Below are 72,089 nucleotides of genomic sequence, written 5' to 3' on the forward strand. Positions count from 1 at the left end.
TCTTGCATTTTTCATCTATAATCTGGAAGTGGGTGTAATACTAATTTAGGCCATGTAAGGTATGTATTTTGTCATTAACTATGCATTTCTTCACCTGAAGCTGCATCACTGGTAAGTCTCCCTGGGAAATCCAAGCTCTGTTGTGATGTTGTTCCTATCTGTGACTGGCAGGCTGTCTGGGTCTGATTCATGCCCAGACATGTGTCTTGTCATTCTCAACTCCGATGTAAGCACAATGAAGCTCTGGGATGCCACTCCTTCTTACAAACTGTGTGTGGTTATGCTTAAGAAACCATGTGTGTAGCCCTACTGCAATATTTAGGTAAGGGATAAACCCAGACGGTCTGTACATTATCTGGAAATATTGAAGGATGTGGTAAGGACGACCGACAAGGCCCCTTTTAAATAAAATCTAAATATACTAATAGTCTCTCCTTACGTTCATAAAATTGACCAAGTCTGGAACTAACAAGACCCTGAACAACTTCTACCCCCAAGCCTTAAGACTTGAAACAAGACGGCTAAATAGCTAATCAAATGGCTACACAATACTACCTGCGTTGACCCTTTCTTAAACTAACTCTCTTGCACTGACTCTACGCACACACACCGGACTCTACCCATACGCTCACACATACTTACACTGACACCCCAACACACACATACACACACACACTACATACGCCCACACAATTATAACATGCACACACATGCATAATGACGCCACACATACTCACAAACACACATACACACACACACTTTCACACTTTCACCACATACGCTGCTAACACTGTCTATTATCTAACCGGTTGCCTAGTCACTTTACCCCTACATTAGCTATATGTACAGTACATATAGTAGCTACGTCAACTACTTCATACCCCTGCACATCGACTCGGTACTGGTACTCTCTGTATATAGCCATGTTATTTCTCCTCCCTATATATAGCCATAATATTTTTTGTCATTATTTCGATTAATTATTCACTGTGTATTTATACCTTGGGTCACCATTTAAAAAAAATCTTTAAATGTGTATCTTTAACTCTGCATTGTTGGAAAGGGACTCGTAAGTAAGCATTTCACTGTTAGCCTACAACTGTTCTCTACGACGCATGTGACAAATAACATTTGACCTGATTTTATTATGAAAATGTAACATTTGTCGGGAAGCTGTGGGACAAAAGGATTATGAGGAACAATTATACCCGTGTGCTGGTTTTTACATTTTTACTCTTCCTTGGATGTATCAGGATTTGATAAAGTTACTAAAACAGATCGTACATCATATACAGTGCATTTGGAAAGCATTCAGACCCCTTGACATTTTCCACATTTTGTTACGTTACAGCCTTATTCTAAAATAGATAAAATAAAAAATGTTTCTCCACACAACACCCCATAATGACAAAGCAAAAACAGGTTTTTAGATTTTTTTGCAAATGTATTAAAACTAAAAACAGCCATGAGGTCGAAGGAATTGTCCGTAAAGCTCAGAGACAGGATTGTGTAGTGGCACAGATCTGGAGAAACATTTCTGTAGCATTGAAGGTCCCCAAGAACACAGTGGCCTCCATCATTCTTAAATGAAAGAAGTTGGGAACCACCAAGACTCTTCCTAAAGCTGGCCACCTGGCCAAACTGAGCAATCGGGGGTGAAGGGCCTTGGGAGGTGACGATGGTCACTCTGACAGAGCTCCAGAGTTCCTCTGTGGAGATGGGAGAACCTTCAAGAAGGACAACCATCTCTGCAGTTCTCCACCAATCAGGCCTTTATGGTAGAGTATCCAGATGGAACCTACTCCTCAGTAAAAGGCACATAACAGTCTGCTTGGAGTTTGCCAAAAGGCACCTAAGGGACAAAATTCTCTGGTCCGATGAAACAAAGATTGAACTCTTTGGACTGAATGCCAAGCGTCACATCTGGAGGAAACTCTTTCACCATCCCTAAGGGGAAGGTGGTGAGAAAGATGGCGCCGGAGAGGATGGCTGCTGTTTTATTGGCTCTTGACCAATCATGCTATTTTGTTTGTTTTTTTCACATTATTTGTAACTTATTTTGTACATATGTTGCTGCTACCGTCTCTTATGACCGAAAATAACTTCTGGACATCAGAACAGCGATTGCACACCTCAAATTGAACAAATAATTTTTCTTTAATAAATTGGACGGGATATACTCCAAACACCCAAACAGGCCCTCATCATTCGCTGGAGAAAGAAACTGAGATTTTATGGAAAGAGATCGGGGTATCTTATGAGAATCAGGCGAAGAGTGGCTAATCTGCCTTTGCCATTTGTACTGTTAGCTAACGTTCAGTTGCTGGAAAATAAATGGGGACGTACTGAAAGCACGTATATCCTACCAACGGGACATTAAAAACTGTAATATCTTTTGTTTCACCGAGTCGTGGCTGAACGACGACATTAATAACATACAGCTGGCAGGTTATACACCCTATCGGTAGGATGGAACAGCAGCCTCTTGTAAGACACGGGGTGGGGGCCAATGTATATTTGTAAACAACAGCTGGTGCACAATATCTAAGGAAGTCTCAAGGTTTTGCTCGCCTGAAGTAGAGTATCTCATGATAATCTGTAGATCACATTGTCTACCTAGAGAGTTTTCATCTGTATTTTTCGGAGCTGTCTACATACCACCACAGACCGATGCTGGCACTAAAACTGCACTCAATGAGCTGTATACCGCCATAATAAAACAGGAAACTGCTCATCTAGAGATGGCTCTCCTAGTGGCTGGGGACTTTAATGCAGGGAAACTTAAATCAGTTCTACCTCATTTCTATCAGCATGTTAAATGTGCAACCAAAGGGAACCAAAAAATCTAGGCCACCTTTACTCCACACACAGAGATAAGTACAAAGCTCTCCCTCGCTCTCCATTTGGCAAATCTGACCATAATTCTATACTCCTGATTCCTGCTTACAAGCAAAAATTAAAGCAGGAAGCACCAGTGACTCGGTCTATAAAAAAGTGGTCAGATGAAGCAGATGCTAAACTACAGGACTGTTTTGTTGGCACAGACTGGAATATGTTCCGGGATTCTTCCGATGGTATTGAGGAGTACACCACATCAGTCGCTGGCTTCATCAATAAGTGCATTGATGATGTCATCCCCACAGTGACTATACGTGCATACCTCAACCAGAAGCCATGGATTACAGGCAATATTCATACTGAGCGAAAGGGTAGAGCTGACGCTTTCAAGGAGCAGGATTCTAACCCGGAAGCTTATAAGTAATCTCGCTATGCCCTCCGACGAACCATCAAACAGGCAAAGCGTCAATACAGGAATAAGATCAAATCGTACTACACCGGCTCCGACGCTCGTCGGATGTGGCAGGGCTTGAAAACTATTACAGACTACAAAGGAATTCACAGCCGAGAGCTGCCCAATTACACGAGCCAACCAGACGAGCTAAATACATTTTTGCTAAATAACTTCTATGCTCACTTTGAGGCAAGCAACACTGAAACATGCATGAGAGCATCAACTGTTCCGGACGAATGTGTGATCACACTCTCCGCAGCCGATGTGAGTAAGACCTTTAAACAGGTCAATATTCACAAGGCCGCAGGGCCAGACTGATTACCAGGACGTGATCTCCAAGCACGTGCTGACCAACTGGCAAGTGTCTTCACTGACATTTTCAATCTCTCCCTGTCTGAGTCTGTAATACCAACATGTTTCAAGCAGACCACCATAGTCCCTGTGCCCAAGAACACTAAGGTAACCTGTCAAAATGACTACCGACCCGTAGCACTCACGTCTGTAGCCATGAAATGCTTTGAAAGGCTGGTCATGGCTCACATTGACATCATTATCCCAAAAACCCGAGGCCCACTCCAATTTGCATACCACCCCAACAGATCCACAGATGATGCAATCTCTATTGCACTCCACACTGCCCTTTCACACCTGGACAAAAGGAACACCTATGTGAGAATGCTTTTCATTGACTACATCTCAGTGTTCAACACCATAGTGCCCTCAAAGCTCATCACTAAGCGAAGGACCCTGGGACTAACAGTGGTAGGCCTGATCACCGACAGCGATGAGACAGCCTATAGGGAGGAGGTCAGAGACCTGACCATGTGGTGCAAGGACAACAACCTCTCCCTCAATATGATCAAGACAAAGGAGATGATTGTGGACTACAGGAAAAGGAGGACGCCACTATTCTCATTGATGGGGCTGTAGTGGAGCAGGTTGAGAGCTTCAAGTTCCTTGGCGTCCACATCACCAACAAACTAACATGGTTCAAGCACACCAAGACCATCATGAGGAGGGCCCGACAAAACCTATTCCCCCTCAGGAGACTAAAAAGATTTGGCATGGGTCCTCAGATCCTCAAAACGTTTTACAGCGGCACCATCGAGAGCATCCTGATGAGTTACGTCACAGCCTGGTATGGTAACTGCTCAGCCTCCGACCGCAAGGCACTACAGAGGATGGTGCGTACGGCCCAGTACATCACTGGGGCCAAGCTGCCTGGAATCCAGGACCTCTATAACAGGCGGTGTCAGAGGAAGGCCCTAAAAATGTTTAAAGACTCCAGCCACCCTAGTCATAGACTGTTCTCTCTGCTACCGCACGGCAAGCGGTACCGGAGTGCCAAGTCTAGGTCCAAGAGACTTCTAAACAGCTTCTACCCGCTAAGTCATAAGACTCCTGAACATCTAATCAAATGAATAGACTATTTGCATTGCCACCACCTCTTCTACACTGCTGCTGCTCTCTGTTATTATCTATGCATAGTCACTTTAATAACTCTACCTACATGTACATATTACCTGAATTACCTCGACACCGGTGCCCCCCGCACACTGACACATTGACTCTGTACAGGTACCCCCTGTATATAGCCCCGCTATTGTTATTTACTGCTGCTCTTTAATTATTTGTTATTCTTATCTCTTACATTTTTTAGGTATTATATTAAAACTGCATTGTTGGTTAAGGGCTTGAAAGTAAGCTTTTCACTGTATGGTCTACACCTGTTGTATTCGGCCCATGTGACAAATAACATTTGATTTGATTTGATTTGAATTGAAGCATGGTGGCGGTTGCATCATGCTGTGGGGATGTTTTTCAGCGACAGGGACTGGGAGACTAGTCATGATCGAGGGAAAGATGAACGGAGGAAAGTACAGAGAGATCCTTGATGAAATCCTGCTCTAGAGCGCTCAGGACCTCAGACTGAGGCGAAGGTTCACCTTCCAACAGGACAACAACCCTAAGCACACAGCCAAGACAATGCCAAGAGTGGCTTCGGGACAAGTCTCTGAATGTCCTTGAGTGGCCCACCCAGAGCCTGGACTTGAACCGAACATCTCTATGAATAGCTGTGCAGCAACGCTCCCCATGCAATCTGATAGAGCTTGAGAGGATCTGCAGAGAAGAATGGGAGAAACTCCCCAAATATAAGTGTGCCAAGCTTGTAGCATCATACCCAAGAAGACTTGAGGCTGTAATAGTTGCCAAAAGAGCTTTAACAAAGTACAGAGTAAACGGTCTGAATACTTATGTAACTGTGATGTTAAAAAAAATTTTAAAAATTAAACACATTCACAAAATTTCTAAAAATCTATTTTGCTTTGTCATTGTGTTATTGTGTGTAGATTGATACATTTTAGAATAAGGCTGTAACATAACAAAATGTGGAAAAAGTCAAGGGATCTGAATACTTTCCGAATGCACTGTATAATCAGTGTGTATCTGATTGGATGTTGAAGAGAAATAAAAAGATTAATTTGAGGCTGAAAGAACTGACATCAAAGAGTATTACATTGACTAAAGAGTCCAGACTTAAAACAATTGGCAGCCTATTCAGAGGGGATGTGCTCAGGGTTCCCATACACAGTCTAATCATTTCAGTTTCTATCCTTCTGCATCAGACGAGGTTAATGAATTGTTAGTGACCTATAGCTCTTCTCCAGAGGGATGCTTTGAGTTAAGGTAATTTAGTTATTTTGAGCACAATTATGCTGTGTTCATGACATCTCATAAATTCATAAATACGAGCACATGTGAAAAATCCACTTAACCCCCCTCCATCTTGTAATTACTAGTGGGAAACTTGTCTATCATCCCTGTGCGCCGACTTCTCCCACATTGTGAACTCCGACATCACATACTAAGGATATTAACTTGACAACAGCATTTTCAGCAGAAAATATGTTACATGTTACATACAAAATACAAATATACAAAGAAAAAATACAAAAATAGCATTCATAAAAACCAATCTATTCCTATGGTTTTTCAACACTATACTGTAACTTATTTACGAGCATGATAGCTGTTCTTTTCGTTAATGGCTGATGCAACTTGTTCGCCATTAGCCAATCGACGTTCTCAACGAGTTCACATTCTCTGACTTCTCACTTTAAACTTGGTTACAGAACATTTAGCTAGGCCTAGGACCCCTAGACTTAGCGTGAGCAGCAATATCATTAGGCTAGCTAGATGGTTTCGTAATATATGAGGGCTCATCCAGGATGCTCCGGATTGATACAATGTATATGTTTTTAGTTGTATATGTACAATTAAACACAAAAACGACATTTTAACTGTCATAGTTAGTGTTGACTATACCCCAAAAAAACAGGATATTCTAAATTTGACCTATGAACATCAATAGCTGTAGCAGGTGTAATAAGCTGAGTTTGCTGTAAAACTTTGGTGCACATTTCTAAATTAGAAGTTTCAATACGTGCCAAGTTGGATGTATAAATTTCTTTATTCAGACGTTTTAATTACACAACCAAAAAGTAATGCTTAAGGCCTTTACTTTGTGCAGTTTTCAGAGACTGAATAGCTCAACTGATGGCAACCGACTCACACATGGTACAGGATGACTTTTAATTCCCATTCAAAGCAAAGTGATTTTTTTAAAACATATTTATGACTCATTGACAGTCAATGCTATTGTCACAAAACAAAAATGTGCATCAGAGTTGTATCTTTCTTTAGAATTTGTTGGGCTGTTTCTAGCCTAAAGCACAAATGCCTCAATTCGTCAACAGCCTCAATTCGTCGGGGCATGGACTCCACGTGTCAAAAGCATTCCACAGGGATGCTGGTCCATGTTGACTCCAATGCTTCCCACAGTTGTGTCAAGTTGGCTGGATGTCCTTTGGGTGGTGGACAATTCTTGATACACATGCACATTCTTGAAACTGTTGAGTGTGAAAAACCCAACAGCGTTGCAGTTCTTGACACAAACCAGTGCACCTGGCTCCTAGTATCATACCCCGTTCAAAGGCACTTACATTTTTTGTCAAGCCTATTTGCCCTCTGAATGACAGACATACACAATCCATGTCTCTACTGTCTCAAGGCCTAAAAATCCTTCTTTAATCTGTCTCCTCCCCTTCAACTACACTTATTGGAGTGGCTTTAACAAGTGACATCAATAAGGGATCATAGCTTTCACCTGGATTTACCTGATCTATGTCATGGAAAGAGCAGGTGTTCTTAATGTTTTGGATACTCGATGTACAATAGATATACAATCAACATACGCTGGTTGACTTGAGTGAGGATGTATGTGATACCATTTCTATAAATAATATTTTTCTCCTTCAACAAATATTAAGTAGCTGAATTAGCATTTGACATACAGTATTAGAACTAGCGATACCCAGTAGATTCAGAAAGTAAACAGCATAATGGATCAGTTTCGGTAACTACTAAGAGTGTTCAGGCACTCAACCACTCCTCTGTTTTGGTGCCAAGGCTACCACGTTGGGAACAGTGTGAAGTGAACCCATGCACACGCACAGATACTGCGTGTGAAGTCTTGCATCTCACTCATCTCAATATCTGAGGTGCTGTTTGTGGCAATGTCATTCCGCTGAGTCTACCTTTAACATGTGCAATTGTAGCTGTCTATCATTTTGAATATAGCAGTCCAAACGAAAAGATTGTTTTTAATCATATCAACACCACATTTCTTAAATATTCAAACGGATGTTGACAACTCTGTTGGATTTCTTCGATGTCTGTTCAGTGGTTCTCTATAGTAGAATGCTAATTTTCGAGGCCTATTGACGTTAAAGAAAATTGCTGAATAGATCGGAGAGCCGCTTGATAAGCCTATAGAGCAAGGTTCCCCTACTGATGGCCCACAGGTGATTTTATTTGACCCCCCAATAAAAAAGTTTTTTATTGTAGGACATATGACTGTAAAAACACCAGCAAATCATCTTCAGGTGATTTTAATTTTGGAAATCTATTCCAAAGTATTCCCACGCATAATAGAGAGAAACACTATATGTGCAAAAGTAGTGGATTCAGCTATTTCAGCCACACCCGTTGCTGAAAGGTGTATAAAATTGAGCACCCAGCCATGCAATCTCCATAGACAAACATTGGCAATAGAATGGGACGTACTGAAGAGCAGTGACTTTCAGTGTGGCACCGTCATAGGATGCTACCTTTTCAAGAAGTCAGTTCTTCAAATGTCTTCCCTGTTAGAGCTGCCCTAGTCAACTGTAAGTGCTGTTATTGTGAATTGGAAACGTCTAGCAGCAACAACGGCTCAGTCGCGAAGTGGTAGGCCACACAAGCTCACAGAGCAGGACCACAGAGTGCTGAAGCGCGTAACGCGTAAAAATCTGTCCTCGATTGCAACACTCACCACCGAGTTCCGAGCTGCCTCTGGAAGCAACTTCAGATCATGAACTGTTAGTTGGGACCTTCATGAAATCTGTTTCAATGGCAGAGCAACAGCACACAAGCATAAGCTCACTATGCCCAATGCCAAGCGTCGGCTGGAGTGGTGTAAAGCTCGCTGCCATGGGACTCAGGAGAAGTGGAAACGTGTTCTCTGGAGTGATGAATCATGCTTCATCATCTGGTCGATTTTGGGCCCAAAATCAGTGCCCGACCTCACTAATGCCCTTGTGGCTGAATGGAAGCAGGTCCCCACAGCAATGTTTCAACATCTAGTGGAAAGCCTTCCCAGAAGAGTGGAGGCTGATATAGCTGCAAAGGGGGGACCAACTCCATATTAATGCCCATGATTTTGGAATGAGATGTTCGCCGAGCAGGTGTCCACATACTTTTGGTCATGTAGTGTAGATGTAATAGCATACAAATGTAAGCAAGGTTTTAAATTATTATATTTTTGTCAAATATTATATCTGTTTGTGCTTCTTGCAGTGAATTTGCAGTCTACAAACTGTTTGTTATAATTTTTGGCACCCCGACCATCCACTCAAGAAAAAAAATGGCCAGTGGCTGAATCTAGTTGATGATCCCTGCTTTAGAGATTGAAATTCTCTGTGGATGTGCGCAGTTTCGTTCGGGAATATTGACGGAAAAAAATACAAGACGAAAAAGTCTATTTAACATGCATGGTGTAATCAGAACTAAATATAGTAGCAACTATGGTCGCCACTGTAATTAACTTGTTCTAGGCTTCTTGCCTGGAGAAATGTGTCCACTGTTATGTAATTAAAACTTTAATTAACTATAATTTAGTTAATTGTATGTAGTGCATAGTATTGACAACTCTGAAGTTGAAATGGGTAGAGAGATGCTGACAAGTAGAATAACATATACAATTTGTCAAAATGAGAAATGTTTCAATTAGTTATGTTCTGAGTCAGTACAAAGAAATCACAGGGACACACAGGTACAACACCAACACGGCATAGATGTACTTGCATTATGTATAATAAAAATTTTATTCGCATGTATTAAAAAGGTCAGTAAATCAAACAAACTTTTTGAAAGATGACAAAATATTTTATTCAATGTTGGAACAAACTAATTTATCCCAAAATACAAGTCAGAATGATTAAGTAATTATATCAATCACTTCAAAAAGGATTCTCCTTCATCCCAGTGGAGCATGTAGTTTCACAATCTCCAGAAAAATGGTGCATTCCATAAATGTTTATACAATAGCAAAAGCAGTTGAATTTATTGCATGCGGTCACACAGAAGCCCTCTTTGTCAATACTACAGGGAATGACTCTCTGTAACACTTTATTTGAAAGGTCCGTAATAAACCATTAATAAGGCATTTATAAACTATTTATAATGCGATTACAAACAGTACTCACCATTTATTAATCATTACCCCCACATTCATAAATGGTAGCAAATATCCTGTGTTGTGCGCTTACTATTTTACCAGGTACTGCTGGAATGTCTACCAATGGCATGCCCATCTTTTTGTGAGAAATTACACTGGTCACTCAAAACATTTATAAGGTATATGTAAAGCTTAAATAGCACTCACTTTAGATTAGGGGCTGCAAAAAGACTTAATAACTAATGATTAGTAAAAGGTTTATAAATGTGGGAGTAATGATTAATAAATGGTTAACACACTTCATAAATGCCTTATAAATGGTTTATTACGGACACTTAAAATAAAGTGTTGCCTTAATCTCTACCCCGTTCTGTTTGGTCATCCATTTATGTCACAAACAATTAAATGTGCGTCTCAAAGGCTTCCATCTTTACCTTGGTAAGGTTGAAAGAGGTCGCACCACTTTGCCAGGATCCATCTTTTGCAGGGTTAGCTTTCGGCTCCTCGGATTCAGTAATCAGCAGTGAGGAGATTGAGATGTTGTCTTCCTCTTCTGTTGTTGAGTTATTCTCACTGTTCTTCTCTGTGTTCAAGGCCAGGTTGCCAGAGCTTATGCTGCCATCTGCCCCCATCTTTCCCAAAAGTGTGTTATCAAGCTACAGACAAAAAATATGATGTTACTGTTGAAAAAGAGATGTCAGTGTCTGTGCCAATGAGTAAATAAATATGAGCTGTGAATTCAGTTACTCTGCACAACTACTGACAATGTTATAATTGATTAGTAACATTCTTGTTACAGTTTAAGTCTGCAGTTGAATGTGTTCCGAATTTTTATCCTCACAACCAGCATCTTAGGACACTGCAATGTGTGGTGGTATTTACTGTCAAAGACCTACGGTAATTGACAATTTTAGTCATTGATTGGACAGAGCACCAATTCACCTGTTCTCACAGACCCAAATCCATTGCAAATGGAAAAGCATTCACAGAAAATAAGCAAGGACTTCCAGAATTGCAGTTTTGTTAGCAAAATTTTGTTTAGACGTTATATAACCATTTCCTCTATTAACTCCAATCTGGGGGTGAGAGCTACTGAAACACTTGTTACAGAGGACTGAAAAATACTTCTGTATTTTTTAAACCTCATGTTTTGAACTTGACGTGTCAATGTATGGTCCATATGGGCATTTCATTGAATTCTTATAAGATTGACATGATATACACATTTGATGTTGTAAAACATTTTTGGGACCCCTCTTGGCTTGAGTGCTATTTTCAAAACTACTGGCTAAAAAGTATGCCCCCGTTCCCTCCCTGTCCCGCCCCCCTGGAAGGCTCTTTCCCCAGAGCTAAACAGCCGGATCACGTTCTGCGCATGTGTTACTTAAACTTAACTTTATGCACAGCTTAACTTTATTGCATAGCTGCTGATCACCCTCCCCTCACTTTACGTTTCTCACTTTATCCATCGTGAATGATAATTCTTAACATTTTGCCGGTGATACATCCATTCAGCATCTGCATGTCAACCGTTTAACCTCAATCAGTTTCATTGGAATATGCATTAAGATCTTATTGAATTATGTACAGTGTCGTTTTGTGAGAAAATTCGGAGCCAAACGTTCCCGTGCCGTGTAGGCGGTAGGCTATGAGCCAGAGTTTGACTAAAACAACATGCCTGTCAATTGAAGTGATCAGTCTGCCGCACACAGGTTAAAATGTTTGTGGGCCGTAAATTAGATTTTATTAAAGGTAAACAGAGAAAGGTTGCTTATAGTTACAACAGTTTGTACAACAGACAAAGACATCCGGTCATGTGCAGGGGGAGCATGGGTGTACTGGGACAAGAATTCGGCCCTGTCATTTTATCCACACAAACCCACAGCACTGTGCGTGCCACCAACTCACTGTGACCAAATCATGGTTTCATGACCAAATTTTACGTTTTAAGTGAGGTGACAAAGTAGAATGAGCTCTTTCTACATTCATAGGCAACCTTTCCGTTTTTTAAGATCCATGATCTTGGCTGTCTACCTGATGACAGTCAGAGCATCTTTACTGATGCCGCGTTTTACTTTGAATTTGAGCATGCATGTGTCGCAGGAAGGCCAATAAGATCATCAAGGACCTCAGCTACCTGAGCCATGGCCTGTTCTCCCCACTTCAATCACACAGGAGCATCATGGCTAAAACTAACAGACTGGCCAATAGCTTGTACCCCCAGAAACATCAGGCTGCTGAATAGCTCCCAACCCCCATGCACACTGTTGGAGCGCAGAGCTTCAGAATTTTACTGTACACTGCAACTACATCTGCGACCCTATGCATATGACTAAATAAAAATCTAATCCCAAACGTTATTGATTTGTATAATAGAGAAATTGCGTAAAAATATTTGCCAGATGGCCAATCCGCCACTGAGGGGAAGTGAGAACAGGAAAGAGGGAGCAGCAACTACCTACATTTTTCTGCATCAAATAGAGAATCCCTCACATGTGCAGAATGTTTGGTTGTTTAGCTATGGGGGAGAGATGTCCAGAGAATTCGGCCAAGCAGCCACTCCGTAAAAGTAAACAAAAACATCTGTAATGCATCTTTAAGTGAGGGAAGAAGCACTTCCAACTTTCATGATGCTATATCCTAGAAACAGTAGGTGACAACTTCAGGAAGCAAACATCAGATGAAAACAGGAAGTAATGGCAATGCAAAGTCAATGGGGAAAAGGCTGAAGGCCGTTTGTTAAAGTATTAAATAAGGTGTCTGCTAAGTGTCTGTTCAAGTCTGTCTCTGTGAAATAGTCTATTAATTGAATTGCAAGAAAAGTAACCCAAACATCCTTGGTCCTGAGCACACAGCTGGAGAAAAGAGCAGTTACTGGACAAAGCACTGACATTAGTAATGCCATTAGCATTGAATTAGTATAATGCTTTTAATATATTCAGTAGTGCATTCTAAATACAAGGCTATTATGTCATAATAATACAAACCATTCAAAAAATGTCAGACTCCCCACTATGATTGCAGAATGGGTTATTTAATGCAGCGTCTCAACATAGTCTCAATAGATATTATATGTTACCTTTTTGGACATCAGCGCCTCATTCTCATGGATTGTCACAAACGGGTGAGTAGACTTTCCGTTTTGGCATCCAGAGTAGAACCACGGACCAAGAACAGAACAACAAGATAAAGAACAAATAATGAATAAGGGGTTCATTCAAATTGAATCTCGAAATATTCAAACACATTACTCTCTTCATTGTTACCCAACATAAATAATTATAATGGTTACAAAGGAAAAAGTAACAAGGTACTCTCAAATATGAAATACATGCTCCATGAGTATGTTGGAAACACCTGTCTGTGACCTATAAATTGGATCCATACCCTTGTTTGCAGCTTGAGTCATACTTGTATTGTCACTGCTGATGTTTCTGCCTTGGGGTGACTAGGACAGTGGACACTACGCAAACTAGAACACCACTACGAATTGGTGAATTCTTAAGAGCACAAATACCCTTCAAGAGACGTTCGCTGAATCAAAACATTGGGCCTCCAGTTGACTATTCTGTTTACCTGTGCCTGTACTTAGAGTGGATAATTACCTTAAGAATAGTTAATGTACCTGCAGATTGACTGTAACGGTATAGTGCTCACTAGTGTAATGAATACGTCGCTATTTTGCCGCATGATGTATAAAACAAGATTTATTCAATAAATTAAAACAAAGGCGTGCCACAATTACCAATGAACACAACCCATGACAAAAAGGATCTCAGTGTGACTGGTCTATAATAAAGACCAAATATATTACCAGACCCAGTGGGCAAAATGTGGAAAACAATACTTGAATTCATATCAAACATGAAAAACTGAATCTTTGTATTTGCACCACTGCCTGCTGCTTGATCCAAAGAGACTCACAAATTGTATTTTGTGACAAATGGGAAAACTGTGTGTGTGTGCCATGGAATACTCAAACCCAACTAAACAAAGGGGAGATAAAATTGGTAATGAACGTCAAAACCACAAGTGACTACCTTGAAATGTCAAATCAGAGTGTCATGCCCTGACCTGAGAGAGCCTTTTTATGTCTCTATTTTGGTTTGGTCAGGGTGTGATTTGGGTGGGCATTCTATGTTCTGTATTCTATGTTCTTTAGTTCTATGTTTTCGCCGGGTATGGTTCTCAATCAGGGACAGCTGTCTACCATTGTCTCTGATTGGGAATCATACTTAGGCAGCCTTTTTCCCCTTTGTTATTTGTGGGAAGTTGACTTTGTTAGAGGCACTATAGCCCGTGTAAGCTTCACGGTTGTTTCTTCATTTCTTGTTTTGTTGGCGTCATTTTATAAATAAAGAAAATGTACGCTCACCACGCTGCGCTTTGGTCCATTTATTCCAGCCAGGAAGACGGTCGTGACACAGAGGAGAGACTTTTGTGACAGAACCCTCTCAATGTCTATATACAGTACATTCAGAAAGTATTCAGACCCCTTAACTTTTTCTAAATTTTGTTACATTACAGCCAATCTACCCACAATACCCCATAATGACAAAGTGAAAACAGGTTTTATTAAAAATAAAAAACAGCCTATTGTAAATACCTATTTACATAAGAATTCAGACCCTTTGCTATGAGACTCAACATTGAGCTCAGGTGCATCCTGTTTCCATTGATCATCCTTCAGATGTTTCTACAACTATATTGGAGTCCACCTGTGGTAAATTCAATTGATTGGACATGATTTGGAATGGCATACACCTGTCTATATAAGGTCCCACAGTTGACAGTGCATGTCAGAGCAAAAACCAAGCCATGAGGTCGAAAGAATTGTCCGTAGACAGGATTGTGACAGGCACAGATCTGGGGAAGGGTAGCAAAACATTTCTGCAACATTGAAGGTCCCCAAGAACACGTTGGCCTCCATCATTCTTAAATGGAAGAAGTTTGGAACGACCAAGACTCGTTATAGAGCTGTCCTCCAGGCCAAACTGAGCAACTGGGTGAGAAGGGCCATGGTCAGGAAGGTGACCAAGAACCCGAAGGTCACTCTGACAGAGCTCAAGACTTCATCTGTGGAGATGGGAGAACTTTCCAGAAAGACAACCATCTCTGCAACACTCCACCAATTAGGCCTTCATAAGACAATCATAAGTAAAAGGCACACGACAGCCCGCTTTGAGTTGGTCAAAAGGCACCTAAAGTCTCTCAGACGATGAAAAACAAGATTATCTGGTCTGATGGAACCTGAATGCCTGAATGCCAAGCGTCACGTCTGGAGGAAACCTGGCACCATCCCTACAGTGAAGCATGGTGGTGGCAGCATCATGCTGTGGGACAGGGAGACTAGTCAGGATCGAGGTAAAGATGAATGGAGCAAAGTACAGAGAGATCCTTTATGAAAACCTGCTCCAGAGCGCTCAGGTCCTCAGACTGGGGGCGAAGGTTCACCTTCCAACAGCACAACGACCCTAAGATCACAGCCAAGACAATGCCGGAGTGGCTTCAGAACAATTATCTTAATGTCCTTGAGTGGCCCAGCCAGAGCTCGGATTTGAACCTGGTCTAACATCTCTGAAGTGACCTGAAAATAGCAGTGCAGCAAAGCACCCCATCCAACCTAGAGAGGATCTGAAGAGAATATTAGGCTTTTAGATTTGTGTGTATTAGGTAGTTGTTGGGGAACTGTTAGATTACTTGTTAGATGCTACTGCGTTGTCGGGAACCAGAAGCACAAGCATTTCGCTAGACTTGCATTAACATCTGCTGACCATGTGTATGTGACATATACAATAAGATTTGATTTGAAGCATGGGAGAAACTCCCCAATTACAGGTGTACCTTGTAGCGTCATACCCAAGAAGACTGTGCTTCAACAAAGTACTGAGTAAAGGGTCTCAAAACTTATGTAAATGTTTCAGTGTTTTTATTTTTGCTTTGTCATTATTGGTTATTTTGTGTAGATTGATAACAATTTAATCAATTTTAGAATAAGGCTGTAACTTAACAAAATGTGGAAAAGGTCAAGGGGTCTGAATACTTTCCGAAGGCACTGTATATAAACTCCATACTACGTTTCATGTTTTGTGTTAGACTGCATTCTCTGAAATGATCCAGTCTGTTTAGACTTTGTTTGCAGTTGGCATTTCTTGATGACTTCTTCAGTGTTGCTTTGTGTCCGAGCCTCCCAGATTGAAAACAATGTTTATTGTGTCAGTCATTGACATTTCAAAACCATCCCTGATGTTTTCATAGAGACAAAATAAACTTGTAAGTGCTCACTGTCATGACATCTCCCTCTGATATTGTGATTGTTTTCTCAATGTCTGGAGGCTGAAAAGATTTGGCATGTGTCCCCAGATCCTCAAAATGTTTTACAGCTGCACCATCGAGAGTATCCTGACGGGTTCCATCACTGCCTGGTATGGCAACTGCTCGGCTTCCAACCGCAAGGCACTACAGAGGGTAGTTCGTACAGCCCAGTACATCACTGGGGCCAAGCTTCCTGGACAGATTCTACCCCTAAGCCATAAGACTCCTGAACAGCTAATCAAATGGCTACACAGACTATTTGCATTGCCCCCCCCCCCCCCCCCCACCCCCCCACGCTGCCCTTACTCTCTGTTATTATCTATGCATAGCCACTTTAATAACTCTACCTACTTGTACATAATTACCTTAATTACCTCGACACCAGTGCCCCCCGCACATTGATGCATTGACACTGAACTAGTACACCCTGTATATAGACCCACTATTGTTATTTACTGCTGCTCTTTAATTATTTGTTATTCCTCTCGCTAACTTTTTTATGGATTTTCTTAAAACTGCATTGTTGGTTAAGGGCTTGTGAGTAAGCATTTCACTGTAAGGTCTACTACACCTGTTGTAATAACATTTGATTTGATTTGATTATGTGGGTTTTCATGCTGACTTTGATACCACATTACTCAGATCGAAACAAATTTCTGCATCAGACATTTTAGTAGCTTTATAAAATAGTTGGTTCTATTAGTTTTAACATGATCATTTTAGATATACATGGCAGGAAGACCTAGTTGTACTTGTGACTTCCTATATATTCACAGCTCATAAATAAGAAATTAAATAATTATTTAATTGCTAATAACTATAAAGTATGGTCCTTCCTGCATTTATACACTCTAACCTTGTGTTCTGACTTCCATCTTGTTGCTACGCTACCATTTAATGTGAAAAAAAAGTGTAAAATAAGACCATGTTATATGTTAACCTTAACTACGTGTTGAGTGTTTGAAAGCTTTTAGTGCGTTGAATTAGATGGAGATGGGATGGGAGAAGAGATTGGACACACTGGTGATTAGAAATTGAATGTGAGAGAGTGGCTCTGACAGAAGGTCTCAAGGTAACAACAGTGGGTACTGAACATTGGGGGATCAAAATGAAGGAATGCAAAGTTATTAAGATGGACTGATGCAGACTCTGGTTACTTTATTAGGTTTGGTAAACAGCTGACAAGTGTTCCAAAACCTTCTTCATGTATGTGCCAAAATGACTGAAGAGGAGATGATGTATACATTTGGTTATGTCATACCAGTAGTTGGTTTTCTTTGTATTGCTCAGTTGGCAATCATTCATAGTCAACCGGAAGTATACCGCCCAAGCATATACATGTTGTTGCCCCCATGCGTATGCATGAAGGAAAACTGTGAGGCGAGTGTAAAATTGCTTTTGCCTAGCTACTGCACCCACTTAAGGTCCGGTTTCTGAAGCAATCATCTGTAATTATGGCACTGCCCCTGTTTCAAGTGGTTAGTTTTGTCTGCCAGCTGCCTACGATTGAGTACATTACAGATGTAAGATCTTAATTTGAGCCAGTTCGCTACAGCAGGAAAATAATCCTGCAGCAATAGGAAATATGAATTGTTATGTGGATTATAGCTAATTGTAAAAAATGGTAGGGGTTGATACCTTTTCCGTTAGGGCAAATCAAGTCTGCAATTTTAAAGTGGAAATTACAAACTTTAGAAGCCTTTTTAATGCTGTACTGCACTAAAAGTTTTGATTTCTTGGCAAAAAAAAGAGTGATCAAATTAAGATCTGTAGGTGCGGTTTTCCCAATGACAGAGATGGATAGCGTTCGGTCCCTATCTCCGTCCACTCACTTCTCCGATGATAAATCTCTATCCTAATCGTTTGGTTTTATCCCTCTTATAACTTCTATACTGGCTATTTAATAGACCGACACCAACCAAGTTGTCCTGATGACTGAATGAAAAGCTCTCCATTACAAGAGGATGGTTTGACTGGATATGGTTTGATTTGAAGCTGGATAAAGCTCAAACGTTCTACCATAATGATGCCTGTTGTGATGTGAATACCTGCTGTGTTGGGAGTTGAGCCAACAACCTATCGTCTCACAGCAGATCTACAAAGTGTCACCCAATGGGAGTGCTATACATAATTAGATATGAAACAGAACGTTTCCTGACTTTGTTGTCAGTAAGTCTTGACTAGATTAAAGGTTGTGAATAAAGGACATAAATCCATCCATCTTTGATTGGCATTAATATATATATATATATATATATATATATATATATATATATCACACAACGTGTGGGTCTAATCCTGAATGCATCCTAGCCGGTGTCAATTACACAAGTTACCACCGGCTAAATCCATGACATTAAAATGCCTATTTACTCTGTTCCGTCTGACTGCGCAATCCAATATCTCATTAGCCCAGCCAGGCAATTTATGAACTTGATCTCCATTATAAAAAGCATCTAGACATTACGTCACAGTTCTTGTAGACTAACATTAAGTTTTCAACAGCGGAGATTTATATAAATATTACTGTCTGTCTCTCCGACATTTTCCAAATGTTTTCAATATTCAAATTCGATCTCCAGCTGTCCCATAGTATGAACGTGTCGGAAGTCGGGATGAGACAGACAGGTAGGCAGCTTTTCTCCATCATTTTTATGTATATATACAAAGAACTGTCGATAGAAAACAAGTCAAATGAAACAAAGCGCAGCTAGTTTTCCAGCTTCAGTTTTGAAGTGATTTTGTTAGCTGTGTTGTTGGCTAGCTCTTGAACAACAGTGTCCTGATAAGAGAGGACATTTCCTATGCCAGGTGAAATCTGCATCATTAGCTCATTGTTATGGATGTATACAAATAAATGTCACTAGAAAACAAATTAAACAAATGCAGCTACTTCGTTTTTATTCTGGCTGCACTGTTTGACGTGACTGTAAGTTAGCCATAGTTGGCTAGCTAGCAATATTGCCAGCCAATATGGCAATGGAACATTTTGAACAAACGACTGGGTCGTGTCAATAGATACAGAACAAAAAGACTGAACGACTGGGTCGCGTCTTTAACAATCTAACCGATAGAACAAACAACCAGCCGGCTTGGGTAGCAACCCTAGATTTGTGTTGGGGCGATATCTTGTGGAAGGATGAAATAGTATGAATAAATTCATCAAAATAACGTTTTTAATTAAAATATGTAAATCATTATTTGAATATTTTGATAACCCATTGTATAAAAGTGATAATGCCCTCGAAGCCGGTGTTTGGACCTTGAAGCCGGTGTTTGGACTTTGTCTCAGGCCTAACAACCTCCGTGCCAATATCCTCCAAACACCGGCTTCTCTGGCATTATCACTCACAGTAAATATACTCATATGAAGAGTTTATATCCAAAACGCTACATCCCTACATTTTTCACATTTTAGTTTTTTCATCAGAAATGGTTGCTTATGGGTTATGGGTGTGTAAAATATGACTATCCTCTGATTTTTTATTCATAGATTCTGGATGTGTAAGAACATTTTTCTTTTTGCAAAACCAAGTATCCATTGTTTAGCTCGAATAGAATGTTGGTACTCCGTATATTTGACTGTGATATGTGGTTCTCACCTAGCTATCTTAAGATGCACTTACTGTAAGTCGCTCTGGGTTGACCCATGTATTTATCTCTGTGTACACTCACAAGACTCTACACACTCACGCACACTGATACTCCAACACACGCACGCGCACACACACACACACACACACTGAATTTGCATCCACACACATAACATGCACAAACATTTATACTGACAGGATTGGGAAAACTTTTTGGCCTTAGGGCCACATTGGGATTTTGAAATTCAATGGATGTGGCATATTTTGGGGGACCAATTGTTTGTTAAAATCAATTTGCGAGGGCCTCCCGAGTGGCGCAGTGGTCTAAGGCCCTGCATTGCAGTGCTTGAGGTGTCACTACAGACCCGGGTTTTATCCCAGGCTGTGTCACAACTGGTCGTGAATGGGAGACCCATGAGGAGGCGCACAATTGGCCCAGCGTTGTCTGGGTTAGGAGAGGGTTTGGCAGGCCGGGATTTCCTTGTCCCATCGCGCTCTAGCGACTCCTGTGGCGGGCCAGGAGCATGCGCTGACACTGTCGCCAGGTGTTGTGTTTCCTCTGACACATTGATGAGGCTGGCTTCTGGGTTAAGCGGGCATTGTGTCAAGAAGCAGTGCAGCTTGTCTGGGTTGTGTTTCGGAGGATGTACGGCTCTCGATCTTTGCCTCTCCCGAGTCCGTACGGGAGTTGCAGCGATGGGACAAGACTGTAACTACCAATTATATATCACGAAATTGGGGAGAAAAAGTGGTAAAAAGTAAAAAATGTCTCGTGAGCCGGATTGCAGTGCCCGGCGGGCCGTAATTTCCCCCCCTTAGACAAGCACACATACAATCATATACAGTTGAAGTCGGAAGTTTACATACACTTAGGTTGGAGTCATTAAAACTCGTTTTTCAAACACTCCACAAATGTCTTGTTAACAAACTATAGTTTTGGCAAGTAGTTTAGGACATCTACTTTGTGCAACAATTGCTTACAGACAGATTATTTCACTTATCACAATTCCAGTGGGTCAGAAGTTTACATACACTAAGTTGACTGTGCCTTTAAACAGCTTGGAAAATTCCAGAAAATGATGGCATGGCTTTAGAAGCTTCTGATAGGCTAATTGACATCATTTGAGTCAATTGGAGGTGTACCTGTGGATGTATTTCAAGGCCTACCTTCAAACTCAGTGCCTCCTCAGAAAATAAATTGTAGACCTCCACAAGTCTGGTTCATCCTTGGGTGCAATTTCCAAACGCCTGAAGGTACCACATTCATCTGTAAAATCAATAGTACGCAGTATAAACACCATGGGACCACTCAGCTATTATACCGCTCAGGAAGGAGACATGTTCTGTCTCCTAGAGATGAACGTACTTTGGTCCGAAAAGTGCAAATCAATCCCAGAACAACAGCAAAGGACCTTGTGAAGATGCTGGAGGAAACAGCTACAAAAGTATCTATATCCACAGTAAAACGAGTCCAATATCAACATAACCTGAAAGGCCGCTCAGCAAGGAAGAAGCCACTGCTCCAAAACTGCTATAAAAAAGCCAGACTGCAGTTTGCAACTGCACATGGGGACAACGATTGTAATTTTTGGAGAAATGTCCTCTGGTCTGATGAAACAAAAATAGAACTGTTTGGCCATAATGACCATCGTTATGTTTGGAGGAGAAAGGGGGATGCTTGCAAGCCGAAGAACACCATCCCAACCGTGAAGAATGGGGGTGGCAGCATCATGTTGTGGGGGTGCTTTGCTGCAGTAGGCACTGGTGCACTTCACAAAATAGATGGCATCATGAGGTAGGAAAATTATGTGGACATCTGTCAGGAAGTTAAAGCTTGGTCGCAAACGTGTCTTCCAAATGGACAATGACCCCAAGCATACTTCCAAGATTGTGGCAAAATTGCTTAAGGGCAACAAAGTCAAGGTTTTGGAGTGGCCATCACAAAGCCCTGACCTCAATCCTATAGAAAAGTTGTGGGCAAAACTGAAAAGGTGTGTGCGAGCAAGGAGGCCTACAAACCTGACTAAGTTACACCAGCTCTGTCAGGAGGAATGGGACAAAATTCACCCAACTTATTGTGGGAAGTGTGTGGGAGGCTACCCGAAACATTTGACCCAAGTTAAGCAATTTAAAGGCAATGCTACCAAATACTAATTGAGTGTATGTTAACTTCTGACCCACTGGGAATGTGATGAAAGAAATAAAAGCTGAAACATTCTCTCTACTATTATTCTGACATTTCACATTCTTAAAATAATGTGGTGATCCTAACTGACCTAAGCCATGGAATTGTTACTAGGATAAAGTGTCAGGAATTGTGAAAAAACTGAGTTAAAATGTATTTGGCTAAGGTGTATGTAAACTTCAGACTTCAACTGTACATTGCTGCTACTCTGTTTACCACACAGTATATACGGCTGCCTAGTCACCTTAGCCCTATACATATCTATCACTTTAACTCCAGTATCTCTATACATTATAAATATGGAGTTGGAAATGACCCTGTATATAGCTTCTTACTTTCTCATGTTCTTCTTATTTCTTAATTTCATTTATTGTATGTTTTTGTTCTACCTTGTGTTATTTTTAGTGCTACATTGATATTGATTACTGCATTGTTGGGTTTAGAGCTTGCAAGAAAGGCATTTCACTGTACTTGTGTACGTGACATTAAAACTTGAAAGGTAGACCATCTGCTAAATGACTAAAATGTCAAATGTAAATGTTTTACATACAGATCTCATATTGATGCATTACATTTTTTTGTGTGACTATTTTTTAAATGTTGATGTATCATTTGTACAGTTCTTTATAAAAAAAAGGGTTATTTTGTTACATTTGACTGTGTAAAACCTAGCAGCGCTATTTATCCCTCTGAGAGTAAGGTGGATATAATGGCGCTTTGCAAAAAAAAAAAGATTAGTTTTCTCTCTGAAATGAAACCATCAAGTGATATATATATATTTTTTAAATGTGTGTCATTGAACACCATGCCATAATTAGATAGTGAAAAAACAAACATATCTCTTTCATAATTTCTTTAAAGAAAAGCTCAATTACCAACATTTCTGAAAATGTATATACAGTGCTTTTGGAAGGTATTCAGACCCCTTGATTTTTTCCACATTTTGTAAGGTTACAGCCTTACTCATTTTGTTAGGTTACAGCCTTGTTCTAAAATTGATTAAATCGTTTTTTACCCCCTCATCAATCTACACACAATAACACATAATGACAAAGGAAAAACAGTTTTTTATAAATGTTTGCTATTTTATTAATAATAAACAACTGAAATATCACATTTGCTTAAGTATTCAGACCCTTTACTCAGTACTTTGTTGAATTGCCTTTGGCAGTGATTACAGCCTCGAGTCTTCTTGGGTATGACGCTACAAGCTTGGCACACCTGTATTTGGGGAGTTTCACCCATTCTTCTCTGCAGATCCTTTCAAGCGCTGTCAGGTTGGATGGGGAGCGTTGCTACACACCTATTTTGAGTTCTCTCCAGAGATATTCAATCGGGTTAAAACCCGGGCTCTGGCTGGGCCGCTCAACGACATTCGCAGACTTGTCCTGAAGCCACTCGTGCATTATCTTGGCTGTGTGCTAGGGTCATTGTCCTGTTGGCACTGTATAGTGTTTTGGAAATAAACTCTTCATATGTACTTGATAGGAACATAAAAAGTTTGTCAGTAGGAGCTTACATAATGTGACATTGTATTGGAGAATCACCCACAAACTCACTTTTCCTCACTCAAATTAAAGTACCAGTCAAAAATTTGGACACACCTACTCATTCAAGGGTATTTCTTTATTTTTACTATTTTCTACAGGTATATCTCACTGGTCATCCCCAAAGCCAACACCTCCTTTGGCCGCCTTTCCTTCCTGTTCTCTGCTGCCAATGACTGGAACAAATTGCAAAAATCTCTGAAGCTGGAGACTTATATTTCCCTCACTAACTTTAAACATCAGCTATCTGAGCAGCTAACCGATCGCTGCAACTGTACATAGCCCATCTGTAAATAACCCATCCAATCTACCTACCTCATCCCCATATATTTTTTATTTACTTTTCTGCTCTTTTGCACACCCGTATTTCTACTTGCACATCACCATCTGCTCATCTATCACTCCAGTGTTAATTTGCTAAATTGTAATTACTTCGCTACTATGGCCTATTTATTGCCTTACCTCCTCACGCCATTTGCACACACCGTACTGTATATAGACATTATTTTTTTTCTATTGTGTTTTTGACTGTACGCTTGTTTATTCCATGTGTAACTCTGTGTTGTTGTTTGTGTTGCACTGCTTTGCTTTATCTTGGCCAGGTCGCAGTTGTAAATGAGAACTTGTTCTCAACAAGCCTACCTGGTTAAAAAAAGGTGAAATAAAAACATATATAATTAAACATTGTAGAATAATAGTGACGGCATCAAAACTATGAAATAACACATATGGAATCATGTAGTAACCAAAAAAATGTTAAACAAATCAAAATATATTTTACATTTGAGATTCTTCAAAGTAGCCACCCTTTGCCTTGGTGACAGCTTTGCACACTCTAGGCATTCTCTCAACCAGCTTCCCGAGGAATGCTTTTCCAACAGTCTTGAAGGAGTTCCCACATATGCTGAGCACTTGTTGGCTGCTTTTCCTTCACTCTGCAGTCCAACTCATTCCAAACCATCTCAGTCAAGGTGGCTACTTCGAAGAATCTAAAATATATTTTGATTTGTTTAACGCTTTTTTTGGTTACTATGATTCCATGTGTGTTATTTCATAGATTAGAAAAACCCTTGAATGAGTAGGCGTGTTCAAAGTTTTGTTTGCAGTAACTTTTTTGTTATCCCAAACGGACGTGGCAGTTTCAGTATTAAGGATTCCTACTTTAACATATCGTCTAAAATTGTCTTAAATGATCTCTCCCATCTTTCACAAAATCAGGTTTTAGAGCAAAGGGGAAATCATTTCAGGTCAACAAGGTCAAGATTGAAGCGACTGCAGTGCCTTTCAGTCATGGCAAATGTAGCCAATCGACCTTCATGTTCTTGGAAAACTGACAGGCCTATATCTACAAACTATGGTTTTACAAAACATCTCAAAACCTAATGAATATAATTCAAATGCTCTTGAATTTAACTAATCCTAGTTCCATTTGACTAAACAGCAAATCCAATAACCTCTGCATCTTTGTTATTGCCACGGCGCAAGCTCTCTCGATTCAACAAAACAACTCATTACCAAGCCCTTGATTGGAGTCAGTGTGCTGGAGGCTGGGGTGGGGTTGTGCGCCCCTCAGGGTCCCCGGGACAAGGACTAAGAGGCAATGATATGGGCCAGATGTGTTGGAGCTGCTAATAAAGAACAGTAGTGATGTTGTATGACCAATCATTACTATTATTGTTACAAAGTATTGCTATTGTTTTTGTCTTTGTTTTTCTCAGTGTTTGTTTTTATTTGTCTATTTTGAATTTATATTTTATGATGTCTTGGTATGATGCCTTGGTGGGGGGGGGAGGGAGGGAGGGATGGGGTGGGTGGGTGGGTGGGAGGGATGGAAGGGGTGGGTGGGAGGAAGGGAGGGAGGGACGGAAGCGGTGGGGTGGGCGGGGTTTTTAAAGGACTGGGTGTGTTGTACTGTTTCAATGTCTCTGTTCCCATGTCTGAAAATCTACAAATAAAAAAAAGAAGAAAAAAAGGAAAGCCTCTAAAGTAACCTTTACAAGTAAACAGAAAGCCTCTAAAGTAACCTTTACAAGTAAACAGAAAGCCTCTAAAGTAACCTTTACAAGTAAACAGAAAGCCTCTAAAGTAACCTTTACAAGTAAACAGAAAGCCTCTAAAGTAACCTTTACAAGTAAACAGAAAGCCTCTAAAGTAACCTTTACAAGTAAACAGAAAGCCTCTAAAGTAACCTTTACAAGTAAACAGAAAGCCTCTAAAGTAACCTTTACAAGTAAACAGAAAGCCTATAAAGTAACCTTTACAAGTAAACAGAAAGCCTCTAAAGTAACCTTTACAAGTAAACAGAAAGCCTCTAAAGTAACCTTTACAAGTAAACAGAAAGCCTCTAAAGTAACCTTTACAAGTAAACAGAAAGCCTCTAAAGTAACCTTTACAAGTAAACAGAAAGCCTCTAAAGTAACCTTTACAAGTAAACAGAAAGCCTCTAAAGTAACCTTTACAAGTAAACAGAAAGCCTATAAAGTAACCTTTACAAGTAAACAGAAAGCCTCTAAAGTAACCTTTACAAGTAAACAGAAAGCCTCTAAAGTAACCTTTACAAGTAAACAGAAAGCCTCTAAAGTAACCTTTACAAGTAAACAGAAAGCCTCTAAAGTAACCTTTACAAGTAAACAGAAAGCCTCTAAAGTAACCTTTACAAGTAAACTGAAAGCCTCTAAAGTAACCTTTACAAGTAAACAGAAAGCCTCTAAAGTAACCTTTACAAGTAAACAGAAAGCCTCTAAAGTAACCTTTACAAGTAAACAGAAAGCCTCGAAAGTAACCTTTACAAGTAAACAGAAAGCCTCTAAAGTAACCTTTACAAGTAAACAGAAAGCCTCTAAAGTAACCTTTACAAGTAAACAGAAAGCCTCTAAAGTAACCTTTACAAGTAAACAGAAAGCCTCTAAAGTAACCTTTACAAGTAAACAGAAAGCCTCTAAAGTAACCTTTACAAGTAAACAGAAAGCCTCTAAAGTAACCTTTACAAGTAAACAGAGACTTATGCAGAAGTTCTACACTAAACCCACTTTCTCATTTTTGTATGTCAAGTATGCTATTTGGAAACAGTTATGTCTAAGTGCTGGTTAATATGCATACTCTGAATGAATCAGGCAATCCCATAAGATAAACGCAGTTGTTTTCAACACATATGTGTTCTGAGGTAACCTAATACCAAGGTATTGTGGGTTAAACTATGCCTACCTTGTTCTGGTCATTGACAGTCAACTCGTCCAGATATTGTTTGAAGGGGTTTGGATGAAACGCTTCATCATCATTTTCCTCTGGCAATCTTGGGATAATATTGGCAGGTCGAATTACGCCAGGCTTGGTCTGTAAGGTTTGAAAATATGTCTAGATTAATTTGATTTAGTAGATAACGAAAACATAAGATCACAGTAAATATACACTTAATAAAGAAATAACAATGGCCATTAATTAGCATAACATAGTTTAAACAGATTTGACATAATTGCAATAGAAGAACTACCTTATAGTTGTCTGCCAGTTTTCTCTCAACAGACCGTTGTAGGTTGAAGGTTGCCTGTAAAAAATAAGATATCAGCACATACTGTATATAATGTTGATGTATTTTGGATTTTTCCTACAAACGTAGGATCTTAATTTGACCCAGTTTGCTACAGCAGAAAAATTATCCTGTAAGAACAGGGGAATTACAATTTTGATTATAATTAAATTGACATTTTAGTATGGGTTAATACATTTTTTCGTAAAGGGAAAATAAAGTCTACAATTTCAAAGTGGAAATAAACTTCAGAAGCCATAAAACCTTAAATGCACAACAAGCTTTACATGTCCTGTTATCCTGCAACCGGATGATCAAATTAAGATCCCACATACAGTATGTAATCATCCAAGTGTCAACTTGCTGCACAAAGAACTAGTCTTCCTTTGATTAGAAAGAGTCTTTCTTTGGCTTCGATGACAATGGACTCTACTGAAGACAAAATCTTGAAAAGAATGATGTGTCTCTTGATGTAAGATTCGTAAAGTTCAGTGAATATAAATGCAACTTAATGAAACATTCATGACTGGTTTTGTTTTGAATCCTGTCTTATCATGCAGTCTCGTTCCCCAGACAAAGCTGTCATGTTGTTTGCATGCTGAGATACTTCAGTAAGTTGTTGTATTAATAAATAAATAAATATTTCCAGATATAGTTTATTAACTATAACAGATTACATTTCCAGCTTGATATCTGGAGACCCATTGAGACTTAGAGGGGTAGAACATCCCCACCGTAATGATATCATGAAAGCCAAAGTCCGCCACAAGTTTTCACTCAGAAAATCCCCTTCTCAAACATACCCACTACTCTAAGAAACAAAATGTTGATGTTCCCTATGCAATGTAACCTGCTTTCCTATACAGGGTATCTCTAAATCTCATGAGGACAATCTTTTTCATGATATTCTATTCATTTATTTTCTTACAAACACATATGAGAAATGAAAACAACACAACAAAGAACACCTCATGGATTGATCAAATAGCACATAGTGTAGTCATTTAATTACAGACACAGTAATTAGTCATGAAAGTGATTGTGCTTTCCAATGTAGACATCAGAATAATCTTTTTGTAGAGCCTGAAAATTGTTTTTTTCCTATAGGGAGCAAGTTTGCAGTTCCAGATGCACAAAACAAGCATTCTCATTTATTTTGGAATATAGTATAGTGGATCTTGCTTAGGGGACAAAACAAACATACATATGTATACTCACATATTTCGTTTCACGTCCCAATGACCTTGGCAATGAGGTGTATCGCTACATGTGGGAGAAAGCAAACAGAGAAACGCAAATAATGCGAACTTTATGAGAAGACTATTCCTGGTAAAGTCAGTTTATCTACTTGCTGGGCTGTTTGTGGTGGTAATTGTATAAGTAGACTGTTATGATCCTGAATGTCACCTTTATACATCTGGACTGTCTTTTCAATCCACTTTGTGTAACACATTGTGTAGCCCTATGGAAGGGGATATTGCCAACATAATTATCAGCCAGTTAGAGGATCATCTCATTTCATATGATCAGTATCTGACCACACGCACACACACAAGCACACACGCACGCAGGCACACACTCGAATGTACACACACACTCCAACATACAAAGACAGTTGGAATAATGGATGTAGAAAGGGATATTATGCTACTGTACCTGTATGCATTGTAATGAGATTACTGTACCTGTATGCATTGTAATGAGATTACTGTACCTGTATGCAATGTAATGAGATTACTCTACCTGTATGCATTGTAATGAGATTACTGTACCTGTATGCATTGTAATGAGATTACTGTACCTGTATGCATTGTAATGAGATTACTGTACCTGTATGCATTGTAATGAGATTACTGTACCTGTATGCATTGTAATGAGATTACTGTACCTGTATGCATTGTAATGAGATTACTGTACCTGTATGCATTGTAATGAGATTATTTGAGTTTTCACTGAGATTAATAGACATGCATAGTGATACAATGTTTTCCGTTGTGCATTAGATTGCCAATAAGAATGGATCACATTATTGCTTTCTACTAAGTTATGAGAAACTGAACAAAGTCTGACATAAGAGACGAGCCACCTACGAGACATTTAAACAGACCGCTCATGTAAGAGGGGTAAAGAAATCATTTTGGATAACACATCCACTGAATAGTAAATATGCAATAGCGCAATCAGGGCGTATACACTCTTAAAACCAAGAGAACCACTAACAGTTTTTTACCAGCGTCAGTACGGTGTTTAAATTAAAAGGTATTTGTGTGCAGTATGTTTATCTTGTATATATTATACCTTGTAAGCATTTGTATCGGACGTGTGAATGGTGTTGTTTATATGTTTACTATATATATCTTTATCTTATCCGACTTGCCACAACGGAAGTTCCTTCTGGGGGGGAAAAAGTGTTCTATTCTATTCTACATATTGCTGTGAGTGCTTCTTACATTGGAAGTTTTTCTTGGTAAGCCCTTCTCCTGATTTTTGACATTGCTATTGAGCTGCCCTCCTTTCATTTGTTTGCTGAAGCACGAAGGCCCACCTGAACAGCTTCTTACATACCTTTGGTGCACATTTGTCCATTGATTCCCTGGAGTATGCGAGAGCAGGAGATGCTTGGCGCTGAAAGATGCCAAAAGTAATCATAAAAGAGAACACTTCATTTGATCTCTTCTGCTTTGGCTCAAGTGAGTGCAGGCCAATACAAAACTCACCATTGGAATGGGGTCCTCTAACACTTCGTCTATGGCAGCGTACAGATCTTCTGACTGCTTTCGCAACTGTGCAGGGGAACACATCTGTAGAGAGAATCAGCAGTTAAATAGACATTCGTGCGGCATATAGACAAGGCTATAGTAGCTGTAATATTCTTAACAAGACCTTTATCATCGAGCTAACAGTCCTGCAATATATGGTTTTACTTTTGAACGGACTAAATTGGTTTCCGAACACTTCAGAGAAAGTATTGGACTTTTTTTACAGTACAGATGCTCAGCTGCCTCAAAGTCAAGTACATCTACATGGAAACGTGTAAAGAGAAGTTGTGGCAAACAAGCATTTACAGAATATATTTACAAAATAATTGATGCTACAAGTACACAGTGTCTTAGGAATCAGAGGCCACACTGTTCTGCACTATACTCCACTGTACTGTACCTCTGCATGTGTGTCCTCTTTCTTACATCTGTCCACTGGGTCCTGTGAATCTCCTTCTTTGTGCACTTGATCATCAATTGCCTGTGAAAGCAATATAAATTGAGATGGAAACATCAATGGACACAACGTACAGTACAGTACGTACAGGTGTAGGATCTTAATTTGATCACCCTTTTGTGTGAGAATTTTCCTGATCCGCACATACTGTATGAAATTCTTTCTTTGTAGTATATGTTCTCTTCCTTTGTCATGTGATCTACACAGAACGAATAGAACAACTTTCAAGGTTTTACAAACTTTTTTATTTCTTTCAATGGAGCATGTTTTAATGTATTTTCTATTGAGTCAACATTTGTAAAGCGATTGAGGCTGTCAGGCATGTTGTAAATGTTCCTGTCATCCACTTCTATCCTCAGTCTGAAGCATGTCAACCCTGTCACAGGCACAATCAAAAGTAATTCATTTTCTGTAGTAACAAAATAAACTCATTCCAATTCTGTTGACTAAATGAGAACTGTAGTGACTCATTCCAATAAGCATGCTATTATTATATTTTCTCCAGCCCTATCTGTCAGCTTTTTAACAAAACAGGGGTGGGAAAAACAGTTTATTGTTTCTACTGCCGATTGATCCAGGTCAGGTGTGTCTGTATCAACCATAATTTGGCAGCTGTTTAACTGTAATGTTTCTGGCTGATTGTCAATTAGCAATGAGATGGGGATACGTCAGCAGACTGTGCTTACCTGCTGGTCCAACAGAACGATGTTTGTGGGAATTGCAGCGAGGGCTTTATAGCTTAACTTGATCTTGTGTGGCTAGAGTTGAGAGGGATGGGCGGAGGGATATGAAAAATACAAAACGAATCTTATTTATAGTGCTATTCCCAGGCTGGGCTTTGCTAGAAATGTTCAAAATGATTCCATTTCTCAATGTAACAACACAATTCTGTTTAGAGATAATGCACTTGAACCCTACAACATTTTAATGAAAAAAAACTTTCGCTAACTGTCTCTGAAAAGCAAATATGACAGTTGGGAACCAAGGACAAAAAAGTTACTGTTAGAGGTTGTAAGTTAACAAGATCATTTTTAGCCGAGCGGCATCTTGCCAGATACGCAATCATTCTTACAGTACTCAATGTCGGTCACAGGACATTAATAGTTTCCTTTGTCCTTGTTTACTTGACTCATGCAGGTGGCGTGCGATTGGACTGCATGCCAGCATGCAGAGTAGCTACCTTTCTTTTTGTATCAATGGAGTCTGACATCTCCCTCCATAGGCATGGAGAGGGCGTAGAGCGCAGGGAGAGAGAGGGAGACGGAGTAAGGTCGCGGGTCGGGGGCGCAGGAGAAGGGGAGAGGGTGAAACGGTCGGGTGTAGAGGGGGGAGTGGGGAGCTTAGGTGATGGACATCCTGGGGATGTGTAGAGGGTGGGAGTGAGGTGGAAAGCTCTGTGAGCTGGGGAGACACCGAGTTGCAGCATCGAGTGTGGAGGTGTTTTCAGGCCGTTCTGTAATGGGGTTGGTGATATTGTATCTGTGTACCTCTGTGCAGAGGAAACTATGCCACTGGGTGAGTGGGATGAGGCAGAAAGATGGCCCTCTGGGGCACAGCAGGAGAGAGAGAGAGGTTTAGGAGACCTGGAAAGACATGAGTAGGGCAGTGGACTCCAAACTTGGGGCCTTGCGGTCCCCCGTGTGTTAAGGGTCCCCATAGAAATCCCCCGATTGTTAGAGGTTCCCATGGAGGAAACTTCAGGTGTAGACGTATCAAGGGCCTTAAAGGTCTCCTGGTTATTAGCAGGTGCAGAAGACAGAAAGGTGAGCTTTGATTGTAGGTGAGAATTCAGAGCTTGTACAAGGTTCTTGCTAACTGGTTTAGGTTCAGCAGACAGTGTGTCAAGTGTTGAGTTTGAAGAGGTGTTTACTGGTCCGGGAGACAGTGAGTCGAGTGTTGAGTTTGATGAGGAGTTTACTATTCCGGGAGGCGATGAGCTGAGCTTTGAGAAGGATGAGTAAAGAGGTTGACATGCAGAGGTCCCCTGGTTGTAAGCTGGATTAGGAGACAGACATTTAAGTCTTGAGTGTGACGAATACAGGGGTTGATTTGAATCTTGGGGCACAGAAGCCCCCTGGTTCTTAACTGGTTTCGGCTCAGGCGACAGTGAGTTAGGTCTTGAGTTAACTGAGTTGTCGAGTGGCTCAGGAAACAGACGTCTGAATCGTGAGTGTGATGAGTACAGAGGTGGACTTGGAACGTTGGTGTGGTCTACTGGTTTGGGGAGGTGCTGAGGGAACGCTTGAGACAACGGTGGGACTGGTGACGCCACAAGGCTTCGATAAGAGGGGGAGGTGACCCTCTCAGAGATAATTCCATTGTTTGATTTCAGTTTTTCTGAGTGTCTTAATGGTGGGCTGTGAGGGCCAACCATTCTCCATGAGGTGGAAAGCTCCTTAGACTCTATGGACAGGGGTGCATTGACAGATCTAAGGGAATCTAACACACATCCATCCCTGTGATGGTAACTCTGAGCTGGGCTGTGTATGGAGGCTGAGGACTGGGCCCTGGATGAGAACACCTCCAGAGGAATAGAGGCCACACTGGAGGCTGCAGAGCAGGCGTTACAGGAAGTCCCATGGTGAATGGGCCAGCAGGGGGAGTAGGGTCTCTGTAGAGTCAGAGTAGGGGACAGGACTGGCAGGCGGCCCTTTCGGAGGATAGCTGTTAGCAGGGAGAGTCGCGTGGGAGGGGGCCTGTGGCGGGAGCGGGGGGACAGGGGACAGGGGGACGAGGAGGGACTTGCACAATAAGTTGGTGAGAGGCAGGTTGGCGGCATGTGGACTAAACTGGAGCCAGGTTCTAGGGAGTGCCTCTTGACTCGCACAACAGAGGGGGTGAACATGCCAGATCTCACTGAGGAGCACGGGGACACCGCGCAAGACGTCTCAGGGGACATTTGCAGTGCTGACCAGCTCCTGTCTTTGTCCCAACTCTCAGAGAGGATGGACTCCTGACTCTGGCTCTTGGAAGAAGCAGGAAACAGGTCTGTGGAGTTAGTGGGGCTTAGTCTCTCGTCTGAGTCAGACTCTCTATTTAAAAAGAGATCCAAGCTGACCTCAGCACCCACAGGGGTGTTGTGCCACTGCTGCTGAGAAATGCCCTGGTGTTTGTTAACAGCTGTTTCCATAGTAGCGGGCCCGGATACAAAATGGTGGACTGTATTTTCTGGCTGGGTATTTATAGGGGGAGGGGTCTGGGGTGTTGTTGTGTGATCAGGAGGCGATATCAACTGAGAAGGAAAAAAAACATGGGATAGGGGGGAAAAGGTTCTATGAATATTAATTAACACATTGTTGACTAATGATAACTGAAGACGACTGTCAATGAGGTAGATTCATTTGATTTTATTTTATTTCAAATTCTGAATTATTGAACCATGATAGATAAACATTTTGCCATTCATTTGCAAAGTAATTAAAGCAGTCTCAGGCAAATATAATTTAGAAAAGGGTAAACAAAACTGGATTTTTACATAATCACTAATACATTGCATATCTGAGACCCAACATCAAATCAGGATTGTAACCATAGCTTCATATAACCAAGTTGTTTGTCTTTTGGTATACTATGTAAAAATGGAATCTCAGAAGGCATGTTCTCTCATTTAAAAGGTACAAGCAAAGGTTACAACAATTGGAACAGTATAGATTATGGCAAGTAGGGTTGGAACCAAAAATTCTGATCTGCCATTTGTGTGTCATTTTTATTACTATGTATAGATTTAATCTCAGAAGCTACAGTACGTAATTAAAATGGTCACATATGGAAGGGAGTCAAGCTGTTAGCCTTAGCAAAACATTGTTATTATCAAATATTTTTGCCCAACTTCCATTAAAGTTACTATGTCTTGGCCTCAAGCAGAGAAGGTGTGACATATAGGACATGAATACAAAGCTTTAAGATTCACTTTGTGATTAATGTTGTTGTTGGTTCTGCTGTAAATGCGAGTATCACATTGAGGTAGTAAGAGTAGAACATAAGCACTTACCCGAGTATATGTCTCCTGTTGGACCATGTCCCCTGCTCCACGTTTTTCACAGTCACTGATATAGATCACCTCCGCCTTGAAAAGCCCTCTGTCCGACATGGTGTGTTCAGTCGCCTTCTGCTTGGGGACTCCTAAATTCTGACAGAGGATCAGGAAAGGTTGATGAGCCACTTAGATGAGTTACTGTAACCTGAGCAATCCTGAAGTGAACCTCGGCAAGTCCCTGTGCATAACTTCCAGCTCCTAAGCGAGAGCGGGATGTGTAATTATGTCTCTCTCCTGGGTTTCCTTTTACCAGAACACATGTCCCACATGAACTGTACACATGCACTACCACATGCACTACCACATGCCTCACTGGTTGAGTAAGAGCTTAACTGATACTATTTGTTCTTCATAATTATAGTAAGTCATTTCTCTAGGGGAGTAGGGACACCCGTCCTGGATGACTGACTGACGACAGAATTACACAGTATGTTCTCCATACAGTCACAATTCATTTAGAAATCTTTCATCACTGTCTAAATAAAATGAAACGAAACATTCATAAATGTTAGTGTTTTCTTTCAGAGATTCACTAGATTCACTAGATGTTAACTAGATGTGTGATACACTGCATTTAAAATGTAATTATTATGCGGAGAAAACATAATGTATTCTGTCTTTCTTTCAATTGTACTCAAAATGGATGTTGAAAAAGGTAAAGCTGGACTTCTACAGTAAGAGAAGCTATTTTAACAACAGTTGTTGCATAATCCAAACCATTTGGCATGCGGTATGATTGACTAGATTGAGACTGATCCATGATAATAAGAACCTTTTTATCCACAATGCCAGTTCATTCTATAAATTCTAATTGAATTGATGAAATATGGTGTAAGACCACTCTAATGACGTTTGGAATGTCTGTATGGGTTTGACTTTTTCATACATTTGCTACAATATCTCTTTCAAGAATGTACTCTCAAGTCCCCTTTAGTTTCAGTCTGCTTATCCTGATTATTCTTTGTAGCATTCATGCGTCATGGCTGAATTGAACATTGTGTATGTGAAAATGGCTTGTATAATATATCTCATTCATTCCATGCTAGCATATAACCTATACCAATGTAAGTTCATAATTGAACATCTGAATGGGAAATGAGGGAACATGAGTAATACTGTCAAATTAATATATAATATCTCTAAAATCGTATATATTTTAAAATCAGCTGTCTATAAAGGTACTACAGTTATCAAAACTACAGGATATTGCTTAGTAAAGCTGCATTTGAATAGAACAATGTCACAGCAGTTTTCAATGGCAAGTTTAACTCTGAACAGCATTAAGTACCAACAATATTAAGTACTGGAAATGGTTATTGCTAGTAAGCAGTATACATGTTATTATTGGTCCTAATCATGCTATGTATAGAGAGAATATTAAGGAGAACATAGCAAAGAACATTGAGATAAGTATCAACTCACCTTTACCTCTCTCAGCTTTATATCAAATTGAAATGTATTTGTCACATGCGATGAATACAACAGGTAGACCTTACCGTGAAATGCTTACTTATAAACCTTTAACAAACAATGCAGTTCAAGAAATAGTTAAGAAAATATTTACTAAATAAACTAAAGTAAAAAATTAAATAAAAAGTAACACAATAAAATCATAATAACGAGGCTATATACAGGGGGTACCAGTAGCGAGTCAATGTGCTGGGGTACACGTTAGTCAAGGTAATTTGTACATGTAGGTGTGAAGTAACTATGCATAGATAATAAACAGCCGAGTAGCAGCAGTGTAAAAGCAGTGTTAAAATAAAAAGGGGGGGGGTCAATGTAAATAGTCCGGGTGTCCATTTGATTAATTGTTCAGCAGTCATGTGGCTTGGGGGTAGAAGCTGATAAGGAGCCTTTGGGACCTAGACTTGTATCCTGATCTATCCTGATTTGTAGTATATACTGTATACTACTTCATGTTTGCTCACAGAGTGCACCTGCAGTTTATGAAATAACCTCCTTGTGACATCTGCTGGTTTTCTGAACAACAGACTCTTAGATATCCATGTGCATAACTCAGACCTTCATATTCATCACAAAAGGCAACCTAAGATTGACTTTAAATAAATAACTTGCAGATTTGGTTTCTCCTGTGTTCTGTATGTTACCATGGTAAAGAAAAAAGGCCTGGAGTTTTTGAACTCTTCACATTTGTATCTATGGTAACCTATTGAGCCAGTCCCTCTAGATATTATTCACAACCACACCTCATGTACTACAAGCCTGATACAATTCTGTCCATGTGATAATGCAGTATTTTTCTACACGACATAGCCAACAGACTTGCTTCATGGTTGCCTTAACTAAATGGATTCGCTAACTGAGGGCTTGAATTGAAGCGCATTGAAAATCCCATGGGCGTGGTGTGAATGATTCGCTCAATGAAAAACTGATTCCCATATAAACAGTGACTACTTGACAACTGATGTTATATAAACATTATCATTTCATAATCAGGTGCATTGAAAACCAGCAAAAGCTACAGCCAAAGTTTGAGACTGTGGAAATGGACGCAAACGTGGATTGGTCAAACATATTTTCAATTTCTTTCTCATTTGATGAGCGTATGACATTTGAAATAGCTGTATCAATGAAGAGACGTCATCTCATCCTGTTCAGTTGGTGCATTATTAACGTTTATTAATGTTTTGGCAGGATTATTATCTAAATGCATGTATTCATGCATACACTGTAAAAAAAAATACAATAAAATATACGTTTATTCAACATACAATTGTAAGGCAACCAGTTGAAAATGCACAATCCTGATGCGGCTGGTTCCCTTAGAATTTTATGTTGAATCAACATACTTTTTCTTTTACAGTGTAAGAATTGAGACCACACAAAAGTGGCTGATTGAAGTTGGTGCCAAGTACCTTATTTGGTTTGCCTGTGAGTAGTCCTGTTTTCACAGCCTCTGTGAGCGTGATTTTAATTGGCAATGTCTTCAGCACCGGCACAAACGTATAAAAAATAAGCTTGGATGACACTTCTTCTTCTGAGACCTGTAAATAAGATGGTTACACATCATCTTATGTCTGTGATCTTCACATTAAAAAACTATTCAATTCACATGATCTGAGTTTGTAATTAAGCTACATTGCTGAAGCACTGTCGCACGCTAGTGATACACATATTGTGAATATTTCTACCTATAAAGTATTTATTTCTACCATTTAAAAGGATGTTGAAAGAGAGTAAAGAAGCCCTGAGATGTGGTTTACCTTCTGCTTGCTTTAGTTATTCTGGTCAGAGTTGCATGAAATAAGCCCAAAGTTGCTCAAGAGAATAATGCAGTTTTTCCAAATTCGTTTTGGGATGTAGTACTCAAAATGGAATGTGTCAGAACAGAAGATCAATTCAGACGACATGAATGTGTACACGTAGGAGGGAGAAATGAGTCCGTCCCTGTTCACATTTTAAGAGCTCACAGTTAATGATTGTTGGCTGACTGAGCAAGAGACAAAGAATATAGGCAGACAAGTGCATTTTTCTCCTCCTCCATTTGGAAAGAAAACATGTTTTGTATTATCAATATTATCTAACTACTTGAAAGAAATTAAGATACATTCTGTGGGTCTCCCTATTAATATTCCAATGTATATGTTAATTAACTTAAACCTTAACTCCACAAAAGTTTACACAATGACGAGGAAGTATGTGGCAGGTTAGCATTTTTCATCATTAATCTTGTTTCATGATTTTTTACAATAATAGCCCATTTTGACTTTTCAGCTGGCCCATCTAATGGAAATCGCTCAGTTCTGCCTCATCAACCTGCTTGTATATGTAGACTACAGTATTCATTACAACAACTGAGACTATGAGTGTTCAATATTGAAGAGTCGTGCTTGAATTGGATCATACTTTGTACATATGATTTAAAAGTCCTGAGGAAATGAACATAAAGTAAATGTTTAGAATCCCTTACTACCAGTTTAGAGAGATGGATCATGCCGTTAAAAATAAATGGCACTGCAATCAACGGTCGTTTCTTTAGCTAGCAGAGTGATGCCATGCCACTAACTTGCTTATTGGGAGTGTCATAATGTTGGTTAAACCAGAACTAAAGGCTTGCGTAATTGATCAACTGCTTGATTAAGTTCTGGGTCCATACGTGTTAAGAGAAGAGATGAATAGATGCTAGAACAAGGAGCGGAACCGGAATGAGTAGTGGAACCTCACTCTTTGCAAGATCCCGGGACGAATTTCCCTTCCCCTTCTGAAATTCGAAAGATGTTAACACCTGCGAAACCGTGATTTGTCCAAATAACAAAAAAAACAAACACAGTGATGAAAAACCCAAACACCGGAACTACTGCTGCTCGTTGGTCCATGCGTCTCATTCCTTCCCGACATATTCTACTGTACCAGTTATGTTTAGGTAGATCTGTCCACCAGAGAGTAGGAGTGCCATATAGTGAGTGACACTTAAAGGGAAATGTCAACATTTTTCTACTTCATATTCAAAATCTCCTGCACAACACCCAACATCAACAAATGTGAAAATGGTGCATTTCTGTTTTGTAGTAAAAAGATGAACGTTTCAAGTGACATCATCGGTGTGCATCATGTGATTTAAACCAATTATGAGTAGGCATTGCCTACTAATTGCCTACTAATTGGTTGATGAAACACTTCTCTTCTATCATTTTTACTACAAAACATAGAAACGCGCAATTTGCAATGTTGATGTTGGAGTGGTGCTGGAGATGATGAATATGAAATTGAAAAATGGTTAAAAGTCCCTTTAATTGCAGCTTGGTTGCAATTAGCAATTTTTCAGAATCGACACAACTTTGTATTTTACTATGCTATATATAACTGCTGACAAAATAAGTTTTTGCAAACTTGCAGTTAACTGCATGAGGTATGTCTTGGGATCACTGGAGTGTTCTCTTGTTGAGCCAACAGCTGAACTGACAGTCACTGTAGGCAGGCAGCTCAGGTTTTGTCCTCGATTTAATGTCGCTAGACAGAAATAGCCTTGTTTATTTCATGCTCTCCTAACTTCTCCATTGCGAAGTGACGCTGGGTTTATCATGAGACCAGAGCTAACTTGAGAGAAAAGACTTCAACAAAGATTGTCACTAGTTACCACAGCCACAAAGTCATAAACACATACAATTGATCTTCTTAAAATGTGATTTTAAACCTAACCTTAACCACGCTGCTAACGTTATTCATAACCCTAACATTAAATTAAGATTGAAAAGCAAATTTTTTTCCCCCATAATTTTTAAGATATTATAGCCAACATTTACTTTGTGGCTGTGGTAACTAGTGGAAACCCCCACAAACACTGAACTTATACTTCAGATCGTTCCATTGTTTTCCCTTCTCTGTTGCTCCAAGACATTGAAGTATGAGTGTTAAATTACAGCAACAAAAACACAACTACTAAGGCTACAGGTATTAAATCAATGGTTGATAGTGGGTTTCCAGTTATTGCTTTCAGAATTGTATTTGATCGGCACAGCAGCTTCAAACATCAAACATAATTTGAAAAAGTGATACAGATATAAGATCTTAATTTGATCACCCTGTGTAGAAGAACTTCCCTGAAATGCAGGATTTTTTTTTTTTAATTGCAGTGTATTTGAAGTATAAACTGAGGGATTTTGATGGGGATGTTTTTATTATGTCACTTGACGCATCTGAAGTTTCCACTTTAAAATTTCAGACTTGATTTTCCCTTACGAAAAATGTATCAACCCTTACAAAAAATATCCATTAATTATAATAATGAACACTTACTGCTGCTGCAGGACTATTGTCCTGCCTTAGCACACTGGCTCAAATGAAGATCCTACATCTGTAGTGCTCTCAGAATTGTGTTTTTTTATTTTCATTATTATTATTATTATTTTGTATTTAACCTTTAACTAGGCAGGTCAGTTAATAACAAATTCTTATTTACAATGACGGCTTACCCCGGCCAAACCCGGACGACGCTGGACCAATTGTGCACCACCCTATGGGACTCCCAATCACAGCCGGATGTGATACAGCCTGGATTCAAACCAGGGTCTGTAGTGACACCTCTTGCTCTGAGATGCAGTGCCTTAGACCGCTGCGCCACAGGGTAGCTAATTGGTACAGCAGCTGTGGAAATTAAACATGCTTTCTGAAAATACACTGGAAATGATTGAATAACAACCTCAGTTAATATCTTGGCAGAGGGCTAAACTGCTTGCCCATTCCATAAGAAATTCTCCCCAAAACAGAATGCTGTTATAAATCCATTTGAATGAGATTTACTCTGAAAAAATAAACACGAGTGCAATCAGCAGCCTTTGAAATGTCCACTCTCACCAGCTGTCCTTATAAATAGTGGAAAACAGAGTAGGCTGAAAGCAATTAGTGACACAATATATCATGACTGACAGACCATAACTTTCTTATCATGTTACATACAGTAAATGCTTCTAGGTCCTTTTAGATACGAATTGTGTTAATTACGCACAGCAAGACATTGTATACCTACACCAAAAGTGGATTAGCCAGACACCATGAACAAACAAAGAGATAATAGCAAAATACGAGAGTTGGAAAAATCGTATTCCTACCCTGAATAATACCCTGAATAATTCATGCAATGTTATAACTGAGAAAAAGGAATCTGCTCCCTTGGAGATAAGAGGAGACGTATTTTCACAGAAGTCAATTGGTATGGGAGACGGGTTGGTTGTCTCAGAGTTTGGTTGTCTCAGGGGATGTTTTTCTCAAGGGTTGGTTGTCTCGAGGGTTGGTTGTCTCGAGGGTTGGTTGTCTCGAGGGTTGGTTGTCTCAAGGGTTGGTAGTCACCGTGCTAATTACTCCCAATCTAGAGGGTGCTGTGTAATAATTTGGTTAAAATTAAAAATTTGTGAATTCTTTGAAATAACTCATTCACCTGGTCAATTCATGTCAGCATGTCAAAACATTGAGGTGGGGGGGGGGGGGGGTCTTGTTTGTTGTAATAATAATGATTAACATGTACTTTATAAATCAACAATTATAACAACTTAACAACTATAACTGGTTCAAATTGAGTGCAAATGTTGTTTTGTGCAAAATAAGGGATTTATACTATGCAGTATAGGCCTGTACTGTATTTGACTATTGCTATTATTGATTATGGTACAGCAACATAAGGTTTGTAGCCATTGAGAGGTCACTGTATACAATACAGCAATGCAAGTGGGCATTATTGCTCATTGAAAGTCATCTTAGCCATGGCCGCAGGAAGATGTTTTGGGGTGGGGGTGTTGTCTACGGGGGTGTTTTTCTCCCCCGCTCTGCTGACAAGTATTTTTCTCTGCTCATACAGAAATAATAAAGGCCTAGTCCACTCATTTATTTGTATTAATTATTTGTTAATTGTGATTTATCAGGGGGTGCTGCAGCAACCTCAGTACCTCTACTTTCTGTGACTATGATCTTAGCTGTGAACAGGGTGTGAGGAGCATGTGGTAACTGTTGTCTGTTTTCTTGTGATGTGATACTATAGTATCAGGGCCGGCCCTGGACATAAAGGAACATAAGTGGTCGCATAGGGCCCTCAGTTGCTAGGGGGCCACTGACCTCCTCAAAAAACAGAGTTTTAGGAACTCAGTTGGGGTCTGAACTTACTGTTGAGAGTTAGAACAGTAGAATATACATGGTGAAAATTCGAAATTTGGTTGTGCATTAGTAGTCCCTGACAGTCACTCAATTAGCCCATGTCAGCTAAATCTTTTTAGATTGATAAGTTAGTTTAGCCACCTATCTAAACTTGTAGTAATCATGGTTGAATTATCGACCAGGCATGAAGGGCATGTGCCCAGGGGCCCTGACCTCCAGGGGACCCCCATTGATTTTGTTAGTCACTCTCACTCAGATAACATATTAACATGGCATACAGTATTTCATGGTTAAATGTGTAGAATTGGAGGAAATTTGCTTTAAAACTGCAAAGAAAATCTCTCCACCCTATGACAAAATGTGTGGAATAGTAGTAAAACTTGCTTTAAAACTGCAATATTTTCTCAGCACCCCATGGCAAAATGTTTCGAATTTCAGGAAATTCATATTTTTCTTCTCTCTGCGTCAAATAAAATGTTGCTTAGGGTCCACCCCCTCAGAAAAAGTTCTCAGCATTGTGTTTACATTTAGCTGTACGATATATTATGTACTACATATTGAACCTCACTTCAATCATTAGCCTTTTTATATATTTTACCCCTCTTTTCAATCTTGTCTCATCGTTGTAACTCCCCAATGTGCTCGGGAGGCGAAGGTTCAGTCATGCATCTTCCAAAACATGACCCGCCAAACCAAGCTTCTAAACACCCACCTGCACCAATGTGTCGGAGGAAACACTGCTCAACTGATGACTGAGGTCAGCCTGCAGGCGCCCAGCCCGCCTCAAGGAGTCGCAAGAGTGCAATGAGCCAAGTAAAGCCCCCCTGCCAAACCTCCCCAGGCCCGGATGACGCTGGGCCAATTGTGCACTGCCCTATGGGACTCCCGATCACAGGCAGTTGTGATACAGCCCAGGATCAAACCTGGGTCTGTAGTGACGCCTCTAGCGCTCCGATGCAGTGCCTTAGACCGCTGCGCCACTCGGGAGGCCCAATCATTCCCCTTTTAAAAACAAAGATAAGTTGTTGTGATTGTGAAAAGAAGCCGTGGTCTTGATAGTAGCGCTCACGATCATGGTTTTCTACCTCACTTTTATTACAGCAATCTAGATTCTAGAGGCCAGCTACTCCATCAAAAGCCTTCGCTCCACAAATGCACTTAAAACTGAGTGTGAGTGGCAAATACAGATGTCAAAAGACATGTTGCTATCATCTCTTAAATATGGCCATTACTTTGTAGCATTACTTGATGATTACACTTCAGTCACTGTCAGAAAAGGAGAGAAAATTTTAAAGCCACAATCAGCCATTTCAACCAGCCAGATCACACCAGATCCAATGCAGTATTTAACGTTAATCCAGGTCCCCAGGACGTCGAGAGATGCCTTCAATACCTGCCACTAGGGGCAACGGTGAGCGCTGTCACCATTAAGTAGGCTACCATCAAGAAGGCTCTGCAGGCTCCAGGATTGTGGGGTAAATCCCCAGTGCTAGGGACCATTTTAACCTTACCCTAAACCTTACCCTTTAACTTAACCAATCAGAATGAATGCCTAAATTTAACCATTGAGTTGTTCCACAGGAGGTTGGCACCTTAATTGGGGAGGACGGGCTCGTGGTAATGGTTGGAGGGGAATAAGTGGAATGGTATCAAAGAAATCAAACATATGGTTTCCATGTGTTTGTTGCCATTCCATTCACTCTGTCCAGCCATTATTATGAGCCGTCCTCCCTTCAGCAGCCTCCACTGGTTTTAACCCTATCCCAAACCTGTCACGACTTCTAACGAAGTCGAAGCCTCTCCTTGTTCAGGCGATGCTTGGCGGTCGACTTCACCGGTCTTCTAGCCATCATTGATCCATTTTTCATTTTCCATTGGTCTTGTCTTATCTTCCTACACACCTGGTTTCAATCCCATTCATTACCTGTTGTGTATTTAACCCTCTGTTTCCCCTCATGTCTTTGTCAGAGATTGTTTTATGGTCAGTATTCGTGGTTTGTATTTGGTGCGCGACGGGTCATCGTTTTAATTTATTAAACTACTCCATTCCACCAAGTTTTGATTCTCCTGCGCCTGACTTCCCTGCCACCTATACACACGACTGTGACAACCTTAAAGGAGCAGTCAGCAGTATAAATAATAACAAAGCTTCTCAGAACTCCTGCCACCTATCATTTCAGCCAAATGCCTGCAAGTCATACTAATGAAGACCTTTTATTGAAAAAAGACAAGTTGAATGCAAACTTTAATTACACATTTGTATGGCTAGTAACTGCCCCAATCTAATGTCTAGCGCCCTAATCTAATGTATAGGCCCCCTAATCTAATGTCTAGCCCCCCTAATATAATGTGTAGCCCCCTAATCTAATGTCTAGCTCTGTGGTAACGGTTTCTTCCTACGTTGTTGGCCAACTGTTCTGAGGGGTGTAAATGATTATTGAATCAAATAGATAATGGGGGATTCATTGACAACTGAATTGATAAATTCAGCACCAAATGAATTAAAACAGTGTAAATCATATAAAAGAAGAACCATTCAATGATTCCTTTTGTCAGTTACAATTCCCACCATTTTTATCAATTTGAATCACTACAATAACATTTGCCACCACATTCATCAAATCCACTCAACTTTTATCATTGAGGTCCATATGGAGAATGGCTAAATACGTTTTCCTGTCTGGATTCAACCCAACCATTCAGGTCGCATATGGATTTTTACCAGAAGAAGAAAGGTGTATTTGTATTTATTGTGGATCCCCACTAGCAAGGCAGCAGCTACTCTTCCTGTGGTCCAGCAAAATTAAGGCAGTTGTACCATTTTAAAAACATTCACAACAGATTTCACAAGACACTAAGTGTGTGCCCTCAGGCCACTAGCATACTACCAAATATCGACAACACAAAATCAATGTCTATAGTGTGTATGTTATCGTGTGTATGCATGTGTCTGTTCCGGGGTTTGTGTCTCTTCACATCAAATCAAATAATATGTAAACAGTCGTCTCAGCCAAAAAGGATATATGCTTGATCCTAGGAACCTTTCATTTTATTTAAACTGTGTGTTCTCACATGTTAACCCCTTGCTCTGTATTTCCTCTGTAGTCACAACAGCGGGTAAATAAATGATTTAAAGGTTAAGGCAGGCATTTCCTACTTGCCAGTTAGGGCTCCTCTTGAAGGTTTAATTGCTGGGACTATCGCCAAGGTCATACTGTCCTCGCAGATCATATTTCCCCCACTATGGGGCAATACTGCCAGTCATTTCACTGGGCCTGAGCTCACATAGGTATTTCTCCAGAGAATTCATGGCACATACCCTGACCAATACCAAACACCAACAAGAAACAGTAATAGATCATTCCCAGAAACAGACCACCCCTGTTGGTGTTCGTTATAGGTACAGTCACACATACATCCACTATCGACTGGATGTTCACTTTACTCTAAACATTTCAAGATCAAGACCACAGAGAAAAGTGTACTTACATGGAATTGCTTGGAGATCATTTAACCCAGAATTGTAGATCTACATTATGGACAGCTATGCAATTTCTAGTTTCAGGGGATTTGGCATCTCCATTGAGGCTAAAACATAAACAAGAGGGTGTGTCACTTCGTCAAGAGTTTAATTACATCCAAACACTGCCCCTCCTTCAGAAGTAAATATACAAATATAACCATCTGCCAGCTGCTCGGTAAATACGCTGCTGAGACCAGTCTGTCTGTCATTACATGGTGGATATAGGGTTTGTACGCGCTCAAGACAATCATTTTCTTCGGCAAGAATAAGCTTTCCTATTTTAGAGAAAACGTCTCTGTGATCTCATGTGTAAGGCAGTAGCACACTAGACATTTAGATTAACTCTCAATGCCATGGAGACCGTTGGTTGACTTTCCATTTAGGGTCCCATAAAGTTCTAATGTGACATAGTAAGACATTATATGGACCAAACACATTAGAATGCTGAGCTCCCGGCCTCCCGGGTGGCGCAGTGGTTAAGGGCGCTGTACTGCAGCGCCAGCTGTGCCACCAGAGACCCTGGGTTCGCGCCCAGGCTCTGTCGTAACCGGCCGCGACCGGGAGGTCCGTGGGGCGACGTACAATTGGCCTAGCGTCGTCCGGGTTAGGTAGGGTTTGGCCGGTAGGGATATCCTTGTCTCATCGCGCACCAGCGACTCCTGTGGCGGGCCGGGCGCAGTGCACGCCAACCAAGGTTGCCAGGCGCACGGTGTTTCCTCCGACACATTGGTGCGGCTGGCTTACGGGTTGGATGCGCTCTGTGTTAAGAAGCAGTGTGGCTTGGTTGGGTTGTGTATCGGAGGATGCATGACTTTCAACCTTCGTCTCTCCCGAGCCCGTACGGGAGTTGTAGCGATGAGACAAGATAGTAGCTACTAAAACAATTGGATACCACGAAATTAGGGAGAAAAGGGGTAAAAAAAAAATATATATATTTTTTTTTTAAAGAATGCTGAGCTCCCAACACGTGATGCTGACCACAACATAATAGATACATGACTTTCTATACAGCATCTGTGCCAAGTAGAAAATGGCTGTCCCCAGCATGCAGACTGTGGTATGGGAGGCAAAACTCAATAAAGATCTATTCAATATTCAAGTGAGGCAGAAGTAAAGGAAATCATATTTTTGGGACTTTTGAGACATGTTTCTCTCAAAGCTCAATTCAGCATCTCCTAGTGAACAGGCCTTCACTAAGTATAGTTCTTCACAGCACAAATTGTTCCATCTGGTTTGAATCAATATATCTTACTGTAGACACATGCTGAAAGGAGTATGAATATTGTTCTACCAATTCTTCCTGACCTGTAGACTCAAATGTACACAGCTGAGAGAGGAATTCCAACCGTACTACTTTCATTTAAAGCAAAGTAATGAACAACAGTTAGGCTAATGAAATTCACAAGCAATTGAATTCCATGCAATTAAAGAAAAGTAATTCATGTATTTAATTTCTGACACCCAATGAAATGCTCCCTCTTAACATCATCTCCAGCATCAACCCAACATCAACATATGTGAAAATGGCACGTTTCTGTCACGGATCCCTCGGGAACTGTCACTACGCACACCTGGTCCCATTTGATTAGTAATTGTATAAGTCTGCCCTTTGTTCACCATTGCCTGTTGGTTGTTGTTCCAATGTCCGTTGGTCGTGTGAGTACCTGTGCTGTGTTGTTTTGGATTTCGTGCTGTGTGTATTGTGCAGATGATTACGGGTCTCGTCCCGTGTGGTATCATTGTGCTCTTGTGTTATTTACTTGAGGTAGTCCTTGCTCTTTTGTTTGGTCTTCGTCCCTGTGCCTTTACACGGCACGCTGTAATTTGGATAAAGATTTTTTTTTTTACTTACGCATTCCTGCACCTGTTTCCCGATCCCTTCTACCAATGTGACAGTTTCTGTGTTTTGTAGTTAAAGTTAGCGGTAGCAGTAGTAAACCACTGAAGAAGTTGCTAATGTGTAGCATGATTATTTTTGTTGTGATATGGCGACTAGTTAGTGAAGACTAGATGACATGTATCATAATGTACTGTACAGCAGTAACCTGTGTGCACGCAGCGTTAGAGCTGTCAAATGCACTGACATTTTCAACCTCTCCTCTGTAATTTCCACATGTTTCAAGCTGACTACCATCGTTCCTGTCCCAAAAGACTCTATGGCATCCTGCCACAATGACTACCGCCCTGTAGCACTCACATCTTTATTAATGAAGTGCTTTGAACGGCTGGTCATGGCACATATCATCTTCATTCAAGACACCCTAGACCTACTCTAATTCGTATACCACCCCAACAGATCCACAGAGGACGCAATCGCAATCACACTCTACTCTGCCCTCTTCCACCTAGAAAAGAGGATTACCAATGTGATGATGCTGTTCATCGACCACAGCTGTGTTCAACACCATAGTGCCCTAAAAAGCTCATCATTAAGCTAAGGACTCTGGGACTAAACACCTCCCTCTGCAACTGGAACCTGGATTTACTGACAGGCCGCCCCCAGGTGGTAAGAGTAGGTAACAACACATCTGCCACGCTGATCCTCAACTTCAAGTTCCTTGTTGTCCACATCACCTAAAACGTATCATGGTTCTCTCACACCAGTACAGCCTTCCTTAGGAGGCTAATATGACTGGGCATGTCCCTTGAAATCCTTAAGAACTTTTACAGATGCTCCATCGAGAGCATTCTGACCTGTTGTATAACCGTCTGGTATGGCACCTGCAGAGGGTGGTGCGGACGGCCCAGCGCGTCACTGGGGGTGAGCTCCCAGCCATCCAGGAAGGCCTGAAAAATTGCCAAAGACTCCAGCCACCCGAGACTGGGACAGTTCCTCATGCTCCCTTCCTGCAGACGGTCCTGGTGCATAAAGACTCAGACCAACAGACTCCTAAACAACATTTAACCCCTGGCCATAAGACCGTTAACTGGCTAACAACTACGGCTTCCCCTTACACCTACGCTACTGCCTAGGCTTCCCCTGACACCTACGCTACTTTCTCCTAATCCCTACCTGCATGTACAGTACATATCTATCATTTGGTATTGGCACTGTAACCGTATATAGCATCCGCTATTTATTGTGTTTCTTTATTTTTATATATACACACACACACACACACACACAGTTGAAGTCAGAAGTTTACATACACTTAGGTTGGAGTCATTAAAACTAGTTTTTCAACCACTCCACAAATGTGTTGTTAACCAACTATAGTTATGGCAAGTCAGTTGTGTCATGCACAAAGTAGATGTGCTAAGTTATTTTTCCAACAATTGTTTAGACAGATTATTTCACTTATAATTCACTATCACAATTTCAGTGGGTCAGAAGTTTACATACACTAAGTTGACTTCCTTTAAACAGCTTGGAAATCTCCAGAAAATGATGGCATGGCTTTAGAAGCTTCTTACAGTCTAATTGACATTATTGGAGTCAATTGGAGGTGTACCTGTGGATGTATTTCAAGGCCTACCTTCAAACTCAGTGCCTCTTTGCTTGACATCATGGGAAATCAAAATAAATCAGTCAAGACCTCAGAAAACAATTGTAGGACTCCATATGTCTGGTTAATCCTTGGGAGCAATTTCCAAACGCCTGAAGGTACCACGTTCATCTGTACAAACAATAGTACGCAAGTATAAACACCATGGGACCACGCAGCCGTCATTACACTCAGGAAGGAGACGCGTTCTGTCTCCTAGAGATGAACGTACTTTGGTGCGGAAAGTGTGAATCAATCCCAGAACAACAAAGGACCTTGTGAAGATGCTGGAGGAAACCGGTACAAAAGTATCTATATCCACAGTAAAACGAGTCCTATATCGACATAACCTGAAAGGCCGCTCGGCAAGGAAGAAGCCACTGCTCTAAAAAGCCAGACTATGGTTTGTAACTGCACATGGGGACAAATATCATACTTTTTGGAGAAATGTCCTCTGGTCTGATGAAACAAAAATAGAACTGTTCGACCATAATGACCATTATGTTTGGAGGAAAAAGGGGGATGCTTGCAAGGCGAAGAACACCATCCCAACTGTGAAGCACGGGGGTGGCAGCGTCATGTTGTGGGGGTGCTTTGCTGCAGGAGACTGGTGCACTTCACAAATTAGATGGCATCATGATGAAAGCAAATTATGTGGATCTATTGAAGCAACATCTCAAGACATCAGTCAGGAAGTTGAAGCTTGCAAATGTGTCTTCCAAATGGACAATGACCCCAAGCATACTTCCAAATTCCAAACAAAGTCGAGGTCTTGGAGTGGCCATCACAACGCCCTGACCTCAATCCCATAGAATATTTGTGGGCAAAACTGAAAAAGTGTGTGCGAGCAAGGATACCTACAAACCTGACTCAGTTACACCAGCTCTGTCAGGAGGAATGGGCCAAAATTCACCCAACTTATTGTGGGAAGCTTGTGGTAGGCTACCTGAAACGTTTGACACAAGTTAAACTATTTAAAGGCAATGCTACCAAATACTAATTGAGTGTATGTAAACTTCTGACCCACTGGGAATGTGATGAAAGAAATAAAAGCTGAAATTAATCATTCTCTCTACTTTTATTTGGACATTTCAAATTCTTAAAATGGTGTTGATCCTATCTGACCTAAAACAGGGAATTTTTACTTAGTTTCAAAATTCCTGACATTTAATCCGAGTTTAAATGTATTTGGCTAAGGTGTATGTAAACTTCTGACTTCAAGTGTTTGTGTGTGCAGCACCAGTCAAAAGTTTGGACACCTAATCATTCAAGGCTTTTTCTTTATTCTTACTATTTTATACATCGTAGAATAATAGTGAAGACACCAAAACAATGAAATAACACATGGAAGTAACCAAAAAGTGTTAAACCAATCAAAATATTTTTTAGATCTTCAAAGGAGCCACCCGTTGCCTTGATGACAGCTTTGCACACTCTTGGCTTTCTCTCAACCAGCTTCACCTGGAATGCTTTTCCAACAGTCTTGAAAGAGTTCCCACATATGTTGAGCACTTGTTGGCAGCTTTTCCTTCACTCTGCGGTCCAACTCATCCCAAACCATCTCAATTGGGTTGAAGTCAGCTGATTGTTGAGGCCAGGTCATCTGATGCAGCACTCCATCCCTACTTGATCAAAAAGCCCTTACAGGTGTGTCGCTGCAGATTGATGTGGTAGCCATGCCTTGAATTCTAAATAAATCAGTGTCACCAGCAAAACACCCCCACACCATCACACGTCTTCCTCCTTGCATCACAGTGGGAACCAAACATGCTGAGATCATCCGTTCACCTACTCTCTCACAAAGACACCTCGGTTGGAACCAAAAATCTCAAATTTGGACCCATCAGACCAAAGGACAGATTTCCACAAGTCTAATGTCCATTGCTCGTGTTTCTTGACTCAAGCAAGTCTCCTTCTTTTTGGTGTTATTTAGTGGTGGTTTCTTTTCAGCAATTCGACCATGAAAGCTCCTCTGAACAATTAATGTTGACATGTGTCTGTTAAACTCTGACGCATTTATTTGGGCTGCAATTTCTAAGACTGGTAACTCTAACAAACTTATCCTCTGCAGCAGAGGTAACTCTGGGTCTTTCTTTCCTGTGGCAGTCCTCATGAGAGCCAGTTTCATCATAGCGCTTGATGGTTTTTGACAACACTTGAAGAAACTTACATTCAGTTCTTTACATTTTCAAGATTGACTGACCTTAATTTCTTAAAGTAATGATGGACTGTATCTCTTTGCATATTTGAGCTGTTCTTGCCATAATATAGACTTGGTCTTTTACCAAATGGGGATATCTTCTGTATACCCCCCTACCTTTTCACAACACAACTGATTGGCTCAAACAAGTTAAGAAATTCCACAAATTAACTTTAACTATGAACACCTGTTAATTTAAATGCATTCCAGGTGACTACCTCACGAAGCTGGTTGAATGCCAAGAATGTCATCAAGGCAAAGGGTGGCTACTTTGAAGAATCTAAAATATTAAATATATTTTAATTTAAGACTTTTGTGGTTACTACATGATTCCATATGTGTTATTTCATAGTTTTGATGTCTTCACTATTATGCAATGTAGAAAATAGTTTTAAATGTAAAAACTGGAATGATTAAGTGTGTCCAAAATTGACTGGTACTGTATGTATTTATTAGTTGTAGTATATTGATATTGATTACTGCACTGTTGGTTAGAGCTTTCAAGTTAAGCCTTTCACTGTAATTCGCATGTAACATATCTTGAATTTAAGACGTCCCCAAACGAAGCAATATGCTGTGTGTCGCAAATGAGAGTGCATGGGATGGGGGGGGGGGGGGGCTTTTTCAAACAAGGTCATTGGCAGCACAACCCTTAAGAAAAAAGATTGCAGTCACAGTGCAGTTAGAGTGCAATATAACTACAGTATGCTGCAATTACTGTGCCCAAAATACCACAGTCGATTGCAGTTTCTGCCCTTTTACTGCGGTTTCAAAACTGCAGTCTTTTTTGTAAGGGAAACACTGTACACACTACTAGGTGTTGAATTCCTGCCATAATATGTAAAACCTCTGCAATATGACTAAGCTGCTACTTCCTTTTTCTTTACCGAATTAAAATATTGATTCCCTTCTTACCTTTCCCTGGCTCTCATTTGAGCTGTCACTCTTCTCCACATCTAGGCATTGTTTATGTCCAGGTAAAGGTGAAATGCTCTCAGGGTTACAGGGGTCCATTCGGCTACACACTATAATTCAGATTAAGCAACTTTTCCATATGGAGTCCTAACATGTGATAAGTGCCGAGCAGCGCTGGCTTCCATTTATAGACACACAAAGCCACAAATAGCTTGCAGACGGCATCCAGCCTGCAGGGCACCGATAACTATAATGATCATGCCATCGCTAGCAACTGTGCTCTGTGCCCCCGGGAATGCATGGCCACAATTGTATTTGCTCTTCTCTCAGTTCAAATTTGTCCGAGGGGGTCCCTGGAGCGGCGGTCTCCGACGGTGTAATGATGACCAAGTACGAGTGTTTCACCCACTTCCCCACAGTTATTTGTATACCGTAAGTCTGTTCCCATTAAACAGTTATAGACAATTGCATTAAGAATAGTGTAGAGCATGGGTACTCTTACCCTACGAGGTTTTCTGTTCTACCTGATAATTTATAACACACACCAGGTGACCCTGGTCTAAATCAGTCCCTGATAAGAGGGGAACAACAAACAGTGCGGTGGAACTGACTGAGGTCCAGAGTTGAGTTTGATGGGTGTAGAGGAATGGTCTTAATGTGATAGTCTAATTTGGAGCACTACTTGTTAATTCTTAGTCAACAAAAAACTATAAGAGTTACAATTGTCATTTCAAAGGCAATTGAGTTATTGAAATGACCAGGCGATGCAGTCTCTGAGAAGAGTAATTATTTTAATAAACAAAAGATTGATTAAGAAATAACCAGGACAAAGAAATGAATCTTATAGAATGAATAAATAGTGAAGATTTTGTTGGCAAAATGGTAGTGTAAACAATTCAGAATAGGAAGAAGGTTAAAAGGTTTAGTCTGTTCTACAGCATTTTGATTCAAAGGATAAAAGCAGGACGATTATTTGAAAGTCCTAAAACTAACAAAGACAGAAGAGAAATTAAGAGAAATAAGAATAAATAAAAATAGCCTAATAATAGAGTAACAGGTACAGATTTAAACGCTCAGTCAAATCGCTATTTTATGTTCGTATTCTTATCTTGTATTATTTCTTATTGTAGAGAAGGAACCTGCAAGTAAGTGTTTCGTTGGACGGCGTATACCATGTGTATCCTGTACATATGACTAATAGAACTTGAGCTCAAGCTGGATACTCTTACGTTTAGTCTGCCTGCACTCAACGGTCTTCAGAGAACTCTCCATGCATGCAGAGTCCAAAACAAAGCTGTTCAGAAGTCCAGTTTTCCCCGGTAGGTAGCCAAGAATCGTCCTTGATTCTTAATGACCACAACCACGTCTGGTCACTGATCCTGAACACAGGGACTGGTGTTCACACGTTCAGTTTATAGTCCTGGGACAGGAAGAGGTGAGGTCTCCGGTCAGGAGAGCTGCGATTGGTTCAAGTGACGGAAAAGTTCCAGGGGCTGAGTCCTCTACCATTCTTCGCCTGCATTGTTCTGTGTCATTCTATAGGGTATCAGTTCATCAATGTTCACATGAATGCGAGAGTACTTTATACACTTTCATAAATTCTTTAAGGGCAGAAAAACATCACAGCACACATTCCAAAACGGTCTTATTACACACATCTCAACACTTTTAACCCTGCCATTTTCAGTCTGTTTACACTGTTTGCTTGAGGAAAAAAGAGTTTGAGGTACTTCGTGTGCAATCCATTGATTCCAATAGAGAATCTCCTTGGCTGAGCCGTAGTCATCTTCATCGAGGACCCTGCTGTGTTTGTCTCCTGTCTGACTACCGTTTGGTTCAATAGGGCTGATTGTCCTGAACATTATCTTATACTGGTAGGTGTGAAATGGGCATACTGGGGAGGACGACTCCTGCTAGGAACTTTCTGTCCCCCTCTTCCTGTGTTGTCTAGCCAGTGAAGAGGGGTCCTTGCACATTCTCCTTGTGGTTGACATCTGTCTGGCGAAGATGTGTGAAGCATAGAAATAGAAGGAATAGAATTGGACTCTAACCCTGGCAATTTAACTGGTTTTTTAACACATTTTTTGTAATGTCAGTTGAGTTGACTAAACAAATCACAGCACAGATCAAACGGTACACTTCCTGATTTTCATTCCTGACATTAGTACACTCAAAATGGCTGCCAGTCTACCGTTTATGCCATCATTGACTTGAACGGGGGAGTCCGAACTATTCATTCTATTTCTATGGTGTGAAGTTGACGCTCCTCTACATCTCCCCCCTGTTGGCCATCCTTCGAGGGCTGGACCATTGAAGCTGATGGACAAATATGGCGGTGTTGCTACAACAGCAACCTTTCTGTAGCCACTTTTGCAGTGCAATTTGTACACACTGAAATCTTGTGATCCACTTGGTCCTGTATGTTGAAGGGTGCATTCATTTCTTTCCACTGTGTTATAGTCTGAGCATGCAGAGAACCAAGTTGAATGGAATGCTAGTAATTCAGATATGATTGACGCTTAAGGTGAGCACCTTAGAAAGCTGGGGTAATATCTTTGTCAGGCTGGCTGGCTTCCAGTTGCATCCTGCCTGTACTTTGTTGAAGCACGTTTGGTAGCAATTACAGCCTTGAGTCTTCTTGGGTATGAAACTACAAGCTTGGCACACCTGTATTTGGGGAGTTTCTCCCATTCTTCTCTGCATATCCTCTCAAACTCTGTCAGGTTGGATGGGGAACACAGCTATTTTCAGGTCTCTCCAGAGATGTTCGATCAGTTTCAAGTCTGGGCTCTGCCTGGGCCACTCAAGGACATTCAAAGACTTGCCCCAAAGCCAGTGTCTTGTCTGTGTGCTTAGGGTCATTGTTCTGTTGGTAGGAGAACCTTCACTTCATTCTGAGGTCCTGAGCGCATGTCATTTCATCCATTTTAGAAGAAGGCTGTAACGTAACAAAATGTGGAAAAAGTGAAGGTGTCTGAATTATTTTCCAAACGCACTGTACAATTTCTGGATGACTAATTAACAAGGGGGTTTTCATTCAACACATGATTGACTACATAATGAATGCAGAAGGGAGTGTGATTTATTGTGGTCTATTACTGCAGACTGTATGTATGAGCAGAAGCCTTACCTTTACGCCCCCCCCCATTTTAAAATACCTGTTTGACTCTGCCCTTCCAGATTTCGGCAGATAGCAGGCCTATTTATCTACCCATGAAGCAAGCCAAATCGCCCTGAAGCTTCAAAGTAAATAGAAGCAGCAGACTGGTGCTCCTGACTGAGTATTCTGAATGTGTTAGGCCTCTTTAAACACGTTTATTCTCGGTTTGGGAGTAGGTTAGGTCTGTCTGCCTGTCTTCTCTGTCTGCCTGCGTGTCTGTCTGGGTTACTGCCTGCCTGCTAGTATGTCTGCCTCCCCTGCCCAACCGGCCTGTCTGTCTGACTTCTGACAAGCCAATGAAAGCAGACCTTGGGAGGTCAGTCTAATCCCATAAGTGTGCCACATTTCTCCTTTATCACAGCTGTCCCTGTCCATCTCTGCTCAACCATCTCCCTGCCTCCTCCTGTATGGGACTGGGACTGCAACACAACTAGCAAGGGAGCTGGTGGCCTGCCACTTATGTCATAATAATTGTGTTTATACAGTATGTGCAATGCCAGATATCTGCAGACAATGTTTAATGCCACACATAGTGTTTTACTTCAAAATCAGTGTTTTTCTTTCAGTTTAATTTTGATCTTTCATCAAATATACATGGTGTAGAGGGGGAAATCACCAGACAATCACCTAAAGATCAAAGTGAGTAATGTGCAAGCCAGGAGACTCAACATGAACTCTTAATGATTCGAGAGCAAAGCTTAATGAATCACAACATAACTTGCCTTTTTGATTTTGTAAACAAGACTAACGAGAGAGCTAATGAACTCTCTTTTTGTAGCACTTTAAGGGGAAATCTGCAGTTGCTACATCCATTTTCTGACATATAGAATTAATGATAGGTACCCATTGATTCTTGAAGAATATATAACTTATAAATGCCTCATGAAATTAGTTCAACTGTCGTACCCCATCAGAACCCAAAATATTATATTGTTTACTCCCATGTTTGTCAACAAAGTAAAAGTAAACAAACACTTTATAGCCTCAAAACATGATTTAAAACTATCATTGTGATCTCATGGATGGCCAGTCCTCTGTCTATGAATTTGAGTGGTTTCTCCAGGCCCATCCCTCAGCTTTTTAGAGAAAGTGGTGGGGAAAATGCTTTGTTATTGTTTCAACTGCTGATTGCCACTTTAAAATCATATTTTAATGGTCCCAGCTACTCAGAATCCTTGGAACGTCCCCCCGTTGAAGTTGAAATGTGAAATGTTTAGGGTTAGGTAAGGGTTAAGGTTAGGGTTTAGGGTATGGCTGTCCCAAGGATCCTGGGTAGCACTGGATTAACCAAATATATTGCCTAAATCAAACAGAATGGTCATTTTTGGGAACCTGCTGACAGAATAACATAGGCCGACTAAATTATTTTCATCCAAGAAAGTTGGTTAAAAGTAATTTAAGTAACTTGTATCTGCTCATGCGTATTGCCAAAAGGGCCTGATTAAATATCTTGCTTTAAGCAAAAGTAGACATTATTTATTCATTGAATCTTAACCGTATCTTTCTCCTATAGCACGTGCCCACATTCCTCAATTGGTGACATATGCTGCAGCCCTATATTCCAGCCATGTCTGGCTGAAGGTCCTGTGGGTTCAGGGAAATGTTTTTTTTTTTTAAGTTAATCTATTTTTAAGCGCTGCTGTAATTAAAGTAATCAACATGTTATAAAAAGAAAGGGTTTCCTAGTTTGTGAATTAATTAGTGTGTAGGTAGGTACCATAAATCAATGGCTTCTTGGCAATAATTGTGTATATTACAGATTATGGGTATATGATTGATGTATTTCACTGGGCTGAGGTCATTTCTAATCCTACCTGAATGTATTCCCATGTGTATCAGGGTCAAACCCTGCCTGTATTCCCTCAAAAACACTTATGGTTATGCTGCAAGAAAACAATGTCATGTGTATGCTGCAAGAAAAAAGAAAGAGTTGTGTGTACTCAACAAAACCAGTGTGAGCAAACAAACAACTATACTGAATTATTAACATGCTCTCTCGCTCTCCAGGAAGGCTGTTTCCAGGAAACCAGTTGTTGGTTGCCTTCTTCTCTTGAGCCACATGCAGACATTTTCTTTTTCATTATTTGCACACAAGAAAAGACAAAACAATGCCAGTTTAAAAGACAAGTGCAGGAGAGGTAAAAAAAAAATGAACCGAGCATCTTGTAAAGGAACCTTTAAAAATATTGGAAAATGTATATCCTGATTATTAAAACACAGGATTTACACCAATACAAATAAAAGATTTAGGTCAAACCTTAATCAACAGTGACAGATACTATAGGCAGACAATTATTGGGATGAGTCATTGTATGAATGTCCAGTTGATATTTGTTTTATTTTGTATTTGAAGGACTTGACGTTTCAGTTCGAGGTGGTCTGGGAGAAAGTTCCAAAAAAAGATCTCTAAGTGATGCAAAATTGACCCAATCTTGTACGGAGAAAAAGTGGTCTGGAGCAATGTTCCCTCAATTGTCATGGCACTGAGCAAATTTCAGGTCTGCTGAGTGTAAACTTGAACATTGTGAAAATTCTCTGCAACTTCCAGAGCGCGTTTACTGTGAACACCAAGGCTGTAAACACAAGCACCTTTGGAAGCGATGACAGCATTGTCTTCTTGGGTATGACGCTACAAGTTTGGCACACCTGTATTTGGGGAGTTTCTCCCATTCTTCTCTACAGATCTTCTCAAAGTCTGTCAGGTTGGATGGGGAGCGTTGCTGCACAGCTATTTTCAGGTCTCTCCAGAGATGTTAGATCAGGTTCAAGTCAGGGCTCTGACTGGGCCACTCAAGTACATTCATAGACTTGTCCCGAAGCCACTCCTGCGTTGTCTTGTCTGTGTGCTTAGGGTCATTGTCCTGTGGGAAGGTTAACCTTTGCCCCAGTCTGAGGTCCTGAGCGCTCTGGAGCAGGTTTTCATCAAGGATCTCTCTGTACTTTGCTCTGTTCATCTTTGCCTCAATCCTGAATAGTCTCCCAGGCCCTGCCCCTGAAAAACATCCCCACAGCACGATGCTGCCACAACAATGCTTCACCGTAGGGATGGTGCCAGGTTTCCTCCAGACGTGACGCTTTGCATTCAGGCCAAAGAGTTTAATCTTGTTTCATCCGAATCGCGTTTCTCATGGTCTGACAGTGTGTAGGTCCCTTTAGGCAAACCTCAAGCAAGCTGTCATGTGCCTTTTACTGAGGAGCGGCTTCTGTCTGTTCACTCTACCATAAAGACCTGATTGGTGGGGTGCTGCAGAGATGGTTGTCCTTCTGGAAGGTTCTCCCATCTCCACAGAGAAACTCTAGAGCTCTGTCAGAGTGACCATCAGGTTTTTGGTCACCTGACACAATCCTGTCTTGGAGCTCTATGGACAATTCCTTCAACAGTCAACTGTGGGACTTTATATAGACAGCTGTGTGCCTTTTTCAAATCATGTCGAATCAATTGAATTTACCACAGGTGGACTCCAAGTTGTAGAAAGATCTCAAGGATGATTAATGGAAACAGGATGCACACGAGTCTCATAGCAAAGAGTCTGAACTTACAGTACCAGTCAAACGTTTGGACACATTTACTCATTCAAGGGTTTTTCTTAATTGTAGAATAATAGTGAAGTAATAAAAACTATGAAATAACAGATCATGTAGTAACCAAAAAAGTTTAATTCGAGAGTTTGGGATGAGTTGGAATGCAGAGTGAAGGAAAAGCAGCCAACAAGTGCTCAGCATAATGTGGGAACTCCTTCAAGACTATCAAAATATATTTTATATTTTAGATTCTTCAATGTAGCCACCCTTTGCCTTGATGTTAGCTTTGCACACTCTTGGCATTCTCTCAACCAGTTTCATCTGGAATGCTTTTCCAATAGTCTTGAAGGAGTTCCCACATTATGCTGAGCACTTGTTGGCTGCTTTTCCTTCACTCTGCATTCCAACTCATCCCAAACTATTTCGAATTGGGTTGAGATCTGGTGATTTGTTGAGGCCAGGTAATCTGATGCAGCACTCCATCACTCTACTTATTGGTCAAATAGCCCTTACACAGCCTGGAGGTGTGTTGGGTCATTGTCCTGTTGAAAAACAAATGATAGTGGGACTAAGCGCAAACCAGATGGGATGGTGCATCGCTGCAGAATGCTGTGGTAGCCATGCTGGTTTAGTGCGCCTTGAATTCTAAATAAATCAGTGTTACCAGCAAAGCACCCCCACACCATCACACCTCCTCCATGCTTCACGGTGGGAACCACACATGCGGCAATAATCCGTTCACCTACTCTGCGTCTAACAAAGACACAGCGGCTGGAACCAAAACTCTCGATTTCCTACCGGTCTAATGTCCATTGCTCATGTTTCTTGACACAAGCAAGTCTTCTTATTGATGTCCTTTAGTAGTGGTTTCTTTGCAGAAATTCAACCATGAAGGCCTGATTCACGCAGTCTCCTCTGAACAGATGATGTTGAGATGTCTGTTACTTGAACTCTGAAGCATTTATTTGGGCTGCATTTTCTAAGATTTGTAACTAATGAACTTATCCTCTGCAGCAGAGGTAACTCTGGGTCTTCCTTTCCTGTGGCGGTCCTTATGAGAGCCAGTTTCATCATAGCGCTTGATGGTTTTTGCGACTGCACTTAAAAACGTTCATAGTTCTTGAACTTTTCCGTATTGACTGACCTTCATTCCTTAAAGTATTGATGTCTTTTCTCTTTGCATATTTGAACGGTTCTTGCCATAATATGGACTTGGTATTTTTCCAAATAGGGCTGTCTTCTGTATATCCCCCTCCCCTACATTGTCACAACACAACTGATGGCTCAAACGCAATAAGAAGGACAGAATACCAAAAATCAACTTAAAAAGGCACACCTGTAAATTGAAATGCATTCCAAGTGACTACCTCATGAAGCTGGTTGAGAGAATGCCAAGCGTGTGCAAAGCTGTCAAATGCAAAGGGTAGCTACTTTGAAGAATGTCAAATATATATATATTTTTTGTTTGTGTTATTTCATAGGTTTGATGTCTTCACTTTTATTATACAATGTAGAAAATAGTAATAAATTATGCAAAATCCTTGAATGAGTAGGTTTCCAAACGTTTGACTGGTACTGAACGTAAATAAGGTATATGTTTTTTTTTTGTTGTAAATATGCAAACATTTCTTAACCTGTTTTCGCTTTGTCAATATGGGGTATTGTGTATAAATTTCTGGAAAAAAAATATTTTTGAATAAGGCTGTATGGTAACAAAATGTGGAAAAAGTCAAGGGGTCTGAACTTTCCAAAGGCACTGTAGTCCTACCAGAGTGGCTTACCCTAAACAACGCATCCCGTAAACAATATAACATGGAAATAGAACAGCTATCATTCAGGCTACAGTAGCAGCCAATGTGTGGTGTTTAATGTAAGCCTACATTCCGTGAGACTTTTGAAAAAACATGCATGGCTTGACATTAACCTGTTTATCCACCTGGCCTTCAGACACGGACGTGACGGAAAATTATGTTGTGGTGTTTGATGAACGAAACCACTTTAAAAAAAAGTAGAATTTTTCCCTGTCACGTTCGTGACCAAGATGCAGTGTGGTATGTTTTCATCCTTTATTTTGGAATGGAAAACTTTAAAGAACAAAACAACAAAACAAACAAATGAAACGTGACGCTACTATAATGCTCACAGGCATAGACAAGACAAGATCCCACAACGCACAAAATGGCTACCGAAATATGATCCCCAATCAGAGACAACGATAAACAGATGCCTCTGATTGGGAACCATACTAGGCCAACAGAAATATACTTCACCTAGATAACCCACCCTTAAATCACACCCCGACCTAACCAACAGAGAATAAAAGCTCTATAGGCAGGGCGTGACAGTACCCATCAAAACTATGAAATAACACATATGGAATCATGTAGTAACCAAAAAAGTGTTATAAATGTTTCATTTGTTTATTTGAGATTCTTCAAATAGCCATTCTTTACCTTGATGACAGATTTGCACACTCTTGGCAATCACTCAACTAGATTCATGAGGTAGTCACCTGGAATGCATTTCAATTAGCAAGTGTGTCTTCTTAAAAGTTTTAATTTGTGGAATTTCTTTATTTTTTAATGTGTTTGAGCCAATCTGTTGTGTTGTGACAAGTTAGGGGTGGTAACAGAAGATGGTATTTTTCCAAATAGGGCTAAGTCCACATTATGGCAAGAACAGCTCAAATATGCAAAGAGAAACAATAGTCCATTACTTTAAGATCAGTCAATACAGAAAATGTCAATAACTTTGAAAGTTTCTTCAAGTGCAGTCGCAAAAATCATCAAGCGCTATGATGAAACTGCCTCTCATGAGGACCACCACAGGAAAGGAAGACCCAGAGTTACCTCTGCAGAGGGTAAGTTTATTAGAGTTACCAGACTCAGAAATTGCAGCCCAAATAAATGCTTCCGAGTTGGTGTAACAGACCTATCTCAAAATCGACTGTTCACAGGAGACTGTATGAGTCAGGCCTTCACAGTTGAATTGTGCAAAAAAAACACTACTAAAGGACACTAATGAGAAGAAGAGACTTGCCTGAAACAGGCAAACACGAGCAATGGACATTAGACTGGTGGAAGTTTGTTGTTTGGTCTGGAGTCCAAACTGGAGAAAGCACAAACCACTAAGCGCAAACCCATCTGTTTGAGCTTAGTGGGACTATAATTTGTTTTTCAACAGGACAATGACCCAACACACCTCCAGGTTGTGTGAGGGCTATTTTACCAAGAAGGAGAGTGGAGTACTGTATCAAATGACCTGGCCTCCACAATCCACCGACCTCAACCAAATTAAGATGGTTTGGGATGAGTCGGACCGCAGAGTGAAGGAAAAGCAGCCAACAAGTGCTCAGCATATGTGGGAACTCCTTCAAGACTGTTGGAAAAGGATTCCATGTGAAGCTGATTGAGAGAATGCCAAGAGCGTGCCTAGCAGTCATCAAGGTAAAGGGCTATTTGAAGAATCTCAAATATTACATATATTTTGATTTGTTTAATCGTTTTTTTTGTTACTACATGATTCCATGTGTTATTTCATAGTTTTGATGTCTTCACTATCATTCTACAATGTAGAAAATAGTAAAAATAAAGAAACCCTTGAATGAATAGGTGTTCTAAAACTTTTGACGGGTATATTATATTGTATCGGCGTCAGCCTATTAGAAGACTTGGAGGCATGGCTGGTTAGGGGTGTGACAGATTGTCATGCCAGTTACTGTGTTATGTTGTGTTCTGTCATTAAATGTTAAGCTTGTACACTTCCTGTTCTGCAGTCTTAATGAGACTGACATTAGTGCATGTGATACCAAAGAATCTACTAAATGGTCATTAAGACAGTCACCATTTCGTTGCAATATTATTTTGCTTTTTTGTTACATACATTTCAATTTAAAAAATATATCTTACAAAGACGTGCAGTTAAATGCATGTTAGAATACGTTATACAACACATTTCCAAATAAATGTTATAATATATTTACCATATTTCGAGAAAAACATGTGAAAATATATTCTAAAATACATTCGTTAATGTATTTCAGAATGAATTTGAAAGGCATTAAATACTTTTTCCGATGCATTTGACATACATTTTGATTTAGTATAATTTCCAGATTTAGGATAATTTCACTTCAACAAATGTAATTGCATAACATCTAAATCCTATACAAAAGCACACAATCTATAGGCATGTTTTTTTCCCCAACATATCTATTGCTATGACAGCTTTCTTTGAAGAAATGTAAATCTTACATTTTAAGTCAGGTGCACCACTTTTACAAGTTTGTTGTATGTACAGCTTTGTAGAAATCCAGCTCAACCCTCACACATTTCTTGAAAACAATTGTGTAAAGCATAGGTGGAAGACAAGATGAAAATACATTTTTAAAAACGGGAGTAAGCCAGAGAATGCGACCTTGCTCCTCAAACACTCCAGCTATAGAGCAGAATTGAGCATCCTGCATACTAGCTGTGAATAACAAGTTGTTGTGGCAGGTGGGATATGAGAAGTGCACCGCAGGAACTCACTTTGTTAGTCAGGCGAAGAATAGTTCAACTAAAGGGTCCCTTTCAAACTTGGAACATACATTTGTGGTTGTACAGCTTTACTTGGGCCTGTACAACTTGAGTTGCAATTATCTCTAATTTTGCCAAATACAGGTTTCACAGAGCCTTGACTTTTCAACAAGATTCACAAAACAAAGCTTTCCGATAAATGTTTGAGAAATGTAATAATTGGCAATATAAGAATAGTGAAAGAATGAATCTGAAAAGGAAATATCATACTGGGCAAGTAAAGTCTAAAGTGTTGCACATTCTAATACAGAAGCAGGATTTTCTTAACGGATTAAAGGTCAAATGCAGATGTTTTTATCTTAACATAAAATCATTTCTGGGTAACAATTAAGCACCTGACTGTTTTTGTGTGTTTTTTTTACTAACAAAAATAGTTTCTCAGCAAAAACTAATATCTCAAGTGAGAATTTTGCTAGGACTGTCGAAGTGGTCTGCGAGAGGGGCCTTATTGGACAAGCCTAATGGGAGGGATAATGTATGTAACATGAAAAATGGCAGTTATTAGAAGGACTGTTTGAAAACACCACCTGAAATGTCAGCCTGATTTGGTGGGATGGATTTTGGGCCTTCCATGGTGACATCACCATGCGGTAAATTAGTTAATAGACCAAAATAAAGAATGTCAAACGTCTCTGCCAATAACAGCTAATTTTTAGTGTTCCCCTCCCCACTCAGCTCTAACCTAACGTAGCAGGCGTAAAAGAAAAGCCTGAAACTAGATCCCCTACATCCTGGTCTTGACGAGAAGAAAAAAACTGTAGGGGGAAGTTCTCTTCTGCACTGTTCAACCAATCCAGTAAATGTGGAGGAGGAGTTAAGATGGAGTGTCACCTTGTTAACGTTCAAAAGCGGAAGTCACGTCGCAGGCTCTCTTTCCATTTCCCATGAGAATCTGGTTGTCGGGGACTCGGCAGAGGCTGCTCAGACTACTCCGTGACAGTCATAGCAAAATTCTTGCTTATGAAATTGCTCTTTACTAAGAATACATTTTTGTTTGTTTTTGACCATTTTAATTACAAAGACCTGTAAGATATTAGGTTTTATGTTGTTCAGACTCTTTGGCCTTTCACACTTAAATATTTCCGCAAGGTGAAAAGACTATGTAGCATTGGGCTGCAGGTGTTAGGAGAAGTGAGGTTTCAGACTGAGCCTCTGCAGAGACTGTCACTCACAATGCCTGGCGTGACTAAACAGTGGATCTAAGCTCCTACTGGTGAGAGTAAAAAGGGCATCTCACTCTCTCGTGGCTAGGGGGGAATACCAATAACCACTTGCCAAACCATCCGGTGGCTCAGTGGTTCATTGGTAGAGGTAGCTAGAAGAATAACCCTTTGATCAACTGAACATAAACTTTCTAAATTGGAAGAGCATAACATATTTTAAGTGCTTAACAGATATTTTTCATCTACGTTTTGTGAGTCTTCCTTTCAGAATGAGAGGCTGGAGTGTAACAATACTCTTTGTGTCATTGTGGTTGGACTCCTACATGGATGGAACAAGTCTGTTGGTCTGCCCAAACAAAGACTCCCGTTGTTCAGTGAGTTAGTTCTTGCCATCGTCTTACCATGTACTGTAGCAGTCATTAACATCAATGAACAGTGTTGTAAATTCTCCCAAAATAGCAATGTAATGACAACTGCCAATTTTACTAGTTTTTTACTTACATGAACATACCTTTAGTTGGAATATCTTACATTTTTTTACAAGTCAATACAAAGGTAAGGAGAGACAGTTGTGTGCAACAAGTCAGTTGTTGTCAACATTTTTTGCATGCAAACCTTAGGCATGTGGTCAGGGGGGATAATAGTAAGCACTGTTAGAGTGGATGTGGCCGTCTGGATCCTGTGGCGGTCTAATGCCTCCCTGTCAGCGTTCTGTGTCAAGGGCTCCATATCATTGTCAGAGGGGGGGGGGGGTGAGGATAATCTGAGGTATCTAGCAGTGGATGCCCAGGAATTGAACATGATTGGGTGGGAAATAAAATGGATGATCGGTAAATCATCTAGTTTGACAGCATACTGGCATTTCACAACTAGAACTTCTAAAATGTCAAGACGAGTCCATGTCTCACTTCATCTGTTGTCTAGATCCAGATTTACCCCTTAATTTATTTAATTTTAAATTGAACCTTTATTCAACCAGGCAAGTCAGTTAAGTACAAATTCTTATTTACAATAACGGCCTACCCCGGGCCAATTGTGCGCCACCCTATGGGACTCCCAATCACAGCCGGATGTGATGCAGCCTGGATTCGAACCAGGGATGCCTCGCTTTAGATCGCTGCGCCACTCGGGAGCCCTAATCCCAAAATGAATGGGAAAGAGGCCATGAAAAAAAATTGGAAATTTGACACTAGGTATCTTTTTGATTAATCTGGGGTTGAAGGATACTATTGCTGCATCTAAACAACAGATGGGGTGGGTCACGGCTTCAACTTGGCATTACACCACTTCTGAGCATGGAACACTTCTGACAAACTTTTGAATTGAACAATCCAGTTAAGGTCATTTGATAAGGGGCCAACAAGAGCATAGAGATGCAGGATCTTAATTTGAGCCAGTTTGCTACAGCAGGAGAATAATCCTGCAGCAACTGGAAATGTGAATTACAGTATTATGTGGATTATATCTAATGGATGTTGTAGGGGTTGATACATTTTTCATAAGTGAAAATCAAGTCTGAAATTTCAAACTGGAAATTACAAACTTCAGAAGCCTTTTTAAACCTAAAATACACTACAACTTTTACACTTCCTGCATTGCAGGAAAGTTATCCCGCAACAGGGTGATCAAATGAAGATCCTACATCTGTATGGGACACTATGCGATGACTCTGACAAGTTTCAAAGATTGCATCAGAAGCTCTTTCAAAAAATGTGATTGGTCTGTCCTCCCTTCGCCTCCTTATCTCGACTGATTGGAAAAGACTTGACCAGGTGAAAACCAGCCTAATGATGAGCTTCCACCAGCTGGATTCTACCAGGTCAGTTTGTCAGACAGTGCTGATAAAGGAGAGGGGGTGTAGAAAGGGCGTGTTTTTTAGACCCCTGAGAAAGCATCTTGCTTACCGTCATGCTACCACTTGAAGTGCATGGCTTTTAAACAAGGTCTCCGGTTCTTGTTAAAAAAAATGACCAATTAAGGACAGTCTCCAGATCAGGCTGAGAAGAACCAAAGACATGAACAATCATGAAGACCATAACGCAGGGTTTCCCAAACTCGGTTCTTGGGACCCCAAGGGGTGCACGTTTAGTTTTTGTTGCACTAGCACTACACATCTGATTTGAATAATCCACTAATCATCCATCTTTGAATCCGCTTGTAGTGTTAGGGCAAAAACCAAAATGTGTACCCTTTGGGGTGCAGAGGACCGAGTTTGGGAAACGCTGCCATAACCTATAGATGGAGAGAATGTTCTGAAAAAACAAGACATAATATTGGAGTCATTTTAAAAAGACAATACCCAACCTAGGATTCTATTCTGCCTCACTTTTATTTTGCCAACACAATTATACCTTAAGCCATCGGAGTGGCAAACTCCACCCACCACTCCGTTGCCTTTAGAGACCACAGTCTCAATCCTTTTGGTCAGGCTACAGTCCACAGCGTGCTCTGGACCTGGCTGCCGGGCTTTGGGTTGCTGGCATCCTTCCTCCTGGTCAACAAGCTGCAAGCTCATGAGAATGTCTGTCTCCGTGGTGACAGCAACAGCGCTTTCCTGCTGGGCCCGGCAGGCATCGAGGCACGGGATGGCCCTCTCCCTCATGACTTTCATCTTGATGCAGCTCCCAGTATTCCTCAGGGCGGTGACAGCTTCGTGGTGGCTGACCACTTGCATGTCCAGGCCGTTGACCTGGATGGACAAGTGACACATTATACAGTTGGACACCAGCAAAAGTAGAAGCAGGGGTCGGGGTGGGAAATAAAAGCTATCGCCTCAAAGCATTTATTCACTGAAAAAAAACAGGTGTATTTGTAGGCCCGCAATAGATTATTCAGAGCCACATTTGGTCTAAGAGTTTGAGATTTCATTTTCAGTGCAGTGCAAATGATGAAAGGACAACTCTTTGACCAATATCACTCATATTGATATTTACCATAGATATAGATATTTTTGAATACCTGTTTTTAAGAGAGAAATATTTGTTTCTACTAACCAGCATAACTCCTTTGTAGCTGTAACCTCTGCAGACCACAGTTTATACATTTGTGTCTGTCTAATGCCGCTCCCCTCTGGCCAGGAGGTGAATTGCAATGGACCTGGTATAGGGGGGATGTACACTGTTGATTTATAATCTGGTGGTCATTGAAGCTACATGGAAATAAACAGGCTGAAACTACAGGGCCTACAACATGGGAGGATATTTGGGTCCAACCTCCAGCAATGTGGACCCCCGCCTTTTCCGATGGCGCTCCTCTCGACACGTTGGAAATAAAGATGCTTTGAAAAGGGAATAGACTATAGTAAAAGTGGGCTACAATAACTGGAAGGTAATGGCGAACTCGACCAAGGGAATTGTTTTAATCAGCTGTGGTTTCTCTTCACAGCCAATACTCTGATCTGAATTTGAATCTGTCTGCATCTGAAATATGTCAGCTGAGCACTAACACTGAACTGAAATATCAACTGCCTAGGTAAATATTTAGCTATATTACTGCTGGCAACATTCCTGCCATTTATAAATGCCACTCCACAGATATGATTATTATTAGCTACCCTTATCATGCTAGAGGTGTGGTGCTCCGATTGGGGTTGCAACAGTGCTGCATCAAGTCTGACAGCTCTGCTGCTCCTGAGATGAGGCTCACCTGGTCATGCTCCTTGTAAGGCAAGAAGCCCACCCCTCCTGCAATGCTGATTCCTAGCCCCTTTGGGGGCAGTCTAGGAAGTGGGGAAAAACACACAGCGCAAATGAGCCTATTTCTCAGCCGAGCTACCTACAGAAAGAACTTGGCCTGCATACAGAAAGAAAAGTTAGAGTATATCTCTACCACAGAGAGCAGAATGCTTCTATTCTATGCGACTTCCATTGTAGCACTAATAGGAATTGATGTTGTTGACATGAATATATAGTGCATTAGGAAAGTATTCAGACCCCTTGACTTTTTCCACATTTTGTTACGTTAAAGCCATATTTGAAATGTTTTTTTGTAAATGTGATATTTCCGTTTTGTAAAATAAATTTGCTAAAATTTCTAAGAACATGTTTTTGCTTTGTCATTATGGGGTATTGTGTGAAAACTATTTAATACATTTTAGAATAAGGCTGTAATGTAACAAAATGTGGAAAAAGTCAAGGGGTCTGAATACTTTCCGAATGCACTGTATTATAAGGTGTGCAGATTTACTATTAAGGGCACTTTGGAGATGACCGATTCGTGTGAGGAGGTCCTGTCAGCAGCCCCAGCTTGGACCAGTTTCCCGTAGGTAGCGAGGCTTTCAGGGCTATGTGGGGCGACTGGACCCTGCATGCTGAGCTCTGCAGTTTCCTGTCCTCCCGGATGTCTCCTTTGTGGTGACAGAACCTACAGGGCATCCCCTCTGAGAGAGAGAGAGACTTTCAGCACCTTCAGTACACTGTTTTCTTTTTAAAATCTTGCCTTACTAAAGACAGAAAGAAAAATACTTCCTAATTTACTTCCAAGAGGAGGTTTATGAAGTTGAAACCCTTCTTGCTACAGCACATTCCATTAAAGGCTAAATCTCCCATATCTATAGACTCCTTTCTGAGAAAGGAGGCTCCTCCTTTACTCCTTTGAAAATAATCTGGGGAAAGGACCTTGGTCTGACTATCAGTGATGAGTTCTGGGCGGAGGTTTGCGACAGGGTATACTGCTCTACCAATGTAAAAAATTAAAGAATCTAATTACACCCCAATGAGACTCCATAGAATGAAGAGACATTTCTCGTAACTGTAAAACATGTACCTCTGAAAGTGGAACCTATATGCATGTATTTTGGAGCTGTAGAGAGATTGCCGGATTTTGCAAATCTACACATACTGCTGCACAGAAAATACTAGATGTACAGTTTGATATGACCCTGCGTGTCTATCTTCTTAATGCCCAGCAGGACTTTGTTCTTGATCCTGGCAGAGAAAATGTTTTTATGACTATCACATATTTTGCTAAGAAATGTATTATTTTATTGTGGGCTTCTAATACTTCTCCTACATTTAAAATGTGGATTGACCAGATTGTTGACTTTCTTCCTCTTGGAAAAGCTCACTTATGACCTCCGCAAGAGACAGCCCAAGTTTGATAGACTCTGGTCTCCACTGCTCAACTATATTTCAAATTGGACAGAGTGAATGGGGTGATTAGGGAAATGAGCACATGTTGTGTAAGGTGCTGTAAAAATAAATTTGCTGAGACAACAAGCAAATAAGGCTGGAAAAAGCTACTAAGAACCTTGATAGTGCTGCTGCAAAGTTCTTTTTTTTTACATTTACTTTAAATTATTTATATGTTTAAGTCTGTCACATCAGTGAAAGTGGAATGTGCTTTGTTGGGTGATTGAAAAAGAAAGAAAAACACCCAATACATGGGACATAGTAAAAGTGAGACATCAATGCTAAGTAAAGCAAGACAGATAAGTTAAACAGAAGAGCAGGCTCACGTCTTCAAGCTGTTCCTCCATCTGCTCAGCATCCTTCTCTGGACTGGAGTCCCCTCATACTGTCGTAGACGGGGAACAGGTTGAGGCCCCCATGCAGGAGCTTCTTGGAGGCTGCCACCCAGCGCAGGCCAGAGATGGGCCAGTTGTGGCTACTGCTGCGACTGGACGACGCGTTAGCCTGAGCATTTCTACACCCCTGGAGTCAGAAAAGATCCCGCATAGCTACCGACGATGATTACTCAAGTCTACAAGGTTTGCCGATTGCAGTCCAATTGTGAATCAGAGCTGAATTTGCTGATTGATATTACACTTCATGGTTAAATCGAGAAATGAATCTCCTTTTAAATTGTATCTCTTTTTTTTGTCATCTCATTTTAAATCGACTAGTGCACAGTTCTAGACTAGGGAAGGCACCTTAACAAATGAAACATTTGTACATACCTGTCAGCAACAATTTGCTCTGAGAGCATGCTAACAAGCTGCGTTTTCGTATCTTATTCTTAAATTCATAAGCAGAAATGTGTGTGGGCCAAAAATCTGTTTCATATTGTGCATTCCAATTGCTCTTCAAAAATATATAAACCCACCAGTTATTGCACAATAAGAATACAAAGCCAGGGTGAATCTTGATGCACATTACCTAAACAACAATTTAACCCAGAAAAGTGAATTGTTAGATTATGTATTGTTAAGCAACAATAATTTACATTGGATTATGATCTACATCAAATGTACCACTACAGCATTGTCCCTTATAATGCTCCAATCAAATATGTCTTTCTGAAGGATTAAAGTGGTCCATGGGACCTCAGTACCATGAACTCAGTATGTACGCACTAATGCCTGAAGAGGAATATGATGTCATTTAGCAGTACAGTATATCGGTCTTGTTTTCAGAGATAATTAGTATGAGGTCTTGTGAAATTATCTGCAGATGCTAAACCCATCTTATTACCAGGCGGTATATCAGTATTCACTTTGGATGAATGCTAACTTTGTTTCCCAGTCCCAATTCATTTATGCATTCTTGTTAAGTCCACCTGATAACTGCATGCTCATGCAATTTAGTGCTAGTCACGACAGCCCCAAGCCTTCACATATTTATCAGAAATTATTTTATTTAATTTCCGAGAGGTTTCAGAGGCAAAGCAACACGTCCACCATTGCCAATGTTCTGCCCAAGGAGATAGTGGAGCAGTCTAAAGGACTGAATAAATTAGAAGTCTACTGGCACGGCAGGAAATGGTGAGGAGCACCGCCTTTCCAGGAATGAAGATATCAGAGAGAAAGTTCCTTTGGGAGATGTACACACTTCCTTTACAAAAATGGATGAGAAGGAAAAGTAGTAAGCTACACAATTCCATTGGTTATCTACAAAGGACCAGACCACTTCAGAACCAGGGTGACATAATTGAAAATCATTCAAACAGTACCAGGGATGTACAGTCGTGGCCAGAAGTTTTGAGAATATACACAAATATTCATTTTCACAAAGTCTGCTGCCTCAGTTTGTATGATGTCAACTTGCATATACTCCAGAATGTTATGAAGAGTGATCAGATAAAATGCAATTAATTGCAAAGTCCCTCTTTGCCATGCAAATTAACTGAATCCCCCCAAAACATTTCCACTGCATTTCAGCCCTGCCACAAAAGGACCAGCTGACATCATGTCAGTGATTCTCTCGTTAACACAGGTGTGAGTGTTGACGAGTACAAGGCTGGAGATCACTCTGTCATGCTGATTGAGTTCGAATAACCGACTGGAAGCTTCAAAAGGAGGGTGGGCCTTGGAATCATTGTTCTTCCTTTGTCAACCATGGTTACCTGCAAGGGAACACGTGCCGTCATCATTGCTTTGCACAAAAAGGGCTTTACAGTCAAGGATATTGCTGCCAGTAAAATTGCACCTAAATCAACAATTTATCAGATCATCAAGAACTTCAAGGAGAGCGGTTCAATTGTTGTGAAGAAGGCTTCAGGGCGACCAAGAA

The 72,089-nt window shown here is 40.5% G+C and overlaps 1 protein-coding gene across 11 annotated transcripts; it reads right to left on the reverse strand.

Annotated features, from left to right (window-relative positions):
• Window positions 1-9,688: 9,688 nt before the first annotated feature.
• On the reverse strand, window positions 9,689-52,706 carry LOC139376919 (muscular LMNA-interacting protein). Of its 11 annotated transcripts, none has more exons than XM_071119920.1 (14): window positions 52,220-52,358; window positions 40,425-40,596; window positions 37,368-37,496; window positions 34,444-34,581; window positions 31,633-33,684; window positions 31,139-31,210; window positions 30,396-30,476; window positions 29,954-30,037; window positions 29,802-29,861; window positions 28,455-28,499; window positions 27,201-27,254; window positions 26,915-27,043; window positions 13,150-13,203; window positions 9,689-10,726 (listed from the first exon to the last, which is right to left on the reverse strand). In XM_071119920.1, exons 4-14 carry the CDS (start codon window positions 34,540-34,542, stop codon window positions 10,472-10,474), a joined length of 2,985 nt encoding a protein of 994 aa, XP_070976021.1. In that variant the 5' UTR covers window positions 34,543-34,581; window positions 37,368-37,496; window positions 40,425-40,596; window positions 52,220-52,358; the 3' UTR covers window positions 9,689-10,471. The 11 variants fall into 11 exon arrangements, with proteins under 11 accessions (XP_070976021.1, XP_070976017.1, XP_070976019.1 ...); XM_071119916.1 differs by lacking the exon at window positions 40,425-40,596 and adding an exon at window positions 45,586-45,684 and having other exon boundaries at window positions 52,220-52,343; XM_071119918.1 differs by lacking the exons at window positions 37,368-37,496; window positions 40,425-40,596 and adding an exon at window positions 45,586-45,684 and having other exon boundaries at window positions 52,220-52,516.
• Window positions 52,707-72,089: the final 19,383 nt, after the last annotated feature.

Source organism: Oncorhynchus clarkii, chromosome 20 (assembly GCF_045791955.1).
Source record: "Oncorhynchus clarkii lewisi isolate Uvic-CL-2024 chromosome 20, UVic_Ocla_1.0, whole genome shotgun sequence".
Classification (NCBI taxonomy): Eukaryota; Metazoa; Chordata; class Actinopteri; order Salmoniformes; family Salmonidae; genus Oncorhynchus; species Oncorhynchus clarkii.

Excerpts from the sequence above, each read along its gene's own strand:
- LOC139376919 (XM_071119915.1), bottom strand. The coding sequence starts at position 52,318 with ATGGACCCCTGTAACCCTGAGAGCATTTCACCTTTACCTGGACATAAA. Across the intron at positions 34,582-37,367 it reads TCACAGGCAAACCAAATAAG|AATTTAGGAGTCCCCAAGCA; the intron begins GTACTTGGCACC and ends ATCCTCTGTCAG. Across the intron at positions 30,477-31,138 it reads TCGTTCTGTTGGACCAGCAG|GCAATTGATGATCAAGTGCA; the intron begins GTAAGCACAGTC and ends TTGCTTTCACAG.